Below are 72,089 nucleotides of genomic sequence, written 5' to 3' on the forward strand. Positions count from 1 at the left end.
AAGTTCAACATCCCTAGCAGTCTTTGAATTCCTGTTCGATCTGTTGGTGCTGGCATCTCCATTATTGCTTTGATTTTAGCTGTATCTGGTCGAATACCATCTGCTCCAATTTGTCTTCCGAGATAATTAACACCAGAAAGTTTATATTGTATCTTGTTCTTGTTGAACTTTACATTGTTCTTTTTAGCTCTCTCCAGAACATTTTCAAAAATTTGATCATGTTCTTTTTCATCTTTTGCTGCAATCAGCATGTCATCTGACATGATATGTACACCTGGGATGTCTCCGAATACTTGATAAGCACGTTTCTGTAATACTTCACTAGCTAAGGATATACCAAAAAGGCATTCTCAAGAATCTGTATCTTCCAAACGGAGTATTGAATGTACATAAATAAGAGCTTGGTTCATCCAACTCCACTTGCCAATATGCATCCTTTTGATCAAGTATACTAAACACTTTTGCTGATCCCAGTGAACTATTGATTTGATCAAATGTTGGTATAGTGAAATGTTCTCTCATTATATATTTGTTCAGTTCTCGGGGATCTAAACACAACCTCAAAGAGTTATCTTTCTTCTTTGCTATAACCAAGTTATGAACCCATTCTGTTGGTTCATCAACTTCTGTGATCACTCCATCTTGTTGCATTTGTGTGAGTTTTCTTTTTAATTCTTCATAGAGTGATGGTGCAACTCTGCGCGCACATTGAATAACTGGTTTTGCATCTGACGTCAGTTTAATGTGATACTTCATTTTGTATGTACCGAGTCCTTCGAATACTTGCTTATATTTTTTCATCAACACTTGTGGAACTTCATTTTGTTGCTTGACATCGTGTACTTCGACATTTCTCTTTGCCTCAATTAGTTTTAAAGCAATAGATGTCTTCAGACCTAGTATAGGATTTGTACTTTTCTTGATCACGTACAGATCATCTTTAACTTCTACATCGCCGACTTTAAATGTGACCGATGCAACTCCCTTCAGTTCTAATGCTTCATCCCCCAATGCTCGTAGGGTAGTATTTGAATTCTTTAACTGAGTATCAGTTTCTAAATTGTTCCACGTTGACTCTGATATCACATTAGCTTGTGCTCCTGTGTCAATCTTCATTTTGACTATTTTTCCCATAATATTGACATCAACCATCCAAACTTTGATATTGTTGTCAGTACCAATTGCCTCAAACCACAACTCATTTACTTGGCTTGACTGACTTTCATCTTCCAGTAAATCAACAGCCTTGAAGTGTTTCGAACGACATTTTACAGCGAAATGATTTCTTTTTTTACATTTTCGGCATGTCTGTCCGAATGCTGGGCAATTGTATTTTCTGTGAGATCCACCACAAGATCTGCAATCTCTAATAAAACTTGTTACATGATTCTTTGCCATATTTTCCTGTGAGGTTTTGACTGGCTTTCTATCTTCTGTCTTCTTTAATTTATTAGCAGCATCCACATGTAGTCCTATCATATCTATCATTTGGTTCTGGGTATGCTCGTCAGCACGAATTATGCTTGCTGCTTTCTCTAAAGCTAAATCTACATCTCTCAGAAGTCTCTCTCTCACTCGATCCAACTGTATGCCACATACCAATCGATCTCTGATGAGTTCATCTCGAAGGTTGTGAAACTTGCATTCTTTTGCCAAATTCTTTAACTCAGTATAATACTGTTCAAACGTTTCTCCGTCTTTCTGCTTTCTTGAAAAGAATTTAAATCTGTCATACACAGTGTTGGACTTAGGCAAAAAATGATTCTGAAACCTTTCAATTACTTTGTCTACAGTCTCATCTTCACATACTTGAAAAGTATTGTAGATGTCTCGAGCGGGTTCACCGATCAGGTGTAACAATAAAGCTTTCTTCACTGGCTCGGGCTTCGTATTTTTTTCAGTGGCGACCATAAACAGTTCAAAACTTTGTCTCCATTTTTTCCATCTTTCAGATAGATTACCGTCTAGTGACAACGGTTTAGGAGGATCGAATAATTCCATTATTCGTACAGATTCTAGATTCTATGTCTAGATCTAGCAACATGAACTAACGACACCACAAATAAAATGTACTTTTAGCAATTTAGAAACCACTAGATCTAAATCTACCTGTTACCAGCACTTTAAAGCAATGTGACACTAGATTTGACACCTAATCTACCACCAGATCTGACACAAGATCTGAAAACAAATCTGAGACCATGTTCTGTAGTCACAGATTAATAATAAATTACTGTAGACGTTACTATTAATAATGATAATAACGAGACTGTCTTGATCAAGGTAGACATATATAACTAACTTTTTATTTCCGTCCGATTCTTTACTTTCGCATAAAACATAAACAACAAACAATGACGTAATATCTCTAATATTAGCACAATGTGTTTGTGTGTATGTACATAATATTTATTACATTCTGTCCCTTCATTCTTTCGGAAGACGTTTATTGTACCCTAGAATAGGTTCTTTCATGAGTTAGTGGAAAAATTGTAGATTTCCCGCCATTATTAACAATGGGGCCAAGCACTATTTCTGATATTGAAAGCCAACAAAATGCATATTCTGAGGTATCTACATTGCATTTTCCTGCTGTTAAAAAGTTCTATTTCAAAAACCTAATGTGCTATTCTTACTGACTTAGATCCTCCCGCGCCGTTTAGCGCATTTGCCGTCAAGCTGTTTCCATAAAAATCTTGGTAATGTCTGAAGCCTCTTCCCACCTGCCATGAGGACCTCCATGAATGAGTGGCGTCAAGTTGTACTAGGATATCATTGCAACTCTTCTTATGCGTAATTTATTTTGTCGGAGAACATGTCCCGCAAACCTCATGCGTCGCTCTCTCACAATCTTACTTAGGGGTCGACTCCCAGTTCGGCATAGGATTTCTTTGATTTAGACCCGATCTCTATAACTGACTCCTAAAATCTGTCTTAGCCATTTTTGTTGAGCCACATTTAGTGTTTTTCAATTTCGGCAGATGACTATTCACTGCAGTTTATTAATGGAGCCCTGCCACTGGTAAAAATGTGTAACCTCTCTTGAATACGCTCTTGGAATTAAATGACTGTAGTTTGCTTTAGATTTTATATCGAAAAGAGAAGTTTTATCGTCTAAATCATCTGTTTTCCACCTCAAAATGATCTGTAGGGGGATCTTAAACTCAAAACCCCTTTGACTACACTCATAACATTTTGAGTGTATAATTTGCTTTGTTTTTATTATTAAAGAGGTATTTTTTACCTTCAAACCCGCTGAAGTGGGATTTAAACTCCAAACTGAGTCAAAACCCATTTAGCTACGCTCATAACATTTTGAGTGCGTAATTAGTTTTTTTTTTATGTTGAAGAGGGGGTTTATCGTAAATTTTAGAGGGGGTTTTAAAATCAAAATCTTCCTTAACTGTGCTCGTGGAACTAAGGGATTTTCGTTTGCATTTTTTTTTGTTTTGTTTTATAGGAGAGAGGGAGTTAACTGCAAAAGCCCCAGGTAGGGGGTTTAAAACTCAAACACCCTGGTAGGGTTTTTTAAACTCGAACCCCTCTGGTAGGGGTTTTAAACTCGAACCCCCTGGTAGGGGGTTTTAAACTCAAATCCCCCTGGTAGGGGGTTTTAAACTCAAAACAAAGTGATGGTTTAGTATTAAAATCTCACATAAAATAAACAAAATCAAAGCAAGAAATCAGTCACTAAATTCCGATCATTTCGGGGGAGGGGGTTTGAACCCCCAACCCCCCCTGGCTACGCCCATGATATATATATATATTTATATATGTATACTGTACGCGCGTTTATGCTTAGGGTTAGGGTTTCCTGGGCGTTAGGGTTAGGGTTTGGAAAAAAATCGCCCCCCCCCCACTCCTAAGTTCTTGATCCGCTAGTGTCTGGAGGAGGGGGGGTTAAACTTGGCTACCCTCTTAGAATTTTGAGTGAGTAGTTTGATTTTTTATATTGAAGAGGTGATTTTTAGCATCAAACTCCGCTGGAGGGGGTTTGAAACTCAAACCCTCTGGCTACGCCCATGCCAACCAGGCAGGTAAAAAGGCAGGTTTCAATATTTTCAGAAAGAATATCAGAATGAAATTCTATTAAAGGCAAATGACAGAGAAGAATGGAGAAAGAAGGTTGACAAATTTTGTGTGGTTCCTTAACGGTCCAGCAGACCAAGGGATAGGTGAAAGTGAAGGTCAAGTTAGATGAGAACCTGGCCTAACTGATTTCATATAATGATTATCTTATTGATCTAATTGTTTTTTATAGGGTCAATCTCTTATTCAAAGCCTCATTAAAAAAAAAAACAACATTTCGTAAATATATAAATAAAAAAAAGTCCTAGGGTATCTTGTGGTACGTGTACCGCCCTGCAGTTCAAACGATAATATGAAAGGCTACTTATTAATTCTTGTTTGAAATTATGTTACTTTTATATGCATATTAAATATATTTTTTTTCTATTTGAAAAAAAAAAAGTAACCATTTTTTTTAAATGTAGTAGTTAGTATGACAGAACTTACATAACTTAGCAATAGGCCTACATTTGTAAAAAAAATATTATTTTGACAAAAAATCTAAAGGGTTAGATCTAAAACCGTTTGCATAAAAGTTTTAAAATTATGGTAAATGGCCTTCTCCCTTATTAAGACAGACTAAGACTGCTTTATTGATCCTTATGGAAATTTGTTGTGATTACAAGGACTCTTTTCACATATAAAGACAACACAACAGAAACATACACATAAATACATCAGACACAACATAGAAAGTTCATTCAGCGACTACACTCATGCATCTTGGTCCTGACCATGTTTCCTGATCAACGAGTGGCGTTGATATAGTCTGACCGAGTGAGGTACGAACGAGTTTTCGTATCGCTCTGTTCTTGTTTTGATTGACAGTAGTAGCCCACTTCGCGACGACCTGACATAGTTCTGATGGAGCGGGTGGCCGTTGTCTTCCAAGATTTTTTTCGACACTTTTGTTCAAAAAATTCCTTTAAATGTGGTAATATTGTGAGTGTAATTTTTGATGCCCTTTTTTTGGTGGTTTTTAGGTGGCGCAACTGGTTAGATGAAGCGTTGCCTTGCCAATAAGTTATTTCGTATGTTAGCAGACTTTGTATAGTCGCGCCGTAAAAGTATTTAGGATCTTCATATTTAGTTTAAAGCTATTGAGTTTGTATAGAAAAAAAAAGTCGCTGGGCCTCCTGTGTTTGTTACTATAAATAGTTGTAAAATGGTGTAAAAATGTATTTTTATGAAAAAAAAAACTGCTTGCATAGTTGATTTTTAAATTAAAATTTTCACTTTCAGCAAAGAAAAAAGTAGCCGTTGCATCAGAACTTTGAAAGGTCTGATTATTCTAAAATATCATGATGTCGGATTTTCAATATCTTTTCTAGTGAACCCCCCCCCCCCCCATGACATGATGTCATTATCTGCTATTTCAGAGGCTACATATATGTTAACGATAGCTCAGTTAGCTTTAGGATAGATCTATAGGATATTAAAGTAGAATTCATCATGAAAATAAGTAGACTTCTTTTGAATCTATTCTTTGATTTAAAAATAATAAATATGAAGACCCAAAAAGGTTATCCAATAAGAGTTGCCTGAAAAATGATTGGCCAATAAAAATACAACAGCCAATGAAATATTTACTCCCGTGAGAGACGTGATTTTAAAATAAAGTGAGATATACTCTCGACTCACTTCAAGTTCTCTTGTCTAGATCTAATAACTAAGGCATTCATAGATTAACTTATGCTACATATAGATATAGATCTAGATATAGATCTAAATCTAAAATCTATTTAGAATCTAGGACACGGAGGATCTAGATCTAGTCTTAAATCTATATTAGAGACCTAGATCTAATTTATATTGATGCTCAATTGAAAGAATCATTAGAATGTTTACCCGTAAAAAGATTAACGAAAACATCGGGCCTCAACAAAGCAAACCTCTGGCAACGAAAAAGGTACAGGTAGACTAAGAGTAAGACTAGAGGACAGTTAGTTGAGTTAGTTAGATCTAGGACTTACTGACTTAGAGTCTAGACTAGATCTATCTAGATTATTCTAGATGTAGATTATAGATATAGATTCTTATTCTACTTTTCTAGAAATCCACACATATACTAACGATAAAAATAATCTCAGAGAGTGAGACTGAGAGAGTAGTACTAGTCTAGAGACTAGATTCATCACTACTTTCTCTAGAATTAGATTAAGAGATCAACTATGGTATAATATGATATAGATCTAGAATCTAGACTAGATCTATAGATTCTAGATCTAATTATCTTCTTTTTTCAAATAACGTCTGTACTATTATTAAAATATAAGAGATCTAGATTCTAGAGCAGTGATGCCCAAAATACGCCCACGGGCCACGGGCCAGATCCGGCAAGCGACTTGGAAGACTTGGTTCAATCTGGGCCTCCGAAAGTCTGCACAAACTGTGACAAAATGTAGACTCTAGAAATTCACCGACTTCAAAAATTTTTTTAAAAAAGTATATATATTTGCCTGTGTTAGGGCCCTCACTTTTCTCTGATGATGACTTACCATCTGATGGATTGGACCACGACCTTTAACACTTATTGATCGACCAGGTCCAGTTATATTCATAGTTATAAACCATCATGGTCAAGATGTGATATGTCTCAAGTACTGAGTCAGTCACAAACAGTGAGCTGTTAGACTTGTGAAGCCATGCTACATTTTTTGTTACACTAGATTTTATTACTATTTTGCCACCAATCACTTATGCGCTGCAAATTTTTAAAAAGGAATCTAAAATGATAGGCTACTAGTACTAAACTGACTAAAGCAAAAAAAGGCTAAAATTAACAAATGCAGTGATAGACACGACCCTCTTCCTCTCTATTATTCTGTCTCTCCTTGGTGCCATAATTGTTGATTGACCTGGTAGGTACTAAGCATATCATCATTAACAGTGCCAGAAAAAACATAATGGCAGGGACAATTACTGATTGATCAGGTATCAAACTAGGTCACAATCACTGAGCAGAGTGAGTGGGCTAGACATGCGGGGCCTCACCAGGTAAAACTTGTCTAATGGCCAGGTTCTGGCATCATTTATAAGCAAAGAAGGGACCAAATTAAGAGTCAGTCTTGAGTTTGTGTAAAAAGAAATTGATATTTAAAAAAAAAAAGAAAATTGAAGATATTTTAAAATACAATAACTATGAAGTGTTCGTTAGCGTACTTAGTGTTCATAAAGTTACAAAGTTAGGGAACAGTGTTCGTTAATGTCAGCACTGGACCTCATAGACCTGACCCTCTTTGACATATTTTATTGTAAATATGCGTCTGGTGAAACAAAACCAAAACATCTTTTTTATTGACAAAAGGATGACGAGTTTATAAATTTTAGCATTTTTTTCTGGGTCTAATTACTACAGAGCTATAAACATTCAAACCTAAAAATTGTGTTGGCAGACCATAACTTGTTCGGAAGATGAAAAATACCCTAGATCTAGATCTAATATCTAGATTAGACTACTAGTAAATAGAGTCCTAGACTAGAGTCAAGAGTAGAGCTCTAGAGTAGACTAGATCTAGAGTCTATATATTATTACTATAATTTGATCTTCTTCCTCGTTCTTATTTTTATGTTAAAGCGTTCAGATGACTAGACCAATATATGAGATAAACTGCACAGTGGTTTCCAAATCCGGGAGCTCTCCATATAGTTTTCTTTCTATTGGGGTGTTTTGGGGCAAGGATATGATCAGCATTCTCTGACACTCCACATGGGCAGATTTCACTGGTTCCAATTTTGAGCTTTCGAAACATATGTTGTCTCATTCTGTTGTCTGATTCTAAGACGTTGATCATGTCGGGATAGCTTATAAATATAATAGCTATCTTCTTTCTTGTGATTTGGATGAGGGCTTGTACATTTCTCATTTATTTTATTTACTATTAGTTTCTTCATTTCTTCTGGATATAGTGCAATGTTTGTTTGTTCTCCCACACTTGGCGAGTGTGTCAGCCTTCTCATTTCCTTCTAGTTCTAATGTGCTGGTATCCATTGAATAAGTTTTTTTTTGCTGTTGTTGTTGAGCTTTATAAGTGCTGTCCTGAGTCTTTTTATATAGGAGGTATCAGTTTTTCCAAGCTTTGGAGGATAGTTTTTGCATTGGTTAGAAAGACAATCTGTGTACTTGGATGATTTGCTAGCGTGGTAGAGCTCTGCTAGTTCTAGTGCTTCCCTTTCTGCTTTGTGGCTGTCAGAGAGCTTTCCAGTTGTGATGGATTTTTCTCCATTAGGCCATTCAATGAGGATTCCAGCTCCTCCATTTGTGGTGGCTTTATAAGATGATTCATCAATATAAACTCTGATCCACTGATTGCTAGGGTAATTAATTTATAGAAAAGAGTTCCCTATTTCCTTGTTCTGTTGGAATGTAGTCAGATTTGTTTGGTTATATTTTCAATACAAGTCTGTTAATAGTAGGAAGAGAGCTTTGGTCCCAGGGTGGAGATTCATTGTTTTGTTTCATGGTTTCAGAGTTTTTTCAAGTTGGTGTTTCTTTTTTTAGGTTTAGAGATTCCTGAATGAACTTAGTTCTTTTGAGACTGTTTTTAGTGCCAGTTTTGTGGATTTTAGTTTTGAGTGGGTGCCTCTCCAATGTTTCCAATTTAGTGAATTGGGAAAGGATTTTTTTCTCTTCTTTCATCCAGAGAGACCAAGGCAGCAGGTTCCACCATAACTCTTTTGGCTGTTTTTATTGCTCCTGTCATTATCCTTAGACCAATGTTTTATACCTTGTCTATTTTTCTTAGATTGGTTTGGGCTACTGAGCCTCATGCTGTGGCACCATGTTCTAGAATAAGTCTTGTATATATGGCATAATTTGATCTATTCTCTAGTTATCTAGAGTAACTTACTAACTAAATATAGATTTTTTCTAGATCTAGTATAGAAGTGAAGTCTAGTCCTGGAGTCTGCAACTTGCGGATCGCGAGCTATATGCTGCTTTTTGGGTGTGAAGCTGTGGCTCTTTAGTTCCATACACAAATATGAATTATTTGATCAAAACATTTTTTAAATAGTTCTGAAATGTTTAACGAGGATTAGGCACCGATTCTATCTCTCAGCCACTTGTACTCGCTTTTCACCACACCCCTTCCCCGTGACACGTCTCGTCAGTGTTGTCAGTCCGTTGGAAGCTCTCCAATGACTCTGTCGTCTGATATTTCTATGTAGGTATTAATTCACTTTCGACGCAAGACAAATTGGCATTTTCACCTCTCGCTTTGGCTGTTTGTTGTTTAAAGTAAATGAGTTAGAAGCGATTATTTTTGTCAAAGTTAGAAGCTATCTACAAGTAACTCTAATCTAGTAGACTTTGCGGTACCACTAGAAATTGCACAAAAAGGCAAACCATTTACAGATGGTATGTCAAGACTGCTTCCTGCATGCATCTGGGGAACTGTTTCATGATTTCAAAAACAAACCCTAAATCTTGAAAAAAAAAATTTGCCACTATCCGCTAAACAGTACAAGATAGAATAGCTAAAATGTCTTCAAGCGTAACATATTTGCAGGTGAAAGATATCCAGCTTTATTCTGTCTTATTTTTTGTAACATATACAGAGGGCTAAAGTTACCCTTTTTGTCAGGTATGTCTTCCCAAGCTCCAAAAGAACTTCTAGGATTGCTACAGCTCTCAGGACAAACTAGAGGGGACGATAGAACAAATGCTATTCAAAAATACCTTGAAGACATTAAGATCAATTTAAATCAAATCATTTTAATAGCAACTGATGAAGCCAGAAATATGACAGGAAAAAATAAAGGGACAACGATTCTTTGGAGCAAAATAAACTACATAATACATCAAGTAGCGCTTTGTGCCCAAAACGATTCCAACCGAAGTAAAGGTCATAAATTTGGTAATCAAGATTGTCAACAGCATCTTGTCAAAAGCATTCTACCATCGTCAGTTTTAAACTTCTTAAAGGAAATGGAGACTCAGTATTCCGACCTCCGTCTTCACAATAAAGTGCAAGTGCTTTCTAAAGGTTAAAACGTTTTGCTTTGTGCTTGAATGAAATAAATACATTCCTAAATGAAAAAGCCATAAATCACCCAGAATTAGAGAACGACAAATAGTTGCAAAAAGTTTACTTTATTGTGGATATAACAGAAGTTAAATGAGCTGAATCTAAAACAGCAAGGAAAGGGAAACATAGCCTATGTTTTGGTAGAAGAATTGGTTTGTTTTGAAGACAAATTAATTCTTTTTAGAGCGGTAAGTTTCAATGTCTAAAGCAGTATCACATTAAAATCAGTGCAACTCTTTACACTTGTAATTAATTCAGCAGTTATAAAAAAAAACAAAGATGAATTTCTTGACAGATTTGAGCAGTTCAAAACCAACAAAACTATTCTAGCATTCCTAGTATATCCTCTCAACGCAAATAGTTTTTGGATTAAATGCAATTTTTCAATTAAAAAAGTAAAGCTTTGTGGGTTGGAAAATTTAGAGTTGAAAAGAAAGTTGGAAGTGTTGGAGGTCCAGAAATGTGTTTATGTAACACAACAAAGTGAACAGCATTTCAAAGAAATGCAGAGAGTTGATTCAGCGCATGGATTTCTATAAAGTGTGGTGAAGAAGTTGGCATTTAAAATGCTGACTACCTTTGGATTGACATATTCGTGTGAGCAAGTGTTCTCTTGCAGGAATATAATTAAAAGAAAAGTAGGAAGCCAACTAACAAATGAAAATTTAGAGTCGTGTTTCAAACTAAAAACAAGTTAAGAGCCAAATTTATTCAAACTTTCTAAAACCTTGCAAAGCCATCGCTCCCGTTAAATTCGTTTTCTCAATTGTTTGTGATTGAAGAATAAATAGAAGATACGTTTTTTTTTTCATTAACAAAATTATGTGAGTACAATTTATAGTTGGTAAGAAAAAACTTTTGTGGCTCTTTAAAAACTTTGAAATTTTGTAAATTGTACTTGCTCTTCCGACTCAGAACGTTGCCGACCCCTGGTCTTGTCTATATAGACCTGTAGGTAGTGTAGGTACTTTGATAGAAAATTTCACACTCAATGTATTGCAATGTCAGCTACTAAACTAATGAAACAAGTTTATTGATATCTAAAAGTGTTTTTTTTTAGGTTAAAAACTAATTAGATCTAGAACAGAAGTTTTAAATCTAGCAATTATAGTGGTAAAAATTTAGCCTGTATTGAAACATTTTTTTGACTGAATGTGATAGTAACAAAATTTTTTATTTTGTTAAAGTGGGTTTACATGTAAAAAAAAATGTACAAAAAGTACTTTTCACATTTAAAAGACTAACTTTTAAACCTTGAGTGAGATAACTGAATGCTTGATTATCTGTTATGATACTTGTTTTATTTTAAAATCATCTATTTAGAAAGACTTTTGTTTTCATTAATAAGGCACCATATGTTGAAAAGAAAATTTTCCTGTTTCCTGAAAACGTTTCCTTTTAAGTCATATTAATAGATATTGCTGTAACTCTGTTGGCGGAGCAATAGGGTTAATGTGTGTGCAGCCTACTGACATGTGATTCAGGCAAAAACACAGTTAACAGCTGTCAATGAACAAGGGACACTACTGCTAGTACACTCAAATATGACCTGTGTTATGGTCATGATCGAAAGCCTTTTGTGGACCAGAGAAAGTGTGTAAGAAAGTGAGTTCAGGACAGCAAGGCAGTAAGGACGGTGCTGTATAGTCCTCGAATGTAGCTGTTCTAGTCCAGCAGTAATTATTTTGCTTGTCAATGTAAAGATATTGATGTGCTGGTATAATATGAAATAGTCCCCTTTTTACCTTGTGTAGAAAATTATTAGTCACTTGAAATAGTTAACTATAAACCTATTTTCATAAGCACTTTGCTCACAAGTTTAATTTCAAGTTGTACAACTTTCTTTATATAAAATGCTGATACTCCCTTTTTCCACCCCTTTTCTGAATTGGTCCAGACAATGTTAGGATCATATCACATTGAGAAATCTTAAAGCATGAAATCGCTCTAAACAAAAACAATTGGTAAAAATATTTCTAATGGCACAGATTTATTATTGTTTGTCTAGATGTACTCAAATTTAATTACATGATTGATCCAAACTGATACAATTACACTTAAGATTTTAAATAATTTTTTAAATTTTCTTGTTTTAAAATAAAAATTCTTTTTTTTTTCTTTTACCAATTGTCTACATCTTACATTTAAGTCTTCTAAACTACAAATATTGGCTGAAATTAATATAGGACAGTGCTTAGTAATCTCTGATTCAATCTCTTGTGGACAGGTTAGGCAAGGGGTGCCCGGGAGTTTTTTATGCTGCCTTTGGCAGTTCAGCAAACACAACTCAAGTCAGAAGCCTTACTTTATAAATTACAGATGTTCCTTTCAAATTTCATACTATGCATATATATCTAGCTCCTATTTCTGGTTTGAAAAATTAACATGCCCTAGGTAATGAGGGGTTAGCCTGAAAAATTAAAATTTGGAAAAAAATATGTATATTTAATATCTAATACTAATAAATAAGTAACTTTAAAAAATAAAATACAAGTTTTAAAAAATATACTTTTAATACCTTTAGAATATAAAAATGTTTCAAAAATACTAAATTTCTTGTGTGGGGGCTTGTACACTGGGGCTACAGTCCTGTTCATTAAATAAATTCTTGAAACTGATTAAGATTAAGAAAGTAATGCACATCCAGTTTTCATTAAATTCACAATACTTTTGTTCTAAATGAGACACGAGCTCTTCCTTCTTAAAGGAAAGTTTAAACTTGCTAATGTCTCAAAACATTCTACTGCAATAGGACTTGGGCATAAAAGATGCACAGTTCTGCAGTAGGAGCTATTGGGTTAATCTAATCATGCATGTTAGAAATTTAAACTCTATAAAACTTTTTTTCCCCTGGCTGATTCAGGAACCTATTCAGTGTTCTGCAACTAATATTTGACTAAAGGAGAGGTTACAACAAACATTCATGAGCCTTAGGTGTAATTTTTCGACTTTTTCTTTTCCTTAGGTTATGGAAGGTCCAGTCAAAGGTGGACAAGCCAAGATAAAAAGAGCAATCCCAACCAAAAGAGCAGCTTTTGGAGATATTACAAACGTAATTTTTTTCTTTTTTTCTAACACATTTAAAGACATTGTACCTAGTAATTTTGTAGTGCCTTAGACATATTTTGAAGTAATAAAAGATTTTAAGCAAACATTAAAACATTTGTTTATTATAGGCAACCAAAGAGAAACCTGATGATTTGAAAAAAATACCCCTTGCTGTCAAACCTTTGGCTGCCAAACCATTAATTGGTAAAATTCATCCAACAATTGGCAACAATGCAAAAAATACAAAGATTACAAGTAAAACAAAGACAGATTTGAAGAATAAAGCCAATACAGCTACCAATCATGCTGCTGACTTGCAGGAGAATTCCATATCACGAAGCCAAGCTTTAAAAAATTTGGCAGCAGGGTAAAAAGTTTTGTATCTTGTAATTGGTAATTTCAGATTTTAACATTATTCATAGGTAATTTTTCAGGACTCGCCCTATTGCTACAAAATTAAATTCCTAAATTAAATCTGGTCACAACTAGTCTAGTTTAATTACTAATGCTAAAAAACAAAATTACTTCATAACTTTTTATAGTATAGTAATGCTGTAAAAACTATCTACTTAACTTCTTTATCCATTAGACTTCTTCATAAAATATTTATTTATTGATACACTATTGCTTTCAGAGTGCCTGAAGATAGAGTTGAAGAAGATTTCTCTTTTGTTATTGTCGTAAGTAATTTTTAAACTTGGTAAAAAAAACAAATTATAAATTACTAAAGAATTTTTAAAAAAATCTAATAACTGTTATCTGTAGGAAGATTCACTTGAAGAGAAGTTACAGGAAGAATCTGATAAGACTATACTAGATATTGATCAGGAGCTTTACACTGATGTATTTAATGTTGGACTCTATGCTCAGGATATATTTGATTACTACAGGCGACGAGAGGTACTTCTTTTCATTTTTAACTTTAATGGTAATTTTCTGAAAAATGTTGGGAATTAAAACATTCTGCTCAGACTGATTATGTCGTACAGAATCAATTTTTCAGTGTTCCTTTATAAAAAATTTTGTAATCTATGCCAGCATGAAAGTGAGTTTTTGGTGAACATTTTCGGCATGTAAATATCGCACCTCATTGGGTTACTCGTAAATTATAACTACAGGATTTAGTGTAGGCTGGGTGTTTCCTCAGGCTTTTTTAAAATATATAAATATATAGTCCCCGCATTTTAAGGGAGTTTTCGGTCTTGGCAATTTTCTCCAATACTGACATAAAAGGAAACATCTAGGTCTGAAGACTGTAACCGGAATATCCATGGGACAAGGTGGGGTTGGCCAATGGTCCATTCTCCGCCATCCATAGAGCTCTCCAAATGGAACTTTTCTGCAGTAGAAAGCTTAAAGTGGACTGTGCCCTGGGTATGCTCTGTGGAATCGTCACATCCTGGATCCAGGCCCCTTCACGATATCACATTCACCAGATTTAGAAAAAAAAACACTTCATGATGGGTTTATGTCTAGTATTAGAATGTAGTGAGACAAGGACCTCCGTGCAATCCAGACCTCTGTCAAAAAGCACCTAGAGGGGGGGAAGGTCCACTATTATTCACTTAGTGAAATGCAAGTGGAAAGGCAGTGGGGTTATTTATTTCTCTTGGTCATTTCCAAGCCCCGATACCCACACGGGGGAGTATCGCCACAGAGTGGAGGTTTGGAGTCAAGAGTTTTCCTTCTCCATGATGGGTTGCGTTATTTAGGCTGACGTGCCCCATCAACACGAAGCTAAACTGGGTTTGAGGCGCCAGTGTTCCGCCTTTCATCCCTTCTCCTGTCAGTTTGTAAGAACAGGTTCCGCCGGATTTTTGAGAAAATCACACGTGAAGGCCAGGAGCTGGATTTGACTGTCAGAGGCATTTAGAGACGCAAGCCATGGGAGCATTTCTTGGAAAGTCGGTGCTTATCCCCACTTTCACCCCCGGCATTGACAGTCCTTTGGAACATTACACCCGGACTAAACTACAAACAACCAACCATCAAAACACATTTACTAAATAACACCTTAACAAAAGAATCAAATCCACTGGAGCTCAAAGTAGGCACGCTTGAAATAATCGAAAACTATCAAAAAACAGCTATCCATATTTATACAGACGGATCGGCTTTCAAAGCTACCATCAATGCTGGTCTTGGTGCCTTCCTGGTCTTCCCTAAAAATAAACACTTTGAGATAAGCGCACCCTGTGGTGATTACTGCTCAAACTTCCAAGCCGAAATTGAGGCAATTACCATAGCACTCCAGACAGTGGAAAACAAATTATATGAAGGAGTGCAACCACCATCAGATATTGTTGTCTTTACAGACTCCCAATCTACTCTGCAAGCACTTAACAGCAGCACCTCAAACAGCCCAAGAGAGTTGACAACACTCATTGTGATAATCCACCAGATGATATCAAAATTAAATATCAATATTACACATTGGCATCATGGGAAATGAAAAGGCAGATAAGCTATCAAAGGCAGGTTCATCTATGGAACAACCAGATAGACCTGTTAACTACCTCACCCTAAGGTCAATGTTAGTCAACAATCACAAAGAGGAGTGGCTCAACCAATGGGCATCAGGAAACACAGGCAGAGCCATGTACAGAGAAATGACTACGCCTAACAAACTGGACAGTATTAACTTCCTCCCCCGCAAAGAACAATCTACAATCTTCCAACTAAGAACAGGACACACACCACTATTAAATTACCACCTGAACAAAATAAACTCCACACAACCACCCCTTTGCAGACATTGCGCCCACCCCTTTGAAATCGTAAACCATATCCTCTTTGAATGCCCCTCCCTAATCCACCTTAGGCAGACCCTACTTCCACTACAGCCCAACATAACCAACACCCTGTACGGCAGTGCTGAACAACTGAAGAAAACAGCACACTTTTTTTCCTTGGCACAGTCTGCAAAAGAGCTCACAGCTCAGCAGCAATAAAGCTGGCTAGAAGAAGAAAACTACAGGATTGTTAACCTCATACTATGAAGCATTTAAAAAGTCACATTTAGCACATTTTCTTATAATTGTTCAATTTCTATACTGTAAATATTGTGCAATTGATGCAAAAGGTCTAGATGTGAAAGAGTGTACTTTTTATTTTTCTTGTAGAATATGTTTATCATTCCACCCTACCTGGATCGCCAGTCTACAATCAGTGCTGGTATGAGGGCTATCTTAGTTGACTGGATGGTTGAGGTACAGGAGAGTTTTGAACTCAACCATGAGACATTATATCTGGCTGTGAAGTTGACCGATATATATCTGTCTAGGATTACTGTCAACAAAGAAATGCTACAGCTCATTGGGGCGTCAGCCATTTTTGTTTCATCCAAATTTGATGTGAGTACAGTATTTCTTAACTCTTTGACTGCGGTGTTTTTTTTTTCAAAAAAATGCTTTTTTTTTTTAAAAAATAAGAAAATGTTCCAAACATGGCTAAAACAAAAATTTATTTTTTAAGTACCAATAATGCTATAGTAACATATTTGGTATCAAAGTAAAGGTAAATGAATGGAGAATGTGAAAATGTAAACATCTTTCTATTTAAATATAAGATACAAATTATAATCTAAATAATATGACACTCAGAAAAAAAAAATGGATGCCAACTTTAGAACTTTTGAGACCTAAATTTACATTTTGTTCTTTGTATTACTGTTGAAACAGCATATTTAGACTATTTACAGCATTTTCAAAAAGAAATGTGATAAAACAGTCAATAAAAGATGATGAATCATTGATTATATTATTTTTACCTGGTTTTTTACTGAAAAAAAGTGAAAATTATTGCGCTTTTCATTACTACCAATAACAATAGATACCAGTACTAAATCTATCAACCAAATGCACTCAAATATTATGTACATTTGAATCAATGGGATATAGATCTAGATCTGTCTTCTTTTTATTTGCCTAGAACATCTTTCATTCTAATACTAGACCAGTGCAAGACATAGGCTAGCGAGAGATCAAAGCCTAAATCTCTAACTAGATGAAGGACAATAAAAATCCTAATTCATTTTACCTAAGATTTAGACATCTAATAGATCATTATTACTGTTCCTAGTGATAAATTATGGATTTAGAATAGTTTTATATTTTACTTTTATTTAGTAGTAAACCTTTTGGAGTGCAACTTGAACCAGTATTGTGATGGTGATGATTTTTACCAAAAAACAATACTAAAAAAATTGCTAGAAAATATACCAAGAAAAGGCCCAGCATGGTGGATGAATATTGGATTTAGATCTGCCATTTCTGTTGTTTTCATTTATCTTAGGCTTAGTTCTATAGGAATCTACAAAGGTGTAAAGATAAAAGCATAGATCTAGTCAACCTTGATCTACATTCAGGACCTAGCCCTAGTCTAAGGCTAAGGTCTAAGCATATAAGGCAATACTAGATCTAAATCTAAATGCTAATAATGTCCAAGTCTGCTTCATCCTATGCTAAATCTTCATCAAGATCTTCATTATTACAATTCATAGAAGTATAAATAAAACAATAATAAAGCTTCTTCAGTAATAAACATTGTGGGTGTGTCTTGGACAAGCATAGCCATGATGTTGTAGATTTTTACAGATAAACAATACTAAAAAAAAAAGAAAATGGGGAAAAAATGCCCACAGTGGATGATTATTTGATGTAGATCTACCATTTCCTTTCTTTTTATTTACCATAAGATCTAGAGATATATCTAGATCTAGAGTCCAAGTCTATAGATAAAAGCTTAGATCTAGTCAATCTCGATCTACAGACTACACTTAAATTACTGACAATAATAGATTTAGATCTAAATACTAATAATATAGATATAAATACGCTAAATTTAGACCTACCTGAATCTAATCTATATATCTATATCAAATTCTTCATTATTACTATTTATTTGTGATAAATTTTAGAATAATTATAAAGCTTCTTCAGTAGTAAACATTGTGGGTGTGTCTTGGACAAGCATAGCCATGATGTAGATTTTTACAGATAAACAATACTAAAAAAAAAAAGAAAATGGGGAAAAATGGATGATTATTTGGATGTAGATCTACCATTTCCTTTCTTTTTATTTACCATAAGCTTAGATCTAGATATGATCTAGAGATATATCTAGATCTAGAGTCCAAGTCTATAGATGAAAGCTTATATCTAGATCAAATTCTTCATTATTACTATTTATTTGTGATAAATTTTAGAATAATTATAAAGTTTCTTCAGAAGTCAACTTTGTGGGTGTGTCTTGGACTAGCGTAGTCATGGCGACATTTTTTTACATTGTAAAAAAAGTAATAAATAAATGTCTAAATAAAGCCAAAAGCTTCTCATTTCTATGTAAACAAAGGATGAAGAACTCTTTTATAAAGTAAAAATAGTTCCGCTGTTGTTAGTTAAAAATTTTAATTTAAAAATGCAACGAAACAAAGGTAGGGTAAGAACGTCTATGGGATAGACGTTCCGTGCATTTAGGGCAGACAGACCGTCTATGGGATAGACGCTCTGCACTCAATGAGTTAATATTAGTGTTATATCCTACTCGTGGAGGAGCGGTGGCTGAGTGGTAAAGAGCTTGCCATCCGAACTGGGGGTCTAGGGTTTGAATCCTGGTGAAGACTGGAATTTTTAATTTTAGAATCTTTGGGCGCCTCTGAGTCCACCCAGCTCTAATGGACATTAGTCAGGGAAAATAAAGGCGGTTGTTTGTTGTGCTGGCTACATGACACCCTCGATTCGTAGGCCACAGAAACAGATGACCTTTACATCATCTGTCCTATAGAATACAAGGTCTGAAAGGGGAACTTTACTCAACTTAATATCCTACTCGTGCTCTACAAGTTAACATTTCACTTTTTATATTAAAAAACTCTTGCCTTTCATGTAAAGTGTCAATTCTGTATTCTTTTATGCTCTTTTTTAAGGAACGCTGCCCTCCTCTTATTGAAGACTTTATCTACATATGTGATAATGCTTTTGATAAAGATGAGTTTATCCAAATGGAGATGGAGTTACTGAGAAAGGTCAATTTTGATCTGGGTGTCCCTATATCATACAGATTTCTACGGAGATATTCAAAGGTAAGAATATTAGTTTTTATTTATTCAAAACCAAAATTTATAAAAATTCAGAGTTAATGGCAGTAAACAGGGTTTGTAGCACTTCTAAAATCTCCTAAAAAAAAAATAAAAGAAGTCTCCTAAAATTGGCCTTAAAATTGCCAGAATTCTCCTAAAATTTTGTCCACTCTCCTAAAATTTGTACCCAATATTTTTTTAAATTTTGCTTATTTCTTGCTAAAAATGTTAAGGGGAAAAACAACAGCGTTACTAGGCATTCTGATTGCATGACATTACGAGCTGCTGTGCTAATGAGCTGACCAGTAGCGCAATTACACCGCCTTTCACCCACTTGTGAAGCGCGACCTCATGATTGAAGATGGCCTTGGCTCAAGCAAGCATTTTACCTGGCATTATTTTTTGAAGGCATCGCAGAAATGGTTGTTTCCTTACATTGTTAGGACTGAAGATGCCCTAGATCTATTTTGTAGGGACTGTAATTAGAGCAATTACCAGCCTAATGTGTAGTCTTACACCCCTCAGGATTCTCCCTCACCTCTTGTAACAGTAAGAGTGACTTCGCATGGAAAGTCCGTAAATCATCTACCTACTAATAGTATCTAGAGCTAGATCTAGTGAAGATAATTTGCACCTAACCTGAAAACTCCATTAATTTTAGTCAATTTAATGATCTTGGTACATCTAATGTCTAGATTACTTAAAATCTAGCTAAATCACTGGAATCTAGAGAAAATTTGCACACAGCAGTGAAAAGCCCCCCCAAATTTTAGTGACTTAGATCAAGAGTCTAGATCTACTGTAGATTTAACGAAAATATTTTGCACACAGCTGCGAAAAGTCCCTAAAAGTTATCTAGAGTCTAGATTTACAGTAGATTCAGTGAATCTACTGAAGAGAGAGGAGCCCCCACTTTGCGAGTATTGTGACTCTCGCCTCACCGTGGAACATTTCCTCGTTGATTGCCCCAGATACCAGGATGTCAGGGCGAAATATTTTAGAGCCACTAATCTAAAAACACTATTTAATAATGTCGACCCTGGGAAGGTACTGGGCTTTATTCGGGAAGTGGGGCTATCTACGAAGATCTGATTTCTGAATTTGTGAACATGCACTATTTACATTAGATTTTTACCAAATATTTAAATTTTTACTACCTTTACTATTTTAACTGTGAATAGACCTTGATTTTAATTATATGACTGTATAGAATCTGGCCCTTGTTGTTTAGAGAGAGAGTAGTCCTTAAGGGACTGCAGGCACGACATGGCCTAAATTGTGCCGATGTGCCTCAAATCAAAAAATCAAATCAAATCAGTGAATCTAATTCGCACACAGCCATGAAAAGTCCGCAAATTTAGTGACTTAGTTCTAGACTTGAGCTAAATCACTAGAATCTAGTGAAGATAACTCTCACAGCCGTGAAAAGTCCGCAAAATTTTAATGGCTTAGATCTAGTGTAGATGTAACCAAATATTTCGCACACAGCTGTGAAACGTCTGTAAAAAAATTTTCGGTAGTAAAAGCCCGGGAAACTACATAGTTGAAAAAGTAATTATGCTTGAAAAAAAAAAACCCGCTAATATGCCTAATACCATTCCCCCCTCTAAACATACAAATAGGCCTATATATTTCAGGTTCTGTTTATAAGGAGGATTTAAGCACTGTTAATAAAAGAATAAAACATGACATCAAATGCACACCATGGCTCTAGTATCTATAAGATACACATAGGAACTAAAAATGTACATTTCCACCACAAAGAATACACATTATGAAGGCAACTCAAGAAAACATTAAGAAACTGGAACAATCACAAAATAGAGCAGTGAGATTCATAACAAATGAATATTCACATTTGACTAGAGTAACACCCTTAGTAAAATCACTAAATTTAGAAAGCCTTCAGGACAGAAGACTCAAAAGTAAAGTAGCAATTATACATAAAACACTGAACCATAATCTTCAAATACAAAAACAAAATTTAATAAAATACTCTGAAAGACTCAAAGATAAAGGCACGTTCCTCGTCCCATTTGCTAGGACAAATTTGTACAAATACTCTTTCTTCCCTAGTGCTATTAGAGCATGGAATGGGTTGACTGAGCTAGCCAGGAAAACCAGTGACTTGGCAGAATTAAGTCATTGGTTAGTATGCATGACTAAATGCATGGTGCGTAGGACGTAATCATCTTCTTTTTTGAAGTAACATCTGTATTATATAAGATAAGAAGCTTGTTTCTTTAAAAAAAAATGTAATAGGAACAATTTGTAATGTTCTTTATTACATCTTTGAAAGAAAAAATGGTTGTTAGAGGTTAGAGGTTTGGGATGACAGTCAAGTTGTTACTTGATTAAAAGATAATACATTTTCTGTGGACATATCACAGCTGACATTGTTTCTGTTCTGGTTGGGATGTTGGCAAGATATTTATTTCCAAAAACAAGTTATAATAATTGATTAGATAAATTTGCATAGTTTTGTGTATGTTTTACAATGTATCACACAAACGGGCAGAACACACACATACATATATATAAATATATGAGTGTTTCTCCAGTACTGGTGCCAAAAAGTGTCACATTAGGCTAAAAATTAAAGTTGAATTTTTTGGTTTCATTTCAACTGTTTTTACTTCTTCAACTTACTTTAAGAATTATCAATAGAAAATTAATTGCAAGTTGTAGATTTTGACAGCAGCGTCCATTCAAGGGAACCCCCTTTTGCGTCACAGGTGCATCACCGGAACACCACTTGATAATTTAACAAAAACCAATTAATAAGTTCATTGTATTTTAGCATAATTGATGATAATATAACTGTCTTTATTGTTATTAGTCTTTAGATACTGAAATTTATGCTTTTGCATATACATTATCTAGAATTAGACCTAGTCTAGACTCATTAAAGATTTAATCTAATAATCTAGTCTAGATCTAAATCTAGTTAAGGAATTAGATCATTGGATCTAAGTGAGTAATTCTTGAATAGTCTTGATCAAGAGTAAATAGATCTAGATAATCATGATTAATTAGATTTTAGATCTAGGTCTAGAGTAAATCTAGATAATGAATTAGATGAAAAAATACTAGGTTTAGATCTATCTAGTCTAGCTCTTAAAAGTTTTAAAGTCTGAGATGCGCCTCAAACGAAAAATCAAATAGATCAAATCTTATTTACAGTAATAAGTAAATTTTAATTATTTAATATTTCTAAACACTACCGCTATTATTTATTTTAGATGTAGCTAATATTATCTGACACTGTAAAATCTTTAACAAAGTATCATTAAAATCTATTTGGACTTAACAGACGCAAACTAGGACACCATTTGTAAACAAACGAAGTGTTGTCCACTGAAATGCCTCAAACAATGTAAAGTAAAATTACAAAAAAATTAATAATGAAAGATGTTAAAAATGTTCATTTACAATTATTAATTATGAAAATATTTTATTGCATATATTTAAATCATTTAATCTTAATTGAAACTTTCCAAAAATTCAGAAAAAATAACCTTAACTCTTACTAGACACTACATGTGACGCCATAACTTATGCATGGAAAACACCAACACGGGGTCCCATGGAGCGCCTCAACGCCTAATCCAATTTACTTTTCAAAATTAAAAAATGTTAATTATTTTTTAATTCCTACACACATCTATTACATCAACATAATTGTTTTAAAAATATAAACTGTTTGTTTAGTAACAGGCTTTAAAATTAACTTTACGATTTTAAGACTAAATTGTATTCAAGACGCTTCACGTGACGTCATGATTGAATGGTTAAATTTAGTAGCCACGTACTAAAAAAGCACTCTGATTAGGATATTGCAATCAAACAAATATATATACATATATATATACATATATATATATATATATATATATATATATATATATATATATATATATATATATATATATATATACATATATACATATATACATATATATACATATATATATACATATATACACATATATACATATATATACATATATACACATATATATACATATATATACATATATATACATATATATACATATATATATACATGTATACATGTATACATATATATACATATATATACATATATACATATATATATATAATCATACATTTCATCCTTAAAAAATCTCCTAAAATATTCTTAAATGTTGTCATGGAAAAGTGCTACTAACCCTGAATTAAATAAAGCTGAAAACAGCACTTTTATTTGTACAGAATACAAAAGAGCCAATAGCTCAGCAGCAAAGAGCAAGTTAGGAGTTTAGGAAATAGAATCAGATTTGATCATAAAAATAGTTAATGCTTATACATTTCTATGAAACCAGTTTAACTTTCAATATTCATAAAGGTTAACATTTATGTATTTACAGTATTAAAAAAAATTCTAGTTTGTGTTAGACTGTTGGGGAAAAAATATATATAATAATTTATTTCAACATTCTTTAAATTACTTTACTTAGCACTCTTATAAAGGTTGGATTAAAATAATTTAAATTGCATAGTTAAAAATGATTAATTCATTTCATCTACAAAGAGCAGGCTATAAGTTTAGGAAATGTTTATTAACCATTTCACAACTGAGTTGCTGAGAGTATCACATGCTAAACTAGTTGCTGGCAATCACCAGTTTGGTGTTTCGTTAACAAACACTGCTAATTTTAAACAATTTTCACTCTTTAGAATATGGTGAAACTATTTTTTTATTTGAAGCATGTTGGAATGGATTTTTTATTTGGAATTGAAGCATGTTGGAATGGATTTTTTATTTGGAATTTTTTCCCTTTAGCCTACAAAAAATGGAACATCCATTTTGTATTATGGACTGTAGGTTTAAGAGAAGGTGCAAGACTGATATATCGAGCAGGCGAGGCATGGATTTTTTTAATGCGCAGCCCAATAAATCGGGCTGGCGGGTTTAACAGGTTAATTCAGGCTATTGTTATTGTGAAATCTAGATAATAAAACCAGCCATTATTTTTACCAAATATTTAAGTACCAAAATAAGATTCTATTACATAGCTTGATATCTTATTTGAAATAAAATTTTCTCTAGACAAAAAAAAGACATTTTGATGGATGACATTTTTCTTATGAGTCCGAAGATTGAGTACAGTATTTCATGTGGCTAAGCAGTCCCAGCTGTGACCTACATATTTTGCCACATCTAGCACAGACAAAACTGTTATTCAGCTATGGTTGATTTAGGTTCTCTTTTCACGTCTACATCTGTTATTGGCAGTGGATTTTTTTATTGTCCCAAATGTGTATCCTACAGTCTTTGTAATAACAACCAGCTTCTTCATTTAATTAAATTGTTTAATTTTCTAAACTTGGCTTTGAATTATATACAAAGAGCATGCATTTCCCTTTAATTCTATACCAAATACATTTTCTGATAAAAAACAACAAAGCGATTGAAACCCAATCATAACAGGGTAGCAAAATGAAGAATTCCTTCAAAACATGGACAAATAATCACGGAGAGAGAGTTAAACCACTGTAATGCTGACCACCTTTCATATCACAAAAAAAAAATTTGCTTTGGCAAACATTCCACATCTGATATGCACCCTGCCCAGCATAGCTGTCAAAACTATAAGCAGTTCCTTTATATTCTACATACTGACATTCACTAGGACATTGCTATTTGTGGTCCTGTCTTGCCATCCTATTTTCCATGTAAGAGTTCAAGAAGTCTTAGCTTCTTTCTGTATAGTACTATGTCTCAGATTCATATAGAAGGGCTTTGATAACCACTACATGGTAGACACTTATTTTTGTAGGTATGTGAAGTGATTATTTTACCTCACTCTCACTTGGAGGCGTCTACTCTACTGGCCCTGGCCAGACAGTTGTGTATCTTAAATTGATCCGTCTGGGAAGCAGTATCAAATCCCACATTATATATGAACTAAGAAAAATATTGTCAAATGGAAAGAAAAAATACCAGATACTGAAGTCCTTCGAAGAGCAGGTCTGCAAAGCATCCACACAATCCTGATGCAGTCCCAGCTAAGATGAGCAGGACACATCTACAGAATGGAAGATAGTCACATTTCTAAATGACTCCTGTTAGGGGTAGGGTCAATTGAGGGAAAGAAAGTGCTCACAAGGTGGACAAAGAAAATGCTTTAGGGACACCCTCAAAGCTTCTCAGAAAGGGTTCAGCATTGACCCATCCACCTGGGAGACAGAAGCACATGACAGAGCATCATAGCTTCATGCTGTAAAAACTGTCGCACAAATGGCTGTGGAAAAAAAGTGCTGCAGAAGAAAAGCAAGGCCAATGACACTAGCTCCAGCTGGAATAACCTGCCTAGTGTGCAGCCACATGAGACATGAGGAGGCACAAAAACCCAGTTCAATGCTCTCAGCCCCCTGAATGACTAAAGTGGTCATCATCAAACCATGATGGACAAACTATATATAGATCTGCCTCCATATCATCAATCCATTACGTTCATGGTCTGCGGCCTGCCTTTGGGTCACCTGCCTTTTGGTTTTTGCCTGTATACAATTTTAGCTCCTGTTATGACATTTTTTAAGTTGCCCTTTCTGTTTTTTTTTTTTTTCTGTCACTATCTGTGGGTCTTCATACAATTGATTTATCTCATGGTTAGTGCGTGTCCTCCACCCTGTTCTTGTAAACATGTACTATTTACATTAGATTTTTACCGAATTATTAAATTTTTACTACCTTTACTATTTTAACTGTGAATAGACCTTGATTTTAATGATTTAACTGTATAGAATTTAGCCCTTGTTATGTAGAGAGAGAGTAGTCCTTAAGGGACTGCAGGCATGACGTGGCCTAAATTGTGCCAATGTGCCCAAAATCAAATCAAACCTCCACCCTGTTTCATCTTGTATAGCACCATAGATTTTCCTACGAATTTTTCGTTCCCAAGTATTTAGATTTTCCATTGTCTTTGTCAGTGTCCAGGTCTCACTTTCATACATTGCTGCTAGTCTTTTTATGCTTTCGTATATCATTTTCTTGGTTTTTCTTGATATTGTTTTTCTCTTAAGTAAATGATGGGAGCTATAAAATGCTCTGTTGTCTCCTGCTATTCTTTCCTTTATTTCTGTTAGTAAAAGTAGGTCATTTTTTAAATCAATTGTACTGCCTAGATATTTAAAAGTTTGGACATTTGTGGTCTTTGAGTTTGATATATTGTCCATCTGTCTGATTGTCTCGTCATTGGTTTTACTGTCATTGACCTAAAGTCTTGCTGGTCGAGATGCTTCTTCTGTGTGAAAGCTCTAGCAATGTAAGAAGCCTTTTTACCCAATAAAGCAGTGTCAGAGGCAAGGTATTGTAGAGGTTGGCTGTACATCGTCCCTGTTGGTTGTGGACTCTCCTGAAGTACTAATAGTTCCCCTTGTGTTTATGTATGTATTTTCTGTAACTCTCTCCAGTGTCAGATTAAAGAGCACGCAAAAAAGTGAGTTGTCTTGTCTTAATCCTCGTTTAATCCTAAATTCCTGTGAGTGTTCTCCTTGTATTATGAATTTACTTTTTGAGTTGTTTAATGTCATGTGTACAAGTCTTGTCAGTTTGTTATGTATTCCAAAATCTTGTAGAGTGTCATATAGATATTTCATTTTGATACTGTCATAAGCCATTTTATAATCTTTATATATATATATATATTATATATATATATAATATATATATATATATATATATATATATATATATATATATATATATATATATATATATATATATATATAATATATATATATATATATATATATATATATATATATATATATATATATATATAATATAATTGGTGGATTGGTATGTTGTATTCATGGCATTTTTCATCTTAGTGATACATCTTAGTGTGAAAATGTCATCAGTTTGGATTTATTGGTTCTGAAACCACATTGGTAGTCACCTAAGATAAAAAATCATGGAAGACAACGGCCACCCGCTCCATCAGAACTACATCAGGTCGTCGCGAAGTGGGCGACTACTGTCAATCAAAACAAGAACGGAGCGGTACAAAAACTCATTCGTACCTCACTCGGTCAGACTCTTATCACTGCCATTCATTGATCAGGATACATGAAAAGCACCAAGATACCAGTGTGTAGTCGCTGAATGAACTCTTTATGTTGTTTGTTGTATTTGTGTATTTTTCTGTTGTGTTGTCTTTATATGAGAAGAGTCCTTGTAATCACAACAAATTTTCGTAAGGATCAATAAAGCAGTCTTAGTCTTCTGAGTATTTTCCAGGTCTCTTGTTATAAGCTTAGGCAGAATCTTTTTAGTAGAGAAATTCCTCTGTAATTACAGCACTTGAGCTTGGATCTTTTTTGTGCATTGTATTATTGTATTACTTCTTCCCAAATTCTTGATTAGTTCCTGAATTTGGGAATGTCTTTTCCTCCATATTTAATTAGTTCTGCTGTAATTTGGTCCTCTCCTGGTACTTTGTGATTCTTCATGGTCCTAATTATTTACTGTTAGGAAAGCTTCTACACACATAATTTACTAATACATGAAAGAAAACTAATAAAACTACTCCAAGACACAGATAAAGGGACATTTCTTATTCCATATGCTAGTACAAATTGTGCAATTGCTTCTTTTTCCCTAATTAGAGCTTGGAATGGGTAGCCTGAATCAGCCAGAAAAACTGACTTAGCAGAGTTCAAGTAATTGACAAACATGCACGACTAGTTAAACAGATATTTTTGAAGGAACATTTATTTATAAGAAGCAACTATCTGAATAATATGCAAGACTCATGACTCATGGATATGCGTAGGATGTAATTTTATCTTCTCTTTTGAATTAACATCTGTAATTTGAGATACTATTTTATATTATATATATATACTTAGTGAGAAACAAGTTTTAGAAAGCTTTGTTTTAAAATTGTCTAAAATTCTCTCCAAAACATGCATACATGGCTATTGGGTCCCTTTGCTCAAAACAGCACACTATTTTTCCTTGTCACATTCTGCAAAAGAGCTAACAGCTCAGCAGCAAAAAGCTGGCTAGAAGAAGAAAAAGAAGTCCCTTTGCTTAGGCAAAATGTCAAGCATAAACAAGTTATGACATACATGGGTAAGTTCATGTAATTGGACCAGGAAATTATAAAATGAATAGACAAAATTATTAGAACAAAACCTTTCATTTCAGGTGGCTAGACTGTCCATAGAAACACTGACCTTAGCTAGATTTATTTTGGAAATGTCCTTAATGGAGTATGACTTAGTAAAAGAAAAAGACTCTAAAGTGGCTGCAGCAGCACTCTACATTGCTATGAAGATGAGGAAGGAAGGAGTTTGGGTAAGTGAACAATTCAGGATCCCTGTAATTATGGCATAATAGCTTAATCATTTTATGTAACAAGGTTTAATAGATATTTACGTTCTTTTTGATAATGTAAAATATATGCAAAGCAACATTTTCTCAACTTTTTTCACAACCGAGGGATGATGTGATGTTGCAGAATGTCATTAATATTTATGTTATTAAGTAAATAATAAGGCTTGCCTTCGAGTAGGGGCTGAGTAGGTTTTATTGGGTAATTTCTGGAATATGACTTCTGTTTTCCTGAGGTTTACAGATAAACCGAAAGAGGCAGCAGCATATGCAAATTCGTTGACCCAATCAGGAGATCATGTTCATTTTGAGCTAGAAGGTTGCAATCATCAGCATAGAGAAGCTCCCTTATGACCATTTTTGTTTTTGTGTGGGACAGAAGAGTTCAAAGATTGAATACATTGCCGTCTGAACGAAATCTGCCGTAGATGCATTTGTGCAATCGCTGCCTCTTTTGACCCAGCATTATGCCAAAGAAGGTAGCGAATAAGAGTAGGAGCAAGTACACAGCCCTGCTTCACACCATTTTCTATTGGGAAATGATCAGACTGGTCACCATTGTGTCTAATCTTGCCTTCTTTCCCTCATAAAACTGCTTGAGAATGGATAGGAGCGAGGGTGGGCATCTCAGTTTGGCCATTGCAAATGACCGTGTTGAAAGCCTTGGTGAGGTCCACAAAGGCAGTGTATTGGCTTAGGCTCTGCTCTTTGCATTTTTCTTGTAATTGTCGCAGAACAAATCATGTCAGATGTATCTTTACCAGCTCTAAAGCCACATTGGCTCTCAGATAACACCTTGTCCGCTAAAAGTGGGTTAGTCTGTTGAGCAAGACTCGTGCAAAGATCTTTCCTGCTACTAATAGAAGTGTAATGCCTCGATAGTTGGAGCAGTTAGACTAGTCAAGTGAATAACTTGAGCTTCAAATAAAGTTGCCTTATGTTGAGGAAGGCATAAGACAACAGAATCATAAGAATAAGTCTAAACTTCTGTAATCTACAACTAGATCTATCAGGAGTCTACAATGTCTGACATTATTTGAAAATCTCTTGTAGTGGAAGCAGTGTAATTCAACTCAATTGAGATATCCTACAGTTACTTCCCAAGATTTAATCAGTTCATTGATTACTACGGTTACAAATTGCTTACAGGAATTTAGTTACATGATATCTCAACTGCTAAAAAATTTTCCAGAATAACTGCTTTCTTGTGGGTACACTAGTAGAAATACCTAATGGAATATGGAATGGTTAACAGAAAGCAAAACTTGCATAAGCCTAGTCCTGAAAATCCATGTTGGTGGTTGTCCTCAGTATCTCAACAGCTGACAAACGGCAGTCTTCCTACAGAATAGGTAAATTGAAACCTATATGACATTGATGCCTTCAGAGATGGGAGGGAAGAGTCTACCATGTTTCCATAATTCTGACCTTTGGGAAAAGTAGTTCTTTAATGTTCTGTTTAAGACTATTTTATTCCAATAATACTTGCAGTTGCCACAGAAACTCAACATGTTTAACTATTGGGCCACATAGCATTTCAATTTAAATTTCCTTCTCTTACTACTTATTTCAGCAAGGAGACTTAGTGAAAAGTAGCCACTACAAAGTAGATGATTTCAAACATCTTATTGTAGCCTTGAACAAAATGCTGTTGTCTCCAGCTGTTCCACAGCTTAACACCATACGAAGCAAGTATTCACATGTGTAAGTTTTGTTTCATTATTAAAGCTTTGCCATCAAAACATGCCACTTTTATAGTTAATTTTAATGAAACTAATCAAAATTAATACTTTTCAGAGTCTTTCATGAAGTTGCTAAAATTCCACTTATGCCTACTGAGGAGCTTTTTAACACTAAGTCAGGCACAAATGATTGTTCATGAGGTAATAATTTTAATAGAATTTCATCTCTTCCAGCTTTTGTCCTAATATTGAGCTGCTTCTGAACTACCAGCACACTTAATGAACATTTAACTCAATAGCTACTAGGCCCATACCTAAGCAGCATCTCTCATAATACTAAGTAAAGGGAGGTAGCTCCAAAACACAGATTCACTTTACAAAATATATTTTAAAAAACATCAAACATGTAATAATAATAAAAAGTACTTCTAAAAAAAGAGAAATGGATGGCCTTTAAAATGATGTATAATTTTAATAGGTTTTACAAGATTAAACAATAAAAACAACAGGTAATGACGAAAATGTGTATTTGAGTGCCTGATTTTTTTGAAGACTGGTGACCCCCACCCTTCAGATCTGTTATTTTTGGTACCCTCTAACACAGTGGTCTTCAACCTTATTAGGCCTACGGCCCCCTTTTTGTATTTTTTCTATTAACTCTTTGGCTCCGGAACAATGCACAAGACGTTGATTTTAAAAAAGGGGAAAAAGGTCGGACCAACGCTGAGGGCATCGGCTATTTAAAATTATTATTTTATTGTTTATATTTCTCCTATTCATTTTTTTTTTATTGCTTATTTTTTTATCTAGAATAGTTTCCCTTTGCTAAACATCAGGAATTTTCTTCATTTAACATATTTTTATTTTGTACGACATGACATGGCCTAAATTGTGCCGATGTGCCTAAAATCAAATCAAAATCAAATTTTGTACGAAGTTTGTGAAGTGATTACATTTATTTTTTCTGTGTGCGTTTTTTTTTAACATGGAGCTTCAACCAGGGCCATATAAACTTTGTAGATCTAAATATTTCTTTCATGAAGTATAATAATTCAGATGACAGTGATTTTGTTTGTTTCATCTGATGGTGATATTGATAAATCTAATTATATAGATCTAGTAAATTAATTTATAAATCTAGGGCTAGGTCTAGTAATGAAGTTTATCAGCTGATGAAGCAGCCTCACCTCCAGCTAATGTTCAATGTAGATCTAGAACTAGTTTAGCTGTCTCTACATCATCTAAATCTTATCAGATAGAGGTAGATCTCTAGATCTCGAGCCATTTGACCCTCACTGGCATAGAGGAAAGTACCTGGAAGCATTCTCTGGCAGCAGATGGCCTCTGAGAGAGGCAGTTGGAGAGATCTCACAAATGCTGCAGGACAAACATTTCAGACTCAAAAGAAAAGCCATTATTGACATGCGCCAAAAGAAGGAAAGAAAACTTGAATAGATCGCCAGCCGCTAACAGCTTTGCCTGCTCGAAATTCTGGATAATATGCAAGTCATTATACAGTGCAGTAATTACATACAAAAATTTATCTCATTGTCATGACTTTCTTTCAAATTCTAAGAATAGTCCCCTTTCAAATTTTTGAATATTAAGACCTACTGTTTTTAGGTTTAAATGTAAATTTAGTCTTATTTTTCATATAAACATTATTATTGCTGAATTCACTACAAAATGAAATTAAGCTAATGGGAACCCTGTGCCTCCAGTCTGACAATATCAGAAATTCCAAGCTTTAAATTAGTCAAAGCAAGGTGAAGGTCTCATCTAGTGGCTACATCTAGTCTATTTTTTTGCTTATTCATTAAGTTTGTTACACGCTCAAACTAGATTAAACATGTATGTTGATGGAAAAGCTAAAACATAATTCCAATTTCAACCAAAGTTTGGGAATTTTATTGAAACATTCAAATGCAGCCACATCTCTGTCGTGCCTCCTATGTTAACATCAGTAACAGATGTTTAATAATTGTCATTTTTTAAATTTATTTATTTCCATACTAAAAGCGAATCGTAATTTCTTCTTAGAGCATTGTTGTGCGAATTGCAGATATCAGTGTCTTAAGGCAGTATTTCATTTGTTAACAAACAAGTTACGTGAGATTGTATAACTTTTTAAAATAGATTTAATATCTCGATAAAAGAAAAAAATGATATAATCAATGAAAGTACATTTCTTTCGTAGCTGTCGAATGGTTGGTTTCATTCATTTGCGATAGATGCCTACCATAAAAAAATATTTGTTAGCCCGCTTTCAGTCATCGCCAACCGTTGAATCTTCCCGTTTCTCAAAGAAAAAAAAATTCTAAATTGTATTTAAGAGCTTAACAAAACGAGCAAAAAAAAACCCTTTTCAAAATCCAGCAAACTTCAGTCTACAACAGCATCTAACTTCTTTTTCATCTTTTTTTTTTTACTTATTCACTAAAACTCTTTGCAATATTCCATTACATGCCAGCGAGTTTTCATAACACTTTGTTAATGTTTTTTGTTTAAAAAAAGATTATATTATTTGAATGTTAGCTTTAACATTTTTCTTAAAATTTACATATCAATATATTAACATATGTAGATATAATAAACTATAATCGAAAAGGCGTATCACCTAGTTTGTTTATCAAATCATGAACGTTTATGCGCGCAAGATCGAAAGACACTTAGATACCCTCAAATTTCAGCAAAAGTAAGAATTCAAAGATAGAAAATGGGATTCCCGAAATAAATTTCTAACGTTAAATTAGAAGCAAGCTAATTATAATTTGTCTATATTTAGTTTTGCCAGCTTTAATTTTTTAGAATTTTTTTTTTATTGGTATTGTTTCAGTGCACATTTAGTTTCTTCTGTTCCCCTTTGTCCAACGTCCCCGTACCGCCCCTTTGGCTTCCAGCGCCCCCCAAAATCTAGAAAACGTCCCCCAGGGTGCGATAGCGCCCCCGTTAAAGACCACTGCTCTAACATTTACTCAAAGACCAGTAATGTTTACAAGTAGGAACTTAGTGGAGGCCTATACAATAAACATTAGGCTTATATATAAAATTTGTAGAAGTCTTGAGTATTTACTGACTTGACTTTCTAGGTGCATGAACATGGCATCATGCTGATGTGGTTCTTATGTCAAAGTTTTCATAACTTCTAGCATGACAACGTAAAAGTAATCTAACCACTGTCCAAACCAAGGTTGTGTACACCCCTAATTAGATCTATTTCATCAAAAGTTTTCATGTTGTAAAAAAAAAAAACTGGTCAAAATGTCCAAGAAGTTGATTCATTGGACAGTAGGTCCAGAATAGTCTAGATCTAGAATCTAGATTCAATGTTTACATCTCTCTATCTCTCTCTCCCTCCCTCCCGCCCTCTCTCTCACTCACAGAATTGGACTAGGTCTAAATCTAGCGCTAAATTCTCATGATCAAGTTTTTATCAATTTCAAGCTCATCATTAGCTGTATTTAGTGTATTATTTGTGATAATGGGTCTAAAAATCGAAAGGTCATTGAGAAAATTGCCTGCGCAGCTATGGAAAAAAAAAAAATCAACAAACTTTGAAGGCCCATAGAAACTGAAGCAAAAGTCATAAAAACATCAGATCTATATTTATACTTTTAAAAAACCAAGCCAGCTCAGAATAACACCACGCGTCACGCATGAAAATGAGAGCTATGCAAGTCATTCTGTGTGTGATGTCGTCAGTGCATTTGGTCGCATTAGTAGCTATTGGGTTAAGAGATTTTCATCGTAAAGGTGTGTGCATGACTTAAAATATTCAGCACATGAAGAGTTTAAAAATGCTTTTCAGTTTGCACAAATTTAACAATTGTGATCCTTGCGTGAAAGTGACTAGAAATCCAATGGAACCTTAGAGCTATTATTGAAAGTGATTAATTTGCTAATTTTTTAAAATTTCTTTCCCAAATGTGACCTTAAGTTTTCTAAATTTTTAATAAACCTTAACTTGACATTAATATTAACTCCTCTCCTATTAAGTCTAAGTTATATGAATATTTAGCTAATGTAATTTTTTTTAAAACTAAATGCTGATTATTCTGTTTACATCTGTCACTTGTACTTTATTCTTGCTCAACACCTGAATTACTGTTTTGTATCAGTATTCTTGCTATATAATAGCATTTATTAAAGATAGTTGCTGTAAATAGGTTACTGCTGATGTCATGACATGTTTAGTGATGCTCTATTGCTGACATGCATCAAATGTTTATTACAAGGCTAAATTTAAGAGAGTACTACAATCTTTTCCAGCATAAAGATAGATATGATAGATAATTTTATTGGTCCCAACAAATTGAAATTTAAAAAAAATTAACCTCAACATTACTGTTATAACAATAACAATATAGATGCAAACACGAACAACATATCACACACTCACACACAACCAGTGCTTTATGAATTAGACTTCTATGTACTTCTCAGTAATGACAAATGATCTTGAAACTAGAGATGGGAAACGAACCAAATGAACTGTCCTTACCTTGACCAAACTGAATCAAAGATTTAGCAATATTTTTTACAAAGAAAAAATAAAAACTTAGTTTCAGCGAGATGATTTGAGTTATTTGTAATTTTTGGAAAACTCAGCTGGATCATTTTGGGTTGTCTTCTTTTGATTCACTGCTAATGGTACCATAACATTTAATATTTGTGCGTAATGAAATGGGAGAGTTGACTCTGAATGTAGAAACTACCAGAAGTGGATTGATCTTTACCTTTTTGTGGCGCATGAAAATAAAAAGTAAAGTACAAGTTCCCCCTTCAGACCTTGTGGTCTATAGGGTAGATGATGTAAAGGTCATCTGATTCTGTGGCCTACGGTTAATGAGGGTGTCATTTGGCCAGCACTACGACCAACCGCCTTTACTTTTCCCCAACTAATGTTTGATTCCTATCTCTACTTGAAACACCCTTACAAAAAGGGGAATAGTTTTCAAATATTTCTGTTCTAGCCTTAATGGAGAGAAGCCAAATACTTTGTCCAGATCTGATTTATTGGGTGCAGGTAGGAGATGGTAGCTGTGTTAGAGTGAAATTGGATGCTTTTTTTACCTATTTAGTGCCTGGGAAATATTACCTTACCAGCAGGTGATGGCAAATGCAATTACATCTACAGATAGTTGCTGTATGACTGACTTAAATTTTGCTCCCAGGGGAGTATAGAGCTGCAACTGCACTTCACCATTGGACTTTCTCTGGGCAATTCCCCTAAGCTGGGTGCATGTCCATCCTGCCGTCTTTGCCTCTGTCATGTTTGCTTTGGTCTTCAACCTGTGGGTTCCCCATTCTAGGGCCTGTTTTACAATACTTTGTTTTTTTGCAATTTATGCTCATTCCAGCCCTAATTGTTTTTTGATTTCTCGCTTTATCTGCGTTTGCTGTTTTTTTTTCCCCACGGACTTTTTTTTAAATTTTTTTTTTAATCCAGTTGCTCTATATAAAAGTTTGTTTCAGATTACCTACCTTCATGAGATAGGAAATATATAAAGTCTTTATATCCTGGCGTAAAGATTTTTGCAGTGTTCACTCCATTTTAGCTTATTTATGGTTGTATTTAGGTATTTATATTCTTGCACTTGGCCTATGGTTTGGTTGTTGATCTGAATTTCTTAAGATGGTCTTTATGGTTCATATAATCTAGTCATTTCTTAAGTTTTCTGATCATTCAGAATTTTAAAAGTTGTCAATGCACCATTTGCAGAAAGTGTTAATGGAGACTTTCATCACTTGTGATAAGGCTGATAAGGTTGTCAGCAAATTGGATGGAAATATCAAATGAGCTTCAAATGTCAATTTGTTAGTAGAGTGGTTGCCAGACTTTTGTCTCATAGACCCCCTTGCCACGTTTTCAAATTTTCAGTAGACTGCCTGCTTAGCTAATAATGAATTTTTTAGAATTCACCAGCTTCAAATGCTTTTTTTTTTTCACTGATTTCTAAGTCGTATATATTAATTCAAAATTAAAATTAAGCAAAATAAAATAGGGTTTGTTGCTGAACATAAAAATTATATATGTGTCAGACGCGAATAGCCCAATTTTCAGTAAAAGAAATTACAAAAGTCATTTCTCTATAGAAGTTACGAAGGCTATATAAAATACAACCACAGACCTATATATATTACAATAAATATAGGTTTTTGATTGCTAGTTACGATTTATTTAGGTAGGTGCTGTTTTACTATTACATACCAAGTATTAGAGTTTAGAAAAACCCAGGATTGTTTCTTGTGCAACACTATTAGCTAACACCTTATATCACCTCTCCATTAGTATATTTAGATCTATAATCTAATTCTAGTCTAGATTTATATATAAAAATTGAATAGATCTAGTAATAGTATAGATTCTATCTTGAGATTGGATTGCCGAGTCTAGCCTATGCTATGCCTATAGTCAGTTTTTATTAGAAAAAAGTCTAGATATTAATAAAGACTAAAGTTTTTTAATTATTAGATATAGACATAATACATAGATCTAATAATACTGTAATACGTTTACTATACTCTATAGTTTACTAAACTAGAGATCTATCTCTAGATCTATCTATAATCTAGTCAATCTAGATCTATACAAATACAATATTCATTATAATACTTCTACTTATAATGACTTATTTAATAAGTTAGTACTTAGACTTAGATCTATTATAGGTTATTATTATTAATAGATTTACTTTTCAATGCCTAGACCTAATAATAAAATTGCGAATGATGTCTATAATGACTGATTATTATTTTTTTATATTACAAGAAAAGTAATCATTTTTCCCCGACATTGAAAAAAGGTGCCGGAACCCCGTACTGGTGGGTACTGTCACAAAAATATATGTATATCTCAATCTTCTTTCATTTAATTTTTTTGAGGGGTTATTGCTACTTAATACATTGATACCGGATCGATTTAAATAGGGCCTAAGTATACAAGCAGGATTTCGAGCATTGGATAAATGTATTTTTTAAGTACAAAGTTTTATGGAAGAGGCAATATATTAGTTGTTTGAAGTTTGTAACTTCTTAAAATCAGGGTAAAAATATTGAAGCCTACATTTTTACACTCATTTCTAAACAATTAGAAGAGATGGACTGACTCATAGTGTAGCTTGTGTACATCTGCAAAAACACAAACTCAGACTTTCAAAAGCGTGGTCGAGAGGCCAAGTGCGCTTGAATTTGGCTTGGCTTGGCTACCTAGAAGGGGGCTCGAGGTTCGACACCCGACTCGGGCTGAGTTGTTTACTGAGCGCCTAAAGGCAGCATGGAAAACCAACTCCTAGATACCCCCTCTCCCCCACTGGTCCACAAATGAGATTGGACCAAAAGCGCTCTGAGCATGCTATAAGCATGAAAGTAGCGCTATATAAAAGCTATAATAATAATAATAACTATTAAAAGAAAAACTTAGTGATTATTTTTACTGTATAATTCTATTATTATTCCTTTTTAGAATTAGGATATAAACAAAAATTTGCAGTATGACTTTGTCTAACAGAAGAAAAAAAAAGAAACTTACGTCTATTTATGCAGTTATTTATAGTTACCTAGTAATATAAAATACTCATCAAATAAAGTACTGTAAATGTGTAGTTTCGCGCACTAGTTTCAGGTCTTTTCTTTTTATAGCCTCTATCGGGTTATATCCCAACTACCCATATTTTTGTGCAGAATTTTTTTTTTCTTATCAGGTACACTTAAAATTATAGCATAATAATGTCAGTTTAATTTAAAAAGAGAACTGAAAAATACAAAGATATATAGGGAAAAGAGCGACTTCCGGCCAAATACTTTTTAATCAAAGAAACGAAACGGACTAGTCCAACAAACCCTATTTAAAATGTAATCACCAAACAAAAATAAATGGCTATTATTGGGCTGATTTGATATTATTGCTTTCAAGATTGGACTTTAATTTAGTTAGGTTTGTTATTAAAACTTCTCAGTGATCTCCAGTATTTTTTTTTTTTTTTTTTTTTAAATAAAAATATTGGAAATCTTGCTGAAACCTTTTTCCACTAGATATATGAAGATGGGAAAAGAGACACTTAGAAACTTTCTGCATTTTCTTAATATCTGATAAGTGTTACAATTTTTTTGAAGCAAGAGCTGATATCCATTTTTTAAAATTGTACATAAAGTTCTTCAGTAGTATTTATTACAAGCAGTTCTTCTTGTAATTTTACACCTACATCTCCTATATCATCATTGATTGATAATCCATTGATGTATTACTATATTTAGAATATTCTCAAACCTTAGTTGAAAATCAGAATAGAGGGGATTTAAATGCTCAACACAAGTTGAAACAGCTTTTTGACTATTTTAAATTGGAAAATTTTGCCCTTCCAATGCTTTGCTTCATTAATTAAATTGCTGAGATTATGGAATTAGTTTTTATCAAATGAAGGTTATCTCCTTGTAGTTGCGAGTCAAGTAGGGACAGAACTAGCTGACTTGATGTGCATAGACAAGACTTCCGCAGCATATGTTATGCAAATCAATGCCGAAAAAAACTAAAATTATGACCAATAGCCAACAGGGCTTTAAAAGGGGCAGTAGTTTTAAATACCTGGGAGCTATTGTCCCAGATGAGGGCCCAAATTGCGCAGTTCACAGCAGCACTGGTCATGGCCACATTCTTATATGCTTGCGAGTCTAGAATGCTGACTGCAGAGCTAGAGAGAAATATCCTTGCAATGGAATCGGTATGCTACAGAAAGGACTCATTGGTGTCCTAAAAATCCCAAAATTCAAAATCCCAGTCTTCACTGAGATTCAAACCCAGGACCCCAGGTTTGAAAGCCAAGCACTTAACCACTCAGCCATTACTCCCCCAATTCCTCTTACTAACTTTGTGATCAATAGGGCATATGATGTTAAGGACATCTATTTCTTTGGCAATGGTTAACGAGCAGGGTGTCATGTGGCTGGCACGACATGGCCTAAATTGTGCCGATGTGCCAAAAACTCAAACCCCTAACAGCCTTTACTTTCCCCAACTAAAGTCAGGTACCTATTATTAGAGTTGGGTGGACTCAGGGGTCGTATAAATCCTGAAATTCTAAATCCCAGTCTTCACCGATATTTGAACTCAGGACCCCAGTTTCAAAAGCCAAGCTAGCCACCACGCTCCATAATTACATGATTGATTCAAAATAAATTGATACAATTTTTTTAGAAGTATTTTTATATTTATAGATTTGCACATAGATGTAATGCATATGTTAAAATTAATCATTGAGTTGTAAAAGACCTTTTAGAGTCTTTAGAGTAAAAAATCTTGTTCTTTGACTAAAAAGTTTTCATTTAATGGCTAGACTTATGGCAGATAGTAATTTTTCTTTTTTCTTACATTATTTTCCCATTTCTTTTCTCTTACTAAATTAAAGTGTGATATAAATATGTTACTGTGTTGTTAACCTTTAACAAAACTTTTCAGGTACACTGATGGTTGTGTTTGGGTGTGTGTGTCTGTTGACTAGCTTGAATATTGACAAGGAGAACTTCCTGTGTGAAGAAAGTTACAAGTTGTAAAAAAATAAGCACATCATAAAATAGTTATTTTATTAATTTCATTTATAACTTCAGGTAGTGTTATTTTAATATTGTATACGTTTTTCAATTGAATTTGTCTTGATAAGACTGCATGCATTTTGTTCATAAATAAATAGCTTTAAGATTTGTATGGTGTTTGATATTTTTGAAATTTCAAGTAATTGATAATTGATTCTAAATATTTAATAACATACTGATGTATATTTTGTACAAATAAGCCAATATGCTTAATTAACTTCCTTATATTTTTTAAAATATTTTTTATCTCTCAAAAACTACAAATTCGTCTTTTACTTAGTGGTCTTAACAGATTTCAGATTATTTAGTCATATTAGCTGCAGTCTTATCAAGTTATTTTAAACATTGATATCAGTCTAAATTATATTTTATCAATGGTTTTATATTTTAGATGTTTTTACACAATAAAGTTGTCTGTTATATATTTTAGCCTTTGTCACTAATATATATAGTGTATTGTTCTTATATATTGTATGCAAGAGGTTCCCTTTTTATCTGTAACTTTGGCCTGAATATTTCTAAAGATAACCCTTAACACTGAAGAAAACTAATTAAATATGAATAGACAGTAGCCATAGAAATCTTAACACAGAGCTTGCTTACTTAGATTCTCCCTTGCTTGTCTCATTGGGTGGCTGCAGTGGCAGTCAATGTCACCCGGTGCAGTTAGCAGTTATCAACCCCCGCCCCCTAATCAACTTTCTCAAAACATTTCCCAATAAATACTATTGTTGGTTTAAACTAATACAGTGAGCCGATATACCTACTTTCATTGATTTTTTTACACAAATGTAAGATGTCAATTCTATTATAAAATCCTATTGTTTTATATCCTATATTCAATAATTATTGCATATTTTACAATGCTAGTTTATTAAAATTATAATTACGGTACACATAAACGTTTCCATTTACTTTTAGACAGACGGTATAACATTATGTTGTTATTCAAACTTAAATTACCATTTAGACCAGAAAATGTTCCTTTGCTTCCCTCTTATTCAGCAATAATTGGTTTGGGAGGAGCGCTTAAAGCTTCAACAGTGGTTTCTTGGAAAGAGCCCCAGATGCCAACAGCTTTTCATCATTTCTGAGCCTTAGAAATATTCTTCTTAAGTCTAGCTCGTACTAGTTCTAGTAAAAAAAATAGCAGTTTACACAAATCAAATTAAAGATGGGACTGACGGTATCTGATGTGTGAGGGGCATCGGACTTCAAATGAGCAGTGTTTCTCAAACCTTAACCGTTGGCGCCCTACTTTTATGAAATAGTTTTGTGGGTAGTTTTAAGGTGTTTTACATTAAAGGTATTTCTGTAGACAGGCGTTTTCTGAGTGTCTACAACACATTTTACTTTCCGTAGCAAGAAAAACCCAGGTCAATGTTATAGTACAATGGAATGGGACAGGTAAAGATACAAAGTTTACAGACCCCTATTTATGTGACAGGTTTCGCGTGTGACGTGTTTGGCTTGTTTAATGTCTAGGGAATGATTATATCTGAAGCTATCACACACCGACCTATCAGCATATAAATCGGGAGCAGGCACGCAACGAGACAAGCAATGAAAGAGAGATACAAAGTTAAAATTGAATATTTATTTACATAAATATTTATATTAAAAAGGGGGAGGGTTTGCATCTATCTCTAATCAATACTATATTTAATCATCACTCTTGCACTTAATAAGAGAGTATGTCACTTTTATCTTCTGAACTTAGCTGGTTGTCCTGCTTGGGTCGCAGCTGGAGGTGGCGCTCTAGCGGGTAGAGGGACGCCAGTGATTCAGTTCTTGTGGAGTCTCAATCCAAAGTTCTGATATCTGTAGTGGGTAAAGTAGGGCGGGTGGCCGGCTACAGTGGGCACAAGTGTACTGCGGGCAGAGCTGATCTGCCGTGGGCAGCGTAGTGAACAGTGAGTTGCGGAGGGTTTGGCGAAGCTATGACGTCTTGCACAGACACTGGGTCTATAGGGACGTCGTACCTAACAAGTTGACAGGTGGGCTGTCAAATAGGCAGGCAAGTAGAGCCGATAGCGCCAAGTAGTAGATCGCAGTGCTGAATAGCACCAATTAAAGTAGTTGATTGATGTGGAATAAGTAGGCAAGTGATCCGATAAATAGTTGAGTAGATCCCAGTAAGCAGGAGATGATACTCAATAACAAATAGGCAGGAATGCTCCAAACAAATAGTTGAGTAGATCTCAGTAGGCAGGTACTCAATAACAAGTAGGCAAGTGTGCAGTGCTGAATAGCACTAAGTACATAGGCAGACACCCGAGGGAGGCTGCGGATAAACAAAGACAGATTAGGACATGTCTCTCATGCATCTTATGGATGCCCTCGTCAGATTGGAAAATTGCTTTTGAGCACAATGGGGAGATGATGACAAATGGGATTTGGAAAACAGATGGCTGATAGTAGCAATATAAAAATTTACATAAAAGGGGAAATAATAATCTCAAATAAACAACACAAGTGGAAAGAGAAAGGGGGTGGGGGGCGGACGCTGGTCAGCGACCATGACGCAATTGTTTACACATGGCCGTCGGCCATAAACAAAGGAGCGAGCTTGAATGGGGAGAGCGTCCGTTCAAGGGGCGCAACTCTCGTCAAAGTAGAATGACTACAGGGCAGATAATTCATATATCTTTTCTAAGTATTAGTGCCCTAGCAAAATTATCAAGGCGGTCAGCGGAGATAAAGGAAATAAAAAAAGATGTACAAACATATACATCGTTGCATCAACGATCAATTGAGCAATGTAGCATTAATAGATTAATGCAGTACATAATTATATATATGCCATGTTTATGTTTTCTACTTACGACAGTGAGAAATACACAATGCACTAATTAAACATAAATGAAATAATAAAATACACATGGTAATATCCATTGAGAAATATACACAAAATAATTAAGATGGAACTGTGATTACGTTCGGCTTACCACCAGGTATTCCTCTAAGAGTAAGAATAAATAAAATAGTCCAGGCTCGATTGCCAGCGATAATGATAAATGAAAGAGTGTCTGTCCCGCCTTATTCTACCTTATAAAGGTCTGAAAGAAATGGGCGGAAACAGGAAATGTCATAGGCTAGGGATTATCTCTCAGGTGGGTGAATTAGACTCGAGATGGGAGTCGCACCTTGGAGTGTCGAGGGGCGTGCTGATCCGAATGATCTCTTTGATCAAAGAGAGACGTGGGAGGGGAGGGGTAGAACAAATAATTAAGCGTGTTCTATCAAATTGAAAGCCGGACGTCTGGCGCCCGAGACCAAAGTACGAGAATGAGTGTTTAGTTTTCCCCCGGTCAAGGGGAGATAAGTGAAAAGACGCGGCCTAGCTATCTCCAAGGTGGTGGACTAAGTCTAGCAAGAAGAAGAAAAGGTGGGGCGAGCGATGAAATTTGGGATAGAACTGGGAAATAACTAAAATAAAATAAATAAATAATAATTAATGCTGTGATAAAATAAAGTGACTCTGACAGCAAGCTTTTGACTTGTCACAAACGCCCCCACCAAGATGGACCTATCGCAGAATATAGGTGCGAGCGGACTGATGTCACTCTAACTTCGGGATCAGTTGTTATCACAGCATTAAAAAAAATCTGGGAAAATAAGGGTAGCCATGCCAGGAGGAGAGTCTGTCCAAGTCTGTCCGTGGTCTACTTCCCGTCCCTCGTGACTTCATGAAACTGTCAATGCCAGGGGAAGGTCGATTTCGAATGGTCACTGAAGAGCCATTGAGAGAATTATTTTCACGAGCGCGAGGGTTCGGCTGAGTGCTTTGAGCTTCGCTGATGAGTCGGGACTAGGCGTGTTAGAGTGGCAACCTGGGGCTTCCAAACTGCTGGTTGCTGCCACGTTTCTGCTTCGTTGATCTACCGACGGGCAGAGAGAAGTAGGGTTTATTGACTACTCCCAGACGAACATATTTGTAGCCTAGAATGAAGTCATACACTGCCGTCCATGACAACTGCTTCAATAGTGCCATGCACGTACTTGCATTCTACGTGGACCCTGGCAATAGGAAGAACCTTTGGAGGAATCTCACGGTCTATGGATTGGATCTTCACTGTTCTACCAGTGAGATCCGATGGGTTAACCAGCGCCTTACAAATAACCGCGCTAAACGAACAACCTGAATCGTACAGGCCCAAAATGGTCTCTACTCCCGGAGGAGCAGAGATGGGGTGAGGTAGCACTGGTGGAAGTTCTTGTTCGCTGAGATCCACGGCAGTGGGTTGAGGAGCCTCGGCCATCGTGGAGACGACGTAGATGTCCTCCTCTGGTTGGTCAGATGGATCAATCGCAGAGGGTTGAGGGACTGGCATCATCATAGATAAGGTCCATGGGGCCTGCTGCTGCCGTTGTGGGGTGGGTCTACTGTCACGCGCGCAATGACGTGAGTCACGCTGAGAGTAGTTAGCCTGGTTATAGCGAGACTGGTGGTTGGGGTGGTTGTTGTGGTTATTAGGGGCTGATTGCCGGCCTGGTGCCTGGTTGTGCTGGAGAGTTATAGGAGCCAAGTTGGGTTGGGCAGGAGAAGTTGGTTGGTCTTTCTGCTGGTCTGTCGCGGTTGCTTTGCCTTTTAAATCCTTACGGGCGTTCAAGTACCTATCAGCGGCGGATGCTATGTCGGCGGGTGCGGTTGCTTGTTGCTCCTTGACATAAACTCTGACCTCTGGGGACATGCATTCCAACAGCTGCTCAGAGAGTATGAGGCTCGCTTGGCCATCAAATGTCTCTGGCAATTGGCTGAGAGCGTGCCACCTGATGAGGTACTTGTTTAGCCTGTCGCAGAGGTTGCCGTAGGTCTCTGAAATTTTGTCTTTTCCTCGCTTCGACTGGACTTTTCACATTGTTAATACAGACTGCCACAGGTTTTCAGTTTAAAATATAATAGAATGAAATGGCGAAGGTTTTTTCTAGTCTATCAGCGATAGTGTCACAGGTAATGACCAGTCCCAAGGAGATGATCGCCAGACACATGACACCAACGACCAGTGCTCGGTGCTGGTCTTGTCTTCATTTGTTCATTTGTTAATGCGAAATGTGTCACCCAAATCACCCCTACCCAATTTCTCAAAATATATCTTTTCAAAGTATCTTAGTGTCGTGAATTTGTTTCTATCTATTGTTGCCCCTAGTGTTTGTTTACAATGGTGGATTCACGTCAGAGTTTGTACTGACCACATTCCGTGTCTTGATCTTTACTATGTGTGGAGTTATTGTCGTCATTCTGCGTAATAAAGCTTTGGATGTTAACATGGTTTTTGTTATATGAAAGTATTACACTAATGTCAAATAAAAAGATTGTCTTTTGGAAAGAAATCGAAAAATGTCATCCAGTGCGATTAGCAGAACTCACGTATAAATAAATAAAGGGGAGGGGATAGCATGTCATTACCATTCAGGAATCTGACTTATAGGCATAGTAAAAATTTTATATTTATATAAAAAAACATTGCTCTGGACGGTGTTAGAATTCATACTATACAAACAATATTATGGTAGAGTGAAATAAATACGCTATAAATACGTCATAAACGCTCCGTGCTTATTAAATAATCGTCAAATTATATCTCGCGCCAAAACGTCACCAGCGCCAAAACCACGGCGCCAAAACGTCACGTACCGCTTGTAAGAACGTAACGTTTTGGACATCTGTACCAACAAGGCAACAACATACAATATAAGGGGATACAATATAAGGCCTATATATATAGGCTAATAGTAGTACATATACATATACTTTGTATTTTAAACATTAAGTATATACCGTATGGCATAAATCTATGGGATGAATTAAAAATATTCTCGTAAAAAAGAGAAAGCCGAAATATGTAGACAATAAAATTGAGAGACCATGTAGTGGCACATGCTTAAAAAAATTAAAACAGATGTAGATGTATTGAAACATTATTTTGTAATAGAACATGAAAAACAGAGTCGTTATAAATACAGCACGATTTATATATGACGGTCAGAATAGGTTTAAAGGGCAATGAACCAAATAGGACAATATAATAGATATGATAACAAGGAAATAGACAGGGAAGCTATGACTAAGAAGTAGAAAGGGATCAAAGTGTTGTCATGCTTAGGAAGTTTAGATTATTTTCAGTTTTGTCGGAAACAAACATGCAAAAATGTTTTGTAAAAAGTTTTAAATGTTTCGGATGTTCCTTCAGAGTTGAAGATAGTTTACTTCCTAGTCCAAACCTCCCGCAGGACGACGGTTGATGGGAGCGGGCAGGGTTTGAACCCGGGATCATCGATAAATCCAAACGACAGTCGAAATCAATGCAAAATTGGTAGAAGACCACGAATATACCGGATAAACCAAAGCATTTGCGATAACTTGCACAGATGGGAGGTAGAGGAGGAAGATTTTATATAGAGGCGTTTTGGTTGGAGAGATTGAATGGCTAGGATAATTTAAAAAGCATGTAATGCAGAATCATCATTGCCTACAAGTGGCCTACGCAATCGGACACGAAAATACGCGAGCGTTTTTTTTTATCTGAAAATACGCATCCCCCCCCCCCCCACCAAAAAAAAAACCAACAACAATTATTTCTTCTAATGATATATAGATCCAGTACGTCAATGCCTATTCTTATTAAATGTACCACAAGACAGTATCGCTTTTTTTTTTCACGCGCTGACGCGTGAAGATTTAAATGTTTACTAAATTTTACTGTTCTAAAAAAATCTAAATAATGCGGAGTTCCTTAAATTTCAATCACTATTTCAATGTGTCAGTTTATATGAAGTCTCCAAACTGATTGGGAATTGATAGATTATACCGATTTCATCCAGAACTAGAACTAGAGATATTTTATGATGTCAGGCACTTATAATTTACGTAAATCTAGATTTAGAATTAATATTGTTGTAACCCTGCCTTGCACCAGTGCTTGAGGTGCGCACTAGTGAACGTAAACAGTAAGACACTAGGAGAGAGAGAATAACAGTGCATCAGGGATTGTGAAGAGTCAGAATGTTTAGAAACTAAGAAGCCAGTTTTTTGTGCTGCCTGAAGGTTGTAGAAGGGACCTAGAGCGAAGCGGGGAAGGCTGTCGTTGGTCCACATTCGGGTTGCTGTCTAAGAGACTGGTAAATTAGTAGCAAGACTCTGAGGAAGTTGAAGAATGTAATGTGTTTGTCCTAGTGAATAAACACCTGTCTTTATTTCCTGTTAAACTGTGTTGTGTTGTCTGCCTTTACGTTGAGTGCCTACCCTAGAGTTACAACAATATCTAGATCTAAAAGATCATTCTAGATTTAGATCTAAATCTAATTATAGGCCTAGTCTATATCTAGATGTGTAGTAGATTAGACTTAGGTCTGGATCTGGATCCACTCATATGAAGCAATTTCTGTCATGTTAAACTTAATCTTATAAAGAGATTTATTGATCTTCTTTCAGAGTTTTCATATCATTAATGAAATGTAATTTTTTTTTAAAAGGCGAAATTGGCAGTTCTAACTTTGTATAGGTCTAGATTTAGTGTTTCGTATTCACGCTTGAGCCTACAATTCCGTGGGGATTGTTATTAAAATACCTTTAAATAGCCCTATGCCCATTAAAAACAAATCAACTGTTAATGAAGCTGCCTTCAGATCTAGATATATTCGAAATCTAGATTAAACTGATGTTCCCTGACTTGCAGAACGTATCTTCTGTAGCAGATCGAAAGCTTCTGTTATAGCGACTAGCTAGGTTCCATTCCAGCAACGGTAGAAGGACGTCACCGATATCCCGATGGACACCTCGAAGGCGGGGAACTGCCACGGATGTGAGGCCGGAAGCTCGAGGACCACGGTTGTCCAATATTGAAGTCGTTGTTAGCGCGACTGGCACAGTCAATTAGCGTTTATGGACAAAGGCAACGTGCACATATCTCCCTACCCACGCCCCCCCCCTCCACATGGGCCTCTGTCTCGTACCTCTTCCAACCTACGCTCTGTCTCGTACCTCTGGCAACAGAGCGTAGGTCGGAAGGAAAGCTTGACTACAACTTTTCCCGGCCACGCTGCCCTGCCTCAACGTGGCGCCCGGGTGGAAACGGTCGTGAGAGGGGACGACAAGGCCAAAGGGTAGCATAACAAGGATCCCGCGGGAGTGCCTAAGAGGGTACGAGAGTAGGCTATCCTCATTGCACTGTGCGGGGATGTAAAAGAGCTCCCGCAGCGATCTAAAAACGCCCGGGAGTCGTCCCTCAAGGGGCCGTTACATAAATGACGTGTCCCGCTAAGGATGTTCCCGGTGGTGCGGCTTTCTAGTCCGCGAGCCCCGGAGGAATTCCAGCTACCCGTCGCCTCAACGTGGAGCCTCAGGTGGAAACGTCTAGTGGTGGAAACTAGATAGGCTAAGTACGTGTAGCGACCAGGCCCGGCTGGGATTCCCTGGGTGATTTTTTTTCTCTCACTCGGGGTTGGGATGGAAAGAACACCCGGAACCCAGTCCAAAAAGTCCGCCTCGCTGTTCCACAAAGGGAGCCGTCATCAGTATCCCGTTAGCTGGAGTGGCGGTCCTTGCACGAAACAGTGGCGGTTACAGTATAGGAATATGAGACAAGCTCCCCGCAGTTAGCACTGTTCTCGGCCACTTATAGCGAGTGGGACCCAGGAACGGTGAGCTGTGTACGCGGCACGGCCCGATCTGGCCCAGTCAATCGATATGGCCGTCAACCGCTGGGAGCCCTCAGACAGGGCAGGGGTGAAGATCCCCATGTCCAGGCCTGGTGGTTGGATTAAAGCCTTTCTAACCCCCAACGGGATAACGGCGCCGACGCCCTACTGGACTTCACTGAAGTCCGCGAGTCGGGAGTGTCCGTGTCCACCGGAAGTGCACGCAAAATCAAACTCTAAAGTTTAACCCCGAGTCTCCCCCCCCCCCCCCCGTCAGACAGGGTGGTGTGAAGGAGGAACACGCCGCCCATTTCAGGCCGTGTAAAGGAGCTCTTGTTCGCTTTTGCTGGACTTAGAATTCCCCATGTGCGATGCACAACTCTACATGACGATTTCAGATGGTTCCATTAGCCTACTTATGAAGGCCAACATTCAAATAATGAAACCAGGGGCATTCAAGGCAGATTGTGTTTGCAAAAGAAAGGCTTTAATTATGCTGACAAAAATTATTAAATTATTGATTCATTGCGCCCTCCTTCAACACATCTGTTTGTTTTATAAAACAACTTCAAGCATCAGAAACCAGAATAAATAGATTTATCTTACAACATCTATTCAGCAGACTCAATAGCACAGCATTTTTATTAGAATCTAAACAAGCTTGAAAAAAACAAATCTTTAAATTGTTTGCTATTAGGATTGAAGAGGATGCCAAAGCTTTCATTGCTTACGCAGCAAAGAATGGTCTGAAAGAAGAAAATCTGAATTCTTTCAAAATGTGATAAATATTTCCATTGTCTGGATATCTTGTAAAGAAATTGCATATAAACAAAACTACTTTTAAAGAATTAGATGTCATAGTTTGAGTCTAATTTCACTTGTAACAATATTCCAATTCTTTTGAATGAATTTTCTGTTGCCGCTATTATGGAATGTGGAATACACTAGAGACATTATGATCATAAAATCATTTCCAAGTGACAAGAACGGCATTATTCTAACATAGTCTAAAAAAATCTATGACAAAGACTAAAAGTGTAAATATTTTGACAAATGTCTTACCGTATATAACTTTATGCTGTTTTAACTTAAGAATTGCTGCATTTCGTGTATGTTACGTGCTTGAATGATTTTTAGTCTTTCCTGAGTATATTTATATTTAGGAAAATACACATTTGCCCCTCAAAATACACATTTCCAGGTCTGGGAATACACATTTTCATTTTGGCATGTAGGCCTAGGCCTCTCTGAGAATGGGCATGATGTATAGGCATTGCCCAGGGGGAGATGGTTTAGGGGTTCAAACCCCCCCACCCACAAAATGAAATCGGGGGGTGGGATTTCTGACTTGTTTTGCTTTTTTTTTTTTTTTGGGAAGGGAGATTTTAATGCTAAGCCATCACTTGCATCAGCGTTGCCATATATAGGTCTATATATGGTCAACCTTGACTGTTCTGGAAGGATCTGTATTGTGAATAGTACTAAGGCCTGTCACCCCAGAAGGGTCCAGTGCCAGTCACACCTATGTGACTCAGTACCCACTGCATTATTGCAGGGGTGCCATAGCGTTGATTTATGTTTTGAAAACACGAGGATAGTGTCGATATTTGGGGGACATGGTCCAGGGCTTTGCAAATCCTGTAGTACAGGTTTTCAGTGACCACAACAATCAATGTTGCCATCAAATGTCCATCGCAGAGTTGAGAGTCAATGACATTTAAGACTTCACAGACTGCTATGGCCTCCGCATCAAAACTGCAAACACTACCACATGGTCCAAAGATTTTAAATGAGTAAGAACCAAGAAACTCGATGTAGCCTGCTCTTCCAGAGTCTATCGATGCCGACCCATCAGTATATGAGCTGAGCATGAAGGCATTTATGTTTCATATGCGTGAATATCCGAGAAATGATTTTGCATTATTTCTAAACTTTGAAAACTTAAGATCATTACTTTTCTAAGACAGAAAAGATTTATTGGGGCGACTCCCCTTATCGCTTAAAAAAGAGTTTACGTACATAATATATATATATATATATATATATTTATATATAGGTCTGTGAAATGATCAGTCGCGGATATGAATTTATTTCCGGTTTCCAGTCTAGTATACTCATAGACATAAATAAATATAGACTGGCCGATTAAAGAGTTTTATGAAACGAACATTTGTGACTTGCAATTTTGTGTACTTTATTATACAGCATTTATGAGCACTATAAAAATTAAGTATTCATATCTATTTCAGCCATAACCTATATAAGTATTACAATATGTTCACTAGTGTTTTTTTTAATCTCTAAGAATGAAGATCATGCAATTTTTCATAATTCGGAAATCCGAATACAATAGATATACATGTTTTCAAGTTACATGAAGTTACTTCCTTCGGCCAGTCTATATTTATTTATGTCTATGAGTATACTATATAAGTCTATGGATAATATATTTAGGTCCGTGGTCTAGATCTAGTGACAGTATGCTATTGGTAATAATTAATGGCGGATAAGGCTGGGGTAGCAATACTGAAGCAATAGGGGAGATTGTTGTATCTTGAAGGATCAGAACTAAGGAAATATGTTAAAGAAAGGTTGATGGGGACAGAGAGAGAGAGAGATTAGCAATGGAAATAGAAAAAAGTAGACATTAGCCATTGAAAGGGAAAACAAAAACGAATTAGTTCCAATTGAAAGGGAAAAGAAAAGGGAATTAGTTGTCATTGAAAGAGAGAGATTGGCTTTGGAAAAGGAGAAGGCGGAGAAAAAGTTAAAACAAGACAAAGAAATAGTCTAGAGAGTGATAAAAGAAAGAGTGACGCTACAAGGATTAAAGTGGCAAAATATAAAGTTGTGATATTCAACGAAGACAAAATGGACATTGACATTTTTCTGAAGAAGTTCGAAATGAGAGAACTGGAATACCCGGAATACACATGGAAAGCGGAGGTCCCGTCAAAAATATGTACGAACCAGGGTAACTACAATGTTACAATGTTGTGAAAGAGCAACTGCTTCGAACTTCGGGAGACAGAGGCTTTCTATCGTCAGCAGTTTGTTAATTGTGAGATAGAACCCGCAGACATTCCTGGACAGAAAGAGCAGCCATTTCGATAACTGGATAGAAACCGCTGATGTAGAAAAGATCTTTGACAGTCTTAAGACATTTCTCCTGTTGGAAAAAGTAATTTAAGAGTGTCAGGAGGAATTAAAAATATTTCTGTTATAGAGGAAACCGGTACCGGTATCCATAAAAGACATAGTAAGACTGATAAGGGTTTATTAATAAAGTCAGTGGCGTAGCATCCATCCACTGCGCGAATGGGTTCAATGAACCCGTGCCCACAACCATTAGGGGGCCCATAGCCTAGGGTCCATGACTCATGACCAATCAGGCCCATAGGAGACATTGGCTACGACACCAAAGTGAGAAAAAAAAATCCTTTTGTAAAAGCCGATTTAAAAAAAAAAGTTTCCTCAAATGTACTAAACGTTACAACAAACTTGATATTAACTTCTGAACCTTATCCCATGTTTTTAGTTAGCCGTTGTTTTCAGTTAGAGTATCATGTGAAACACAACTAATAGGACTAATGGATGATTTTTCAAAGGGTTTAGATAATAGTGAACAAATAGATGCTATCTTACTAGATTTTTCTAAGGCTTTTGACAAAGTTCACCACCATAGTTTGCTTAAAAAATTAAAATATTTTGGCATTAATGGTCCACTGCATCAGTGGATTAAAGATTTTCTGATAGGGAGAGAACAAACTGTAATAATAAATAACTCTAAATCAACACCGATAACAGTAAACTCAGGTGTACCTCAAGGAACAGTCTTAGGTCCACTACTATTTTTAATTTACATAAATGATTTACCAAATTGCATTACTTCAGGAACAAAAGTCAGATTATTTGCAGACGATTGCATAATATATAGAATAATAAAAACAACACAAGACACAGATATTTTACAGAGAGAATTAGATGAATTACAGAAATGGGAATCCAATTGGAGCATGTCCTTCCACCCAGAAAAATGTCAGTTGTTAAGAGTAACAAAAAAACTAAAAAAATTAATTCCACTTATCTTATTCATGGCAAACCAGTAACACAGACTAAAAACGCAAAATACCTAGGTGTTATAATAAATGAAAAACTGTCATGAAATCCACATATTGATGAAACTACAAAAAAATCAAACAAAGCATTATGATTTATTAAAAGAAATTTCTATAAATCAAATAAGAACATAAAACTAAAATGTTATTTAACCTTGGTTAGGCCAATAATAGAATATGCATCCTCCGTTTGGGACCCCTCAACTCAAGAAAACATTAAGAAACTGGAACAGACACAAAAGAGCTCAGAGGGTTAGGGTAAACAATGTTATATCTAATGAACGCATAGTTAACACAGGGGAACTGTGACATCGCCATTGTGGTTCATTTTGTACACCAATGATTTTCAATCCGATAGTTCTTGTTGCTCCTTCACAAAATTCGCTGATGATGCGGCTCTTCTTGCCCTGCTCTCAGAGAGCTCAGACGTAAATGAGTATTTCAAAGAATTAGAACACATTGAAGAATACTGTAAAGATATTTTTTTATTATTAAATGTAAAAAAAACCAAAGAAATGATAATCGATTTTCGTAGGGACAAGAAGGAAAATGATATTGTTTCTGTAGCTGGAGAGACTATTGAAATTGTGCAAACCTTTAAATACCTTGGTACTATCCTAGACAATAAACTAAATTTTACTGCAAATACTGATTATATCAGCAAAAAAGGGCAGCAAACATTACGATTACTAAGAAAACTGTCCTCGTTTAATGTTAGCGAAAAGGCCTTGGCTATGTTTTATCACGCTCACATCTGCAATATTTTAAGTTTCAATATCACTGCCTGGTATGGCAATCTGAGCATTAAAAATAAAAATAAACTTAATAGAATCCTAAATGCTGCTGGCAAAATCATTGGCAAAAAACAAACCCCATTTGGACAGTTGTTTGAGACAAACATCTATAAAAAAGCTAACAAGATCCTCGAAATAAAGGATCACCCTTTGTGTCAGGATTTTGTGATTTTACCATCACAAAAGAGATACAAGACACCGATAGCAAAGACAAACAGACACAAACACTCTTTTGTTCCGCTGGCAATCAAATCATTAAATAAGAACAATCCGGTATAAACATCTGCAATATTTTAAGTTTCAATATCACTGCCTGGTATGGCAATCTGAGCATTAAAAATAAAAATAAACTTAATAGAATCCTAAATGCTGCTGGCAAAATCATTGGCAAAAAACAAACCCCATTTGGACAGTTGTTTGAGACAAACATCTATAAAAAAGCTAACAAGATCCTCGAAATAAAGGATCACCCTTTGTGTCAGGATTTTGTGATTTTACCATCACAAAAGAGATACAAGACACCGATAGCAAAGACAAACAGACACACTCTTTTGTTCCGCTGGCAATCAAATCATTAAATAAGAACAATCCGGTATAAACTTTGTCACATGTAAATTATGAGTGAGTCTGGTGTGAATGTACACTTTGGTTTCTTATAGTTATAATGTTTTTTGTTTGGTGTAATGCACAAATTGTAAGACAAATTTCCTTACGGATAATAAAGATTATTATTATTATGTTAGAAATGAACGAGTAGTCATTCTCTGGCGCTGCCAGGGTCGAGTTTCGCTAAAGAGAAACAAAATTCATCGTAGTCCCTTTAACAGTTTCCACTGAGGAATTTTCTGGTGATGTGGCAGGTCTGCAGCAGTACCGCCCTCTGACAGGCAACGAAGATGTTCCTAGGAATGTTAAGGGCCTTGAAGGTGTCTGTGAGGTCAGTTGTTATTATCCCCTCGGTTGATATAACAATGGGGTATATTGTTATTTTGGACAATTTCCATAGACGCTTAATCTCCAAGCCTAGGTTCCCATATTTTCTTTGTTTTTCTATCTCAGTTTTTCGTAAATTATGAGACAGTGGTACGGCGATATCGATAATGGTAGCGGTTTTTTCTTTTTTATCGATGAACAGCAGATCCGGGCGATTGAAATCTACCGTTTTGTCTGTCAGAATAGGCCTATCCCAGTACAGCAGATGTTCAGTAGACTCGAGAACCTCTTGCGGAGAGTATTTATAATAAGGGGGAGTGTCCTTACCGATCAATTTGTACGTCAAAGCCAGGTGTTGGTGTATTAACTTTGCAACTTGGTTATGGCGACCTAGGTAGGCTGATTCTGATAGGGCTGGACATCCTGCCATAATGTGTTCAATCGACTCGCCCACATTTCCACATTTTCGGCATTTGTCGACAACATTGAGTTTCAGGATATGCTTCTCGTAATTTTTTGTCCTGATTACTCTGTCCTGTATTGCTGTAACAAAGCCTTCTGTTTCAGGGTAGAGATGACCTGCTTTGAGCCATGTTAAGGAAGCAGCCTTGTCGATGTTGTCCCCATGTAATGAAGCCGGAAATTTTCCGTGGAGTGTTTTTTCTTCCCATTGGCGAATCTCATGCCCTACGTCGTCCAAACCGATATTGACATCAGCATTGTGTAGGTTCAGAGGGGTTGCATCGGAGTCGTATTTCCGTAGGAAGGAAACTAATTTGTTGCTGGAGGCGAGCAGTTTTGATCGTATTTTTAAAACTTGCATCTTACACAATTTGAAGATGTTCTGCAATCCACGACCCCCATCCTTCCTGGGCAGGTATAACCTTATGGTGGAGGACTTGGGGTGTAGGCATCGAAACTTGGTTAGTAATTTTCTAGTGAGTCTGTCAATGTCATGTAGGTCGGTGTCAGTCCATTTGATCACACCGAACGTGTAAAGGAGCACAGGGACGGCCCAGCTGTTAATTGCAGTGATGAGATTACTGCCAGACAGTTTGGTGTTGAGGATTTTATTAACTCTTTGCCTATATTTGCCAAGAAAGTCCTCTTTTAATTTCTTATGGTTTATCTTGGCATTCTGGTTTATTCCAAGATATTTATAAATAGAGGCGGAGTTCAATTCCTCGATGCCTTCAAATTCAATGTTGGTGTTCGTTGCCTTGCCCTTTTTAATGCTTATGATGCCACACTTATCCAGGCCAAAAGACATACAGATATCGTCACTAAAGCATTTTACCGTTTTGATTAAGGTGTGTAATTTTTGCTCGGTTTCTGCATATAGCTTTAGATCATCCATGTATAATAAGTGGGACACACATTTTGTACATTTAGTGTCAACCCTAAAACCGTTTGTAGAGTCTTGGAGTAATGTAGATAGAGGATTAATCGCTAGGCAGAACCAGAGTGGAGATAGTGAGTCACCCTGGTATATACCTCTTCTTATGTGCACAGAACCTAGTTTATCACGATTTAGGTGCAGGTTTATCTTCCAATTATTCATACAGACTTTCAATAGTTGTTTTATTCTTGGGTTGATTCTATGGATGTCCAGGGTTTTTAATAGCCAATCATGCGGAACTGAATCGAAAGCTTTTTTGTAGTCGATGTAACACATGTGTAAATTTCTCTTTCTTCTATTAGCTTGATGCAATATAATACCATCTATAGTTAGCTGTACTTTACAGCCCATTGACTCTTCAATGCAACCTTGTTGTTCATCTGCTAGTAGCTTATGGGCAGAACAAAATTTATACATTTTACTTTTTAAAAGTGAAGTTAATAGTTTATACACCACTGACAGACAAGTGATAGGGCGATAGTTTGATGGTTGGTTCGGATCCCCTTTTTTGGGGAGGAGAGATGTTCTCCCTTCAGTTCTCCCTTCAGTGAGTTCTAACAGCATTGAAGACGGTTCTGATATTAGCTCGTTAAAACTTGATGTTAGTGGTGCATTATTATTATTATTAAAATAGAGCAGTGAGAAACATTAAGAAACATTAAGAAACTGGAACAGACACAAAATAGAGCAGTGAGATTCATAAAAAACGAATATTCATATGTGACTAGAGTAACACCTTTAGTAAAATCACTAAATTTAGAAAGCCTTCAGGACAGAAGGCTCAAAAGTAAAGTAGCAATCATATATAAAACACTGAACCATAATCTTCAAATACAAAAACAAAGTTTAATAAAATACTCTGAAAGATACAAAGATAAAGGCACATTCCTCGTCCCATATGCTAGGACAAATTTGTACAAATACTCCTTCTTCCCTAGTGCTATTAGAGCATGGAATGGGTTGCCTGAGCTAGCCAGGAAAACCAGTGACTTGGCAGAAATTAAGTCATTGGTTAATATGCATGACTAAATGCATGACGCGTAGGACGTAATCATCTTCTTTTTTGAAGTAACGTCTGTATTATACAAGATAAGATAAGATAAGATATGAACTGTCTTACATGAAAGAAACTGCTTTGAAGTGCTTTCATACATTTTTGTTACATACATATATTAGACAAATGGATAGCAGCACCAGGGACCAAGTTTTTAAGAGAGAAAGTAGTGAATTAAAATGCTCTGAAACTAAGGAATGCGCCGACCGAGGCTCGAACCTGTGACTCTGGATTCGACACCACCGCCTAGCGATAACGCACCAAGCGAACTTAACCTCTAGAGCAGTGATTCCCAAAGTGGTCTATATAAACCCCCAGGGGTCTACGAAGACTTCCAGGGGGTCTACGAAAGTGAAAAAATAAATTGGGGGTCTATGAGAGGTCCACGGGGGTCTACGATAATAGATTTCATTTTAATTTTTACATTCATTTAATGTAATTATTTTATACAGTAATATATGATTTTTATCTTGGTAAATCATTTAAATATATATCCTGCTAATCAAACCAAAGAATTGTCTCAATACTTATTTAAAAATTTTAATTTTGTCAACATGTAACAAATGTTTAACAAAAAGAAATGTACACTGTCCAGCGTTGATTATTTAAAACTGGGATTCATTCCTTCCTTGTCAAACAAGCGGTTGCCTAAGTGACTTTTTAAAAATAATGATACGAAACCAATTGCTAGAGGATCATCTGAGACAATGTCACCCTGACAAAATAGATAAAGATTTTAAAATTTTCTAGCACTCAAAGATAAAGTTAAGAATAGACCCACACAATCTCACTTCAACATCATATATATATAGAGAGAAGATGTTGGTTTGTGAGCATCTTACAATATCTCTTTACTTATAGCAAAATACGGAAACATAGGTAAAACATTGATTTTACCAGCCGTTGTAGTTGTGAAAACTGTTTTACACTCACCTACATCTGATATTATTAAAAGAATTTCTTTAAGCAAAAATACAGTTCAAGGGCACATCGGTGGCATGAGTTATCAAATTAAAAGCTTCTTATGTGATTCTTTGCAAAGGAAATATATACAGTTTGGGATCAGTTTGGGACCAGTGGCGTCACAGGCTCTGATGGGGAGTAGCGCTGTGTGCTGTAAACTGCCTAGGGGTCGCCAGTTCCTTATTTTTCCTCAGGGTTGACCCACGACAGCTTTCCCATGTTTGGGAATAGTTGCAAGGCAGCAGATTTTTAAATTCAGTTTTCCTTCTGCTATGTGGCTAATGAGCTCTTCCTGCTTGAAGCCTACTGGCTAAGGCGCCAGTTACTCGCCTTCGCCCCTTCTCCTTTAGTGAAAACAGTTCGGCGGACACGTGAAAGATACACGAGAAACTCTTTGCGAAAACTTTTACAATGATACTTAAAACAAATTAATTAATATTTATTGTTTGAATGTCTTCTTCATAGAATGTATGAAACATGACATCCATAGGAACAGATGATAAGCCTGGGTAAAAAAACATTTCCAGTGTGTTTGATGATTCCAGCAATACATATTTAATTGGTTAAATTTGAATTTTATCAATAAAAATGAGTTATTATTTAATACTTTATATGTATTTTTAAATTGCATTTTCACTCTTCAACTCACTAAAATTATAAATTAATTTTAAAATAAATTGCAAAAAAAAAAAAAGCAATATAAGTTAAGCAGGGGGTCTACCGAAAAGCAGAAAACATGGCAAGGGGTCTACGAGACAAAAAAGTTTGGGAAACACTGCTCTAGAGTACTCTACACCATCGGAATCCAAAAAAAAAACATTCTTCTGATCCAGAGTCATTTCGCCCGTATGCAAATTACCACCCCAGTGGTCACAAGCCCTAGCTAGCTCCTCCCCCACCTCGCAGCATTCATTCACTAACAACTTCAATAGAGCCGACACAGACAGCCGTTAGGCATGTATTAGACAAACAATGGCTCTAACTAATTGTGTATCTCTCATAATGACAAGTGGACAACATAAACACATTACATATAGAAGCTTCAGTGGGCATGAGCTGTGAACGTAAATATGGAGTTGAAGTTAGGTGTTGAAACAAATGTGATACATACATAAATTAGACATAAATGGATAGCAGCACCAGGGACCAAGTTTTTAAGAGAGAAAGTAGTGAATTAAAATGCTACGAAATGCTACATTTTTGTTGTAATGGTGGTATCTTTAATGACACTGTGCATTGTTTTTTTTTTCTCTGTATGTCATCAGAAACCATTGATAGTATCTTCGGAATCGGAGGAGAAAAAAAAAGGGGGGGAGGAATGCATTGGCGGATTCAGGGGGGGGGGAGGGTAGGGGCGATCGCTAAAGCTATTATGGTGCTTCCAATAGGAATGTTTCATCCAAAATCAGCCACTCGCGCATTTTGTTTAATGTGCTAAACGTGAAGAAATAGATGAACTGGTTTCTGGATTTGCTACTTATAAGGCCAGAAAAACTACTTGAGTAAATAAATGTTACATCCATTTTCTGTTAAATAAAACTAGATAATAGTTTTACCAATGTTTAATAGTTGTACATCTAGAAGTATTTCCTTAATGAAAGTAAATTCGTATATTGGGAAAAAGAACTCATAAAACATTTGTCTGTCCAATTGAAACACCTTTTAGTCATTTAATTCTGTTAAGTTGTACAAACATTGACAATATTACTTGTATGGAGTCCTTAATAAATCAAACGTAATGGCATTATTACTTCTTTTAAAAAATCTACATTACTTTCATTGGAATGTCTTATGGTAATTTTACCAATACATTCAAATTACTCAATTGTTTTGTCACAAAAACATTCGTTTTATTAGTTCAGGGGCCCACCAAAATATTATTGAACCCGGGCCTACGGGTATCTTGCTGCATAATGACTTTATCACTTACAAAAAATTTATACCCATTTACATTGGCATATTTTCTGTAAATTGTACCGATACATACTACTCAATTTCTTTATATTATACACAGTAACACAAGACACACTATATTTGTCTTATGTGGGAAGAGGGCCCACCAACATATTCTTGTACCTGGGCCCACGGGTACCTTGCTACGCTATAATACTGTATAAAGTGGCACATTCCGAGAAGACATTATCTAGAGGCAGTGATATAGACGAAATGGTTGCTTTTAACAGAACAAGGGAAACACAGGATAGTCATAACCATTTTTTTTTTGGTGACGGTATGCACCGGTACCTTTTTCAATGTGGGGAAAATTATTACTTTTCTTGTATTTTAACGTTTATTATTAATATTATTATTAATATATTAGTAGTTAATACTGAGTACTGGTACATAATCACTGAGTACCGGCACCTATTTTTTTTTTACAAAAAAAGCACTGGTCATAACAGACGTTGTACATATGAAAGACAATATGTAAATTGCAACGGACGATGTCAAGGAAACAGACAGGAAAGAAAGGACTGGGAAAAAGGTGGAATTGAACAAGGTTTATTATTGTAATCTAATACTAGAACATTGGAGGTTTTTTTCAGACATTCGTAGGGAACAAGACAGCCAAGACCATTAGGGATATATGGGGCACTGTTGGTGGAGAATAAGAAATTAGTGGAAGATTATGAATATACCGGCGGATCTAAAAAGTGTGTTATATTAAATGAGAAGATTGAACAATTACCGATTGCTAGAGTTAGCATTAACACCGGATTTTACGGGGAAAGTGGAAGCTTGTGTAGAGATGTATGTCTAATCTGCGTCTGTGTAATTCGTACTGTTCAGCAGATAGGTTGCGTGTTTCTGTACGCGTCAGATTACTGGCGAGTTCGTGGTTATTAACAACACTCCACAAATAAAGTGAACAACCAACAGGCGTATGAAATATAACTGTTTAATTCATAACGGTAGCAGTCTAGTCTCAGTCACTATCAGGTACGATGTTAGCTCCATCTGAATGTGATAACTGATCTCTTGAATCGCAATATGGCCTGACTTCAATTGGAGCCTCACTTCTTGATGAAATGACGTGTATTATTCAGTATTGTTAAGTTTTATCGTTTTGATATTTCTTTGAGTTACAAAAGATGGAAAACGTTCAGACTCAAATATCAAGTACTGACAAGTAATGTAGGGAGAAAAGATGTATTTTATGTAGTATTAATTTTTTATGCAATATTTTGAATTATGTTAATATAATGAAACATTTTTGAAGTACGAGATTTGTAAATTTAATGGGGCTTTTTTTTGCATATGTTATTATAATAACATTATTGTAAGCATTTTATATTGCATATAAAATGCTAAAAAAGGCAAGGGGATATTGTCACGAATCGATAATGTGAAACCGGGTTCAGGTCAAAGAAGGCGCAGAACAAACATACGTTAATTATAATCATCCAATCAAGAAAAGAGGCCAGGTAAAAATATTGCATACGTCAGTTTCTAAAAGGTCATAGTTAATAAAATATTAAGAATAGAAGTTTCTAGGATTCTGGAAAATACGGCTTAAAAAAGTATAAATTGGGGGAAAGTAAGTTAGTCGGGTTTCTTGCATAGCATGGGCGTAGCCAGGGGGGGGTGGTGTTCAACCCCCCCCCCCAGCCAGGGGGGGGGTGTTCAACCCCCCCCCCCCATGAAATCTCCCCCCCCCCCACATGGAAGTCGGAGTTTTGCTTTAATTTTGTTTATTTTAGGTGAAATTTTAATACTAAACCATCACTTGCCCTAGCACAGGCAAGGGGTTTTGAGTTTAAAACCCCTACCAGGGGGTTTTGAGTTTGAACCCCCCTTCCAGGGGTTTTGAGTTTAAAACCCCCTACCAGGGGGTTTAGAGTTTGAAACCCCCTTCCAGGGGTTTTGAGTTTAAAACCCCCTACCAGGGGGTTTAGAGTTTGAAAACCCCTACCAGGGGTTTTGAGTTTGAAACCTCCTACCAAGGGGTTTTGAGTTTGAAACCCACTACCAAGGGGTTTTGAGTTTGAAAATAACTACCAGGGGTTTTGAGTTTAAAACCCCCTACCAGGGGGTTTAGAGTTTGAAACCCCCTTCCAGGGGTTTTGAGTATAAAACCCCCTACCAGGGGGTTTAGAGTTTGAAAACTACCAGGGGTTTTGAGTTTGAAACCTCCTACCAGGGGTTTTTGAGTTTGAAACCCACTACCAACGGGTTTTGAGTTTAAAACCCCCTACTAGGGGGTTTTGAATTTAAATCCCCCTCTTCTATAAAACAAAAAAAATGTAAACAACAATCCCAAAATTCCAAGAGCACATCTAAGGAAGATTTTGATTTTAAACCCTCTCCAAAGATTACGATAAACCCCTCTTCAATATAAAAAGCAAATTACACACTCAAAATTGTATGAGCGTAGCCAAGGGGGTTTTGAGTTTAAACCCTTCTTCAGCTGAGTTTGAAGCTAAAAATACCTCTTCAATATAAAAAAAGCAAATTACGTAATCGAAATGCTATGACCATAGCCAAAGGGCTTTTTAGTTTAAACCCCGCCAGCGGGGTTTGAAGCTAAAAAAAAAACAACTTCAAAATGAAAAAAAAAAGAAAAATTTCGCAATCAAAATGCTATGAGCGTAGCCAAGCCTATTTGGTGTTTTGAGTTTAAATTTCCCTTCAGAGGTGTTTGATGCTGAAAAATACCTCTTCAATATAAAACAATGTTATAAAAGACAGTTTGTGTGGAAACACAAACTCAAAATCGGCCCCCGAAGTAAAATGTTTTACATAATTCGGATAATCCTTCAGAGTTGAAGATAGTGTTACGGTTCTCTTCTACTCCGGCCTTCTATAAACACTGCTAAACACAACACAACACATCAACACATCAAGAACCTGCCAACAAGAGCTCCACAATAATCTGGTACTTTAATAATGAGTGAATAAGTAGAAGACAGCCAATACGACACAATTGGCAACACAATAAGCTACTACGAATGTTAAACTGTACATCACCGTATACAACTCTACTGTCTCTATTTCTTCCTAGACTCGTACATAACACTTGAGGACTCGACAAGGACCGACTTCATGGCCAACTAACAGTCCTGGTCTCAACGCTCTCCGGTCTTGAACTGCCGCTTTCTTACACACTGTGTCACTCGTACCGCAGGCTTTCGATCACATGACCATAACATTGGTCATATTTGCGTGTAATCGTAGTACTGTCCCTTGTCCATGGCCCCGCTGACCTGAGTGATTCACGGGTGTGTCAGCTGAGCCTATAGTTAACCCTTTTGCGCCGCCAATAGGGTCGTAACACTGCCCCCTTCTCAGATTTGTCCGTCCCGGACAAAATCTATCACACGACATGGGCAGTGGAGGTGAATCGATGCAGGAGGAGGTCTATCGGTGGGGGCGACAATGGGCTTATATTGCCATCTCGATGGAGCCATCTGCGTTGTATTCGGCGTATGTCTCCTTCTCCTACTCCAGGTGACCTTCACCTGGCTGCACTGACGTCGTGGTTGCATCGCCATGCACTTTGGACTCAGCAAACGTCGCCTTCTTCGGTCGCTCACTTCTGAGGGCAGCCACTTAACACACGGGGAGGGATAGGATGTCAGGACTGGGGTCACCAAGATCGCTGGCCTATCAGGTTGTTTCATAGGGTTTTCAAGAGACGGGTTTTTGGGAATGGGTGTCAGGTCCACAGGAGGGGAGATAGTGGCACACATCATCTTCAGGCTTGTCCGGAGGGCAAACTAGCGGAGTAAGTTGGCAGCACTCCACTTGCGAAGGACCCTCATCTTCAGCATCAGGCTCCAGTTCACTTACTTGACCATCACCAGGTCTCGTCAGCTGGACAAACGTCTGTTGGGTGCAGACCTTGCCGATGGGTTTCTTGGAGTTGGCGTTCTCCCTGCAAAGCTCGACACACAAAGTTCTCGCCAAACATCTGAGTGCAGCCATCAGGATTCGGGTCCCTCTCATCAGCACTGACAGATTGACAGATGTCTTTAATGTCCCCAGCTACAGGCTTGATGTAAGACACAACGTTGTCTGGTTCTGTCTGGCTGTAACACAACGTTGTCTGGCTCTGTCTGGCTGACGGAGGCACTCATTTCTGCAGCAAAAGCGACGGCTGACTACACACACCACTACCCCCATCTGTGCCACCACCTTAGATCTGTCCGTCCCGGGCAGATCCAGCTTCACCATGGTACTTGTTGAGTCTGTCGATGTGGACGACCTTCAGTTTGGATCTTGGGCTCTTCTGTATTCGATACACGACATCGTTGATTCTTTTTATCACGCGGTAGGGTCCTTCCCAGTCTGTTTGAAGCTTTGGGGACTTGCCTTTTCGTCTTTGTGGGTTGTACAGCCACACCAGATCGTTCTCATGAAACCCAGCGGCATTGGCCCGTTTGTCGTACCTTGTCTTCATGTGGTCACTGTTGATCTTGATGTTTCTGCGGGCTAGAGCGTGAGTTTTCTCCATCCGTTTTCGGAGATTTGCGACATAGTCTGTCGAAGAGGCTGGCACATCTCCCGGGATCCCGAATAGCAAGTCACAAGGTAGTTGCAGCTCTCGGCCGAACAACATCTTTGCTGGAGTGTAACCGGTGGTGCTGTGAATCGATCCTCTATATGCCATAAGGAACATTGGGATATAGGTGTCCCAGTCCTCTTGACGTTCATCGACGACTTTCGACAGATGTTGTTCCAATGTTCGGTTAAATCGTTCCACCATTCCATCTGACTGGGGGTGAAGAGGGGTTGTGCGTGTCTTTTCGATGCCGAGTACCTGGCACATCTCTTGAAAGATCTTGGATTCGAAGTTTCGACCTTGGTCGGAGTGTAACTCCCTGGGAGGACCGAATCGGCTAATCCAATTCTCCACAAGTGTTTCCGCTATGGTGGTGGCTTCTTGGTTTGGTATCGCATACGCTTCAGGCCACTTAGTAAAATAGTCTATCACTACTAGAACGTACTTGTTTCCTCTCTGGGATTCAGGAAATGGTCCGGCTACATCGAGCGCTATTCTTTCAAAGGGGTTACCGACGTTGTATTGCTGCATACGTCCCCTCGTTCTCCTGTGCGGGCCCTTTGCTGCTGAACATGCGTCGCATCTTCGGCACCATTCTTCTACATCATCCCGGTAGCCGAACCAGTAAAACCGCTGGCGTACTTTTTCAAAGGTCTTGTTGACACCTAAATGTGACCCACTGGAATTATTATGGATTTCTTGCAGCACCTCAGCAACTCTCACTTTAGGCAACAACAGCTGTAAGCGATTGCATGTCCCATCTGTCGTTTCCCAGACCCTCTTGAGAACTCCATTGTCGATTGTCAGTGAGTCCCATTGTGCCCAATATGCCTTGGTAGCAGCTCCTTTATCAGAAAGGTGATGCCATTCTGGTCTTTGTCCGTCTTCCTTCATAAGCAGAATGGGAGCCAGGTCCTCATCTTTTAACTGGTCTTCTTGGATTCTTTCGTCGGACCATGACCCGGAAGCTTGTACCCCAAGATGTCGACAATCAACGATAACTTCCTTTTCTTCAACCCTGCTGCAGTGTTTACATTCCATTCTGCAAGGTCGTCGAGACAGCGCGTCAGCATTCTGGTGAGTTTGTCCTTTTCGGTGTTGTGTCTCGAAGTCATAGGTTTGCAAACGTTCAATCCACCTGGCGACTTGTCCTTCCGGACTTTTAAATGACAACAGCCATTGTAGAGCAGCGTGGTCTGTCCTAATGATAAATTTTTGCCCATATAAGTATTTGTGAAAATGTTGTATGGCATCCACAACTGCCAGTAGCTCACGTCTTGTGACACAGTAGTTTCTCTCGGCTTTGGACAAGCTCCGACTAAAGTAAGCTATGACTCTCTCAGTTCCATCTACCTTTTGGGATAAGACAGCACCTATTCGGTATTGCTCGCATCAGTGTCAAGTACGAACGTCTCTGCTGGTATCGGGTAGGCCAGAATGGGCGATGAAACAAGAGCCTTTTTCAGTCTCTCAAAGGCCTCATGACATTCCGTTGTCCAAATAAACGGCCGCTTCGGTTCTGTCAATTGATGAAGGGCACTACAGAGGCTAGAGAAATTAGGCACAAAACGTCTGTAATACGTGCAGAGTCCAAGAAAGCTTCTTAACTCCTGGATATTAGCGGGGATCGGCCATCCATTTACGGCTTCAACTTTATCCGGGTCTGTGCTGACTCCCTCCTTTGACACGATGTGCCCAAGGTACTTGACAGTCCTTCTGAACAAGGAGCACTTCTTTGGATTCAATTTCATTCCAGCGTCTCTAATTCGTTCAAACACTTCCTTCAGGTTTGCAATATGTTCCTCGAAGGTTCTGCCTATGACGATAATGTCATCTAAGTAAACAAGACACGTGGTCCAGTTGAGTCCTCTTAGCACATGCTCCATTAGTCTTTCAAAGGTGGCTGGGGCGTTACAGAGGCCAAAAGGCATCACGGTGAATTGCCAGAGACCATTACCAGCAGAGAAGGCTGTTTTATCTCTGTCCTCGGGGTGTAGTCCCACTTGCCAGTAACCGCTCTTTAGGTCAAGGGTGGAAAAGATCTGTGACCCAGCAAGTGTGTCCAATGTGTCGTCAATCCTAGGAAGCGGATAGCTGTCCTTGTGTGTGGCGTCATTTAGTAATCTATAGTCGACACAAAATCGAGTGGATCCATCTTTCTTCTTTACCAAGACTATGGGTGAACACCACGGACTGTTGGATGGTTCAACAACCCCTTGCTGCCTCATTCGTTCTATCATGTCCATAGCTTCTTGACGTTTTGCTAGCGGCAGGCGACGTGGTTGCTGTCGGATGGGCCTAGTGATGGCAATATGTCAGAGAACTCTCTTAGGAATTGTTCTGCTTTGGTGTACTGTTCTTTTGACAAGATCGTTTTGGCTTCTGCCAGAAGTTTAGTAACCTGGGGTTCACTGGGCTTGAGTATTCCGTCGGGATTTTCACTGCTGCAGTTTCTTATCATCTCTAGAGCATGGCAACCAGCGATGAGGCTTCCTTCCCGTAAATGTTTCTCCTCTGTGCCGAGGTTCATAATTCTTACGGGTACCTTTTGGTCTTTCCCAATCGTGACTAGTGTCTTTCCTACTGCTATCCCGTTATAGTTGGTGTTCAAGCTTTCTACCAGCGCGGTTTTTGTCGTGGGATAGTCGTCCTCAATCTTCCCCCAAATGATCATTTCCGACTTAGCAGGCAAGGTTGTATTTTCCACCAACGTAACCCTTCTGGCTCGGCCATCTTCTTCATTTTCGTCGCCAAGCAAGGGTACTTCGAGGTCCCCACATTGTAAAGTGCCTCCGCCGATATTCAAAGAAAAGCCATATTTCAGCATGAAGTCGAGTCCTATTATGCAGTCATCTGTGACGTCAGCAATCAGGAATTCGTGTTTGAATGACTGATTTCCGATCTCGACTGTTATGTCGATCAGGCCTTTTATGGGCATCAGTTCTCCACTGGCTGTTTTCAACGAGTAGGCCCTAACTGGCGTTTTCTTGCTATTGTCCACTTTATCCGTCCGGATGACTGATCGTGAGGCACCAGTATCAAGGAGGAAGTGATAGTTTTGACATCCAATTTTCCCGATGACCTTTAGACTCTTACTTTGCCCTAGCACGGCGACCGGGATGATGGTTGCAGGGGCTCTCATTCTCTGTGTCGCCGGGTTCCGCCCCTTGAAGCCGGCGCGTGCTAGTTTCCCTGGTAGCCCCGATAATTTGGTCGTGCATACCTTTCTGATCTGTAATGGGTTCCAGTTTGTGCAAATCTTCTAGTGCAGCTTCTTTGTATATGACCGAGTTCACCACAATTCCAGCATCGTACAGGAACCCTAGGTTGACTTTCTGGTACTTGGTTTGTTCGTCGTTCATCTATTGCCTCTGTCACCCTTCTCACAAGTTGTGTAAATTCTTCCTTTTTGACTTCTAACCTTCGGCCTTGATGAGTGCTCCCTGATGCGTCTTTGGCGGCTTCATATGAGAGAGCATATACGAGGGCTTCACTGGCCTTACGTTTACCACTAACTCTGGTGGCTTTCTTAAACTCGGGGTCTCGAAGGGCATCAATGAAAGCGTCTGTAATAATGACTTCCAGAAAATCTTGTGCGGCGGTTGGGTAGGCCAGATGTGCGAGGCGTTCGATGTCTGTCTCTAGTTCCTGTAGTGTTTCATCGGGGCGCTGTTGTCTGGTCTTTAGTTGCACTCGATATACTTCTTGCAGATGTTCATCCCCGTATCGGAGTTCCATAGCCTGGACTAGGGCGGCGAAGTCTTGCTGGTTCGGTAGAGACTGTAGCAATTCGGAGGCTTTTCCTCTTAGGGATAACACAAGGGCTGTTGCTTTCTCCTCCTCACTGATCCATTTGTTAACTTTGGCTGCTGCGTCAAATTGCTTCTTGTATACTGCCCAGGACACGGAACCATCAAATACGGGGGGCTTCATTTTCCCGTAGACTTCAGGTACAAATGACGTCATATCTGCTTCTGGTACATTTGTGTGCTTGCGTTGGACTTGTATCTTCATTTCGTCGATGGCCTTCTCCACTGCGTCGACCCTCTGATTCATCTGCTCGTCAATGTTGGTGATTCTCTCCTCCACAGCATGTATGCGTTGGTTCATTGCCAATAACTCCGTTTTGATTCCCGAGTCCATCGTGTCTATCTTGGTGTCCATGGCATTTATCTTGTAATTGATCTGTTCCAGCAAGTCCGGTTCGACCTCAAAAAGATATGTGTCCGGATCTTCTTTTTCCTTCACCAGTTCTTCCCGAAGGCGTGCTTGTAAGGTTTCTTTGTTGCCGCTCGTCTTCAGGCCTCGATCACGGAGCTCTTCCTTCAGTTCCTTCACACGGAGTTGGTCTAACGTTTTCATAGTAGCCATAGCGGATCCGTTCCTATCCGATACGATCCGATCCCACTTCTGACACCAGTGTTACGGTTCTCTTCTACTCCGGCCTTCTATAAACACTGCTAAACACAACACAACACATCAACACATCAAGAACCTGCCAACAAGAGCTCCACAATAATCTGGTACTTTAATAATGAGTGAATAAGTAGAAGACAGCCAATACGACACAATTGGCAACACAATAAGCTACTACGAATGTTAAACTGTACATCACCGTATACAACTCTACTGTCTCTATTTCTTCCTAGACTCGTACATAACACTTGAGGACTCGACAAGGACCGACTTCATGGCCAACTAACAGTCCTGGTCTCAACGCTCTCCGGTCTTGAACTGCCGCTTTCTTACACACTGTGTCACTCGTACCGCAGGCTTTCGATCACATGACCATAACATTGGTCATATTTGCGTGTAATCGTAGTACTGTCCCTTGTCCATGGCCCCGCTGACCTGAGTGATTCACGGGTGTGTCAGCTGAGCCTATAGTTAACCCTTTTGCGCCGCCAATAGGGTCGTAACAATAGTTTACTTCCTAGTCCAAACCTCCCGCAGGACGACGGGGGATGGGAGCAGGCAGGGTTTGAACCTTCGATCGTCGATAAATCCAAACGACAGTCCAGCGCGCAAACCGCACGACCAGTGGTCCACCCAGGTAGGCTTCAATATTTTCAGAAAGAACATCCGAATGAAATTATATCAAAGACAAATGAGAGGTAAGAATGGAGAACGAAGGTTAACAGATCTTGTGTAGTGCCCCAACCGTCCCGCAGATCAAAGGATACGTGAATGTAAAGTTAGATGTGAACCTGGCCTAACTAGTTTGTGGTCTATAGGGCAGATGATGTAAAGTTCATCTGTTTTTGTGGCCTACGGTTAACGAGGGTGTCATGTAGCCAGCACAACGACCAACCGCCTTTGCTTTTCCCCAACTAATGTCAGGTACCCATCAGAGCTGGGTAGACTCAGAAGTTGAAAATCCCAGTCTTCACCAGGATTCGAACCCGGGACCCTCGGTTCGAACTAAATAAGTTAATTTCTTTGAAAAGGATCAATCTCATTTTCGAATTAAAAAAAAAAAAAAAAAAAAAAATTCCGCTATATAGAAAAATGTTCATGAAAATGATGTTTATAAGATTACTATTCGTCTTAAATTAGGTGTTACATATAATGCATACTAATTAGCTTTTTCTTATAAAAAACTGCTTGCATAATTGATTTTTAAAAATTAGAATTTTCGCTTTCAGGAAAAAAAAAAGTAGCCGTTGCATCAGAACTTTGAATGGTCTAAAATATTGTGAAGTCGGATTTTCAATATCTCTTCTAGTTTAAGAGATCTAAACGGGACAGACGGACAGACATTTCGCACAAAACTAATAGCGTCTTTTCCCCTTTCGGGGGCCGCTAAAAAAAGCAAATTACACACTAAAATTCTTAGCCAAGCCAATGGGGGGTTTTGAGTTTCCACCCCTCTCCTCTAGATGGCTTTTTCTAAAGGTTTAAAACCCCTCAAGATAGTTTTGAGTTTAAAATCCCCCTACAGAGCGTTTTAAGTTTGAAAGCCTCTCTCTTCAATATTATTTCTAAAGCAAACCAGAGTCACCAAAGTCTATGACCGTAGCTAAATGTGGTTTTGAATTAAAAAAACAAAACAACTCCAGATATATTTTAGTTAAAAAAAAAAACCAACAGATGATTTTGACGATAAAACTTCCCTTTTCGATATAACATCTGAAGAAAAATAGTCACCTAATTCCAAGATCGTAGTCAATAGACGTTACACATGTCTAGCAGTGGATGGGCTCCATTAATAAAGTGCAATAAAATTGAAAAACACTAAATGTGGCTCTACAAAGATGGCTAAGACGAATTTTAGGAGTCTGTTATAGAGATCGGGTCTAAATCAAGGAAATCCTATGCCGAAATGGGAGTCGACCCCTTAGTAAAGTTGTGACAGAGCGTCGCATGAGGTTTGCGGGACATGTTCTCCGATAAAATGAATTACGCATAATAAGAGTTGCGATGACATCCTAGTACAACTTGGCGCCTCACTTTCATGGAGGTCCTCAGAGCAGATGGGAAGAGGCTTCAGACATTGCCAGTGACAGATTATAATTTTATTTATAAAGCGCTGTTAACCAACAAAATGTAGGCTCAAGGCGCTGTAATAACATTACAAACACAAACACGACAGCAGCATTCAAGAACTAATCTAAAAAAGCTTTAAACAAGTAGGTCTTAATGTTCTTCTTAAAAGATGTGTAGCATGTTGTCTGTCTGACATCAATGGGGAGTGAGTTCCAAATCTTTGGTCCGTGCACTGAAAAAGCCCGCAGACCGTAGCTTTTGAGGGAGTAACGTGACACCACTAAAAGTGTTGAGTCCATTGAGCGCAGGGTTCTCTGGGGGACATATGGAGTAATCAGTTCGATAAGGTACAAGGGCATCTCATTGTTATATATACATTGGTGACAAAGTGTGGCGACCTTGTAATCGATTCTCGCTTTCACGGGAAGCCAATGGAGCGTGCGCAAGAGCGTAGTAGCAGAGCTCGTCTAGTTTTTTTTTTAAGGACTATTCGAGTGGCGTTCTTCTGTATTCATTGCAGCTTGGCTATTTTGTCATCAGGTATACTTGCTAGCACGGTGTTGCAGTAGTCAAGGTGGGAGAGTATGAAAGCCACAGCTAGCATTTTTGTTGACTCCGTTGTTAAACATGGTCGGATCTGGCCTAGTCTGCGCAGCTGCAGATAAAGACCTTTGCAGAGCTGACTTATGTGTGGGTTGATAGATAGTGTTGAGTCGAAGAAAACTCCAAGATTCCGCACTACATGGACATAAGGAACATGGCAGTTCGTGATAAAGAGAGAATCTGTGCTTTCAACTTTTGAGACGTTGTTCCTAGTGCCAATCTTAATTATTTCTGTCTTATCTTGGTTCATCTTGAGTTTATTTTCAACCATCCAATCGCTCACGCTTGCAACGGTACCACTGATTTTCTCTGCCAGATGCGACACCTCTGAGGGTACTGATGAATCGTATAACTGTGAGTCATCGGCAAAGAAATGGTATAAGAAGCTGGTTACAGACAAACGAGAATGGCGCACTTAAAAATATTTATACCTAGTTAATACAGATACATAGACAACATAGAGCCTATTGATTATTTCTTTGGTCCGTGCACTGAAAAAGCCCGCAGACCGTAGCTTTTGAGGGAGTAACGTGACACCACTAAAAGTGTTGAGTCCATTGAGCCCAGGGCTCTCTGGGGGACATATGGAGTAATCAGTTCGAGGTACAAGGGCATCTCGTTGTTATATATACATTGGTGACAAAGTGTGTCGAGCTTGTAATCGATTCTCGCTTTCACGGGAAGCCAATGGAGCGTGCGCAAGAGCGTAGTAGCAGAATCTTGTCTTGTTTTTCTA

The 72,089-nt window shown here is 37.1% G+C and overlaps 1 protein-coding gene across 1 annotated transcript; it reads left to right on the forward strand.

The window, feature by feature from the left end:
* The first annotated feature begins 5,673 nt into the window (after positions 1 to 5,673).
* Positions 5,674 to 40,285, forward strand: LOC106057744 (G2/mitotic-specific cyclin-B3-like). Its single transcript, XM_013215065.2, has 11 exons — positions 5,674 to 5,977; positions 13,063 to 13,149; positions 13,274 to 13,512; positions 13,780 to 13,825; positions 13,911 to 14,045; positions 16,268 to 16,498; positions 19,072 to 19,227; positions 28,406 to 28,555; positions 30,165 to 30,295; positions 30,389 to 30,474; positions 39,728 to 40,285. Exons 1-10 carry the CDS (start codon positions 5,909 to 5,911, stop codon positions 30,471 to 30,473), a joined length of 1,329 nt encoding a protein of 442 aa, XP_013070519.2. The 5' UTR covers positions 5,674 to 5,908; the 3' UTR covers position 30,474; positions 39,728 to 40,285.
* Positions 40,286 to 72,089: the final 31,804 nt, after the last annotated feature.

This window comes from Biomphalaria glabrata, chromosome 15, assembly GCF_947242115.1.
Source record: "Biomphalaria glabrata chromosome 15, xgBioGlab47.1, whole genome shotgun sequence".
NCBI classification, from domain to species: domain Eukaryota; kingdom Metazoa; phylum Mollusca; class Gastropoda; family Planorbidae; genus Biomphalaria; species Biomphalaria glabrata.

Excerpts from the sequence above, each read along its gene's own strand:
- LOC106057744 (XM_013215065.2), top strand. The coding sequence starts at position 5,909 with ATGTTTACCCGTAAAAAGATTAACGAAAACATCGGGCCTCAACAAAGC. Across the intron at positions 13,150-13,273 it reads CTTTTGGAGATATTACAAAC|GCAACCAAAGAGAAACCTGA; the intron begins GTAATTTTTTTC and ends TGTTTATTATAG. Across the intron at positions 30,296-30,388 it reads CGAAGCAAGTATTCACATGT|AGTCTTTCATGAAGTTGCTA; the intron begins GTAAGTTTTGTT and ends AATACTTTTCAG.